The 70885-nt window shown below is 49.4% G+C and overlaps 1 protein-coding gene across 8 annotated transcripts; it reads right to left on the bottom strand.

Moving 5' to 3' along the window:
- Positions 1-13338: 13338 nt before the first annotated feature.
- NLRP12 (NLR family pyrin domain containing 12) lies at positions 13339-44945 on the bottom strand. Of its 8 annotated transcripts, none has more exons than XM_047077446.1 (10): positions 44531-44944; positions 39426-39506; positions 34800-36501; positions 29323-29493; positions 27652-27822; positions 25057-25227; positions 22222-22392; positions 17489-17659; positions 15634-15804; positions 13339-14954 (listed from the first exon to the last, which is right to left on the bottom strand). In XM_047077446.1, the coding sequence occupies exons 1-10, from the start codon at positions 44817-44819 to the stop codon at positions 14867-14869; spliced, it is 3186 nt and encodes a 1061-aa protein (XP_046933402.1). In that variant the 5' UTR covers positions 44820-44944; the 3' UTR covers positions 13339-14866. The 8 variants fall into 8 exon arrangements, with proteins under 8 accessions (XP_046933402.1, XP_046933403.1, XP_046933404.1 ...); XM_047077447.1 differs by having other exon boundaries at positions 17492-17659; XM_047077448.1 differs by lacking the exon at positions 25057-25227 and having other exon boundaries at positions 44531-44943.
- Between the last annotated feature and the right edge of the window lie 25940 nt (positions 44946-70885).

The following is a 70885-nucleotide window of genomic DNA, read 5'->3' as shown; positions in this document are numbered from 1 at the left end:
TCTCCCCTGCACCTGCTGTATCCCGGCCCCTTGACTCACTGGCCCTTCTCTCCGTGCGCCCAGCTTTCTGCAGGCCAGCGCCTACGCTAAATGACCCCAGGGATGGGTCTGAGTCACACTTTGCCCCGAGAAGCTCTCAGTCTGAGTGGAAGGCAGCCACAGCCCAGGCAGTGGATGGGGAGTCAGAGGTCTCACTACAAAACTGAACGATCCTTGCAGGTGTGCGTCTCCCTCTCGGGTTATTTCTAGTCTTCGCGGCCCTCTCCCCTCCCCCCTGTGCACCCAGAGAGGCTGCCCTGTGCGTTAGCTCAGCTGACGGCTGGGACCTCACAGCCTCCCTGCCAGGATCTCCTTGTGCCCATCTGCAAACTCATTACGACTACAAAGACACCGTAGACAGGAAAGTCATTTATTGAATTCCAATGGACTCATGATTCAATTAAAAAAAAAAAAATTAACCCTTAGGATAATGTTCCCAAGTGACTCATCGAATATTGATCACAGGTGCAGTGGCCCTGCTCTCAGGGAGCTTCTCTTTTGGAGATCAGGTTCTTATTTATTTCTTTAAAAATTTTTAACACTTATTCGAGAGAGAAAGAGGGAGACGACAGAATCCGAAGCAGGCTCCAGGCTCGGAGCTGTCAGCACAGAGCCCGACGCGCCCCCGACGCGGGGCTCGGACAGCCCTCCTCCCGGCCCCCCCCCCCCCACTTCAGCCTCAGCCTCAGGAAGGTCTCGGGGATAATTAGCATCCTTCGCCACCCATCGCTGTAACAGTGATGAAAACGTGTAAGGCCTCCTCTCTTAGCAACTTCCAAATATACAACAGAACACCGGTAACTGTCGTCTCCGTGCTGTAAACCACATCCCCAGGACTGGCTCATCCCATCGCTGGGAGTTTGTACCTTGTAACCGCCTTCTCCCGTCCCAACCCCGCACCCCAACCACAAGTCTGTTCTCTGAATTGACAAGTTGGGGGTTTTTGGTTCTTTTTTTTTTTTTTTTTTTTTTCAGATTCCACATATAAGCGACATCATACGATATTTGTCTTTCTCTGTCTTATTTTACTTAGCATGATGCCCTGCGTCTTTCAGAACCAGCCCTTTATCCCGCTCTTGCAAATGCTAGAGGAAGCCTCTCCCGCGTCCTGCCCACGCACATACTGCTGGCTTGGCTTTCCAGGGCTTTGAAGCGGGGACCCACGTGGAACCCCAGAGCTGGCATGAAGATTATTCTATCTTTATCCCAAAGTGAAAACAGCTGAGCTACAAGACGCAGCAAGAAATCTTGGTCCAACTTCCCTCCCGAAAAATGAAAACAGCCGCACTTAACTCCCTCCCAGTGAGTGGGTCCATTTTCCTTAGCATCAAAAAGCCCTCACACCCCCTCCTTTTGTTAAGTTGATATATATAAACTTTTCTCCAGGCCCTTCCTCCCCTTTACTGGGAGGTCCCTCATGCACGTGTAAATAAACCTGTCTTTTCTCCTGTTAATCTGACCATTGTCAGTTAATTTCCAGGCCCCCAGCCCCAGGACTCAGGCTGGAAGAGGAAAGTTTTTCCTCCGGGCGATTTCTCCAGAACACCTTCCGTAACTTCCCAAACGGAAGGAAGTTGCCCCCAGGCTGGACCACTGCCCACCCCCCGCCTCAGTTCCCAGATTTTGCAAGTTCTGAAGTTCTGAGCCCCTTGAGGACGGGCTCCAAGTACGAAGAAATTTTATCTCCCTTGGTTGCTGTTGAATTAGGACCTGGAGAGTGTAGATGTCAAGGGATACGTGTTGAACAACAAAGTTTCTCATCACAAGAACCTTGAGGAATAGCCAGCAAACCATACGAGATTCTTTTGTGTTAATTTTTTTAATGTTTACTCATTTTTGAAAGAGCGGACCCGAGTGGGGGAGGGGCAGAGAGAGAGAGAGAGAGAAAGAGAGACACAGAATCTGAAGCAAGCAGAGCCCGATGCAGGGCTTGAACTCACAAACTCTGAGATCGTGACCTGAGCTGAAATCTGACGTGTAACCAGGTGGTTCAAGAGACTCTTAAATAGAGAATAAACTGAGGGTTGCTGGAGGGGAGGTGGGGGGATGGGCTAAATGTGTGATGGGCATTAAGGAGGGCACCTGTTGAGATGAGCCCTGGGTGTTATATGTAAGCGATGAATCACTAAATTCTATTCCTGTAATTATTATTACACTATATGTTAGCTATCTTGGATTTAAATAAAATTCAAAAAAAGAAAAGGAATATCCAGTAAGAGCACGCTCTGGAAACCTACACGCAGCCCCGCCTGACGAATCCTCAAGAGACAGGAGATTTCTGCCCCATCTCACGGCGCCCTCCCATTCTGCCAGTAATCCCCCACGGGGAAGGGAGCTATCGCTGATCTATGGCACCAAAAAACAAAACAAAACAAAAACAACCAGTTTGATGAGTTTGCATCAAACTCATCAGAAGCTATTCCTTGAACGGACCAGCTTCTGAAATCTCTTTTGCACAAGCTGCAAATGGTCGCGTTTCCAGACCGGTCCCCACAACTGCCCCCCCTTCTGTCTCCAGTCCCGTAGGCCCTGTCCCTTGACATCTCCACGCCAGACTGCTTTCATCATCCCTGCGGAGCCAAGTCTGTGTCACCGCTGTCCTGTTCCGGAGCATGAGCCCCCAGTGCCCATCGAACATAAATGTGGCTGCTGTGTCTGAGGGCGGACTGCCAGGTTTAGTGCAAGAGACCCTCATAAATGGGCACCTCAGATGGACTCGCACCCACTGGAACATCGCTGTCCTAAAAACTCACACCGGGAGTGCCTGGCTAGCTCAGTCAGCAGAGCCCGTGGCTCTTATCTCAGGGTGATGAGTTTGAGCCCCAAGCCAGGTGTAGAGCTTGTTTAAAACAATAATGTTAAGCAAGACTTTATTCAGGACAAATGACTAGGGATTTTAAGGAAGGAAAAATAATTCTCTAGAACCCTACTAAGTTCCTGGCTGAGACACCCTGACGCTCCCTCTCATGATGAAAAGATTAACAGAAACTTGGGGCGCCTGGGTGGCTCAGTCGGTTAAGCGTCCGACTTCAGCTCAGGTCATGATCTCACAGTTCGTGAGTTTGAGCCCCGCATCGGGCTCTGTGCTGACAGTTCAGAGCCTGGAGCCTGCTTCAGATTCTGTGTCTCCCTCTCTCATGTTCAAAGTATTCTCTAAAGAGCTCATCAAATCTCATTTGAATGAGGGTCCGACAATCTTTCCTGAATCCTGTGGAAGGAGGAAATTCCTGCCTCTTATTCCCAAGTCCCTTTTAGATCCCCCTTCCTCCGCACCCGCCCCCCCCCTCCTGCCCCCAAGCCAAGGCCCCTGTCTGGTCTGTCCCTGAGTCCCACAGATGGGGCTTTGTAGGTGAGGAAATGGCCGGTCAGGGACAATGCTTAAGGCTTGCCACACAGGTGTTTTCACCCATTTTCTTTCCAACCTTTCCAACCCAGGTTCTGGGATCTTTTCCTCTCTTGTGATTGATAGATTTTGAGCATAAGACTGTGTTCCTGACCGAACCGTAGCCGGGCTCCCCTGACCTCAACCTTGGTCTCCAACCCTTCAGGCCTGCCCAGCCAGTCTTGATGAAGAATCCTGCTGTCAGCACCACCCTTGGGGTCTGTTGACTCCCAATACCTGATCGATCCAGTTCCCCATCTCACCTCTCTGATGTCCCCATCCAGGGCAAGCTGCTTTAGTAAGAATCCCCCTCTCCGTGTGGTGGCCCTCTTAGTAAATTTTTACCCACGGATCCCCTCACTCTGCTCATTGGCTGAAAATCCCCATTTCTCCCCGTTCTTTTTTAATATTTTTTAATGTTTATTTATTTTGAGAGAGAAAGAGAGAGACAAAGTGTGAGTGGGGGAGGGGCAGAGAGGGAGACAGAATCTGGAGCGGGCTCTAGGCTCTGAGCTGTCAGCACAGAGCCCGACATGGGGCTCAAACCCGCGAGCCAAGAGATCATGACCTGAGCCCACGGTGGATGCTTAACAAACTGAGCCACCCAGGCACCCCAGTAAAGATTTTTTTTAAAGTAATCTCTATACCCAACATGGACCTCGAACTCACAACCCTGAGATCAAGAGTCACACACTCCACCAACTGAGCCAGCCAGGTGCCCCCTAAAAAGTGAAAAATGTTCATAGCCGCATTAAAACAAAAGAAACAGGGGCGCCTGGGTGGCTCAGTCGGTTGAGCGTCCGATTTCGGCTCAGGTCATGATCTCACAGTCCGTGAGTTCGAGCCCCGTGTCAGGCTCTGGGCTGACAGCTTAGAGCCTGGAGCCTGTTTCAGTCTGTGTCTCCGTCTCTCTCTGCCCCTCCCCCGTTCATGCTCTGTCTCTCCCTGTCTCAAAAATAAATAAAAAATGTTAAAAAAAATTTTAAAACAAAAGAAACATCATAGGTTGATTTTACGAATATACTTTCTATAGCCCAGTAAGTCCAAAACAGGATCTTTTTCTGTTCTAATCGAGATCAATATGACAAACTGAACTGATTGAGACCGTGTATACTCGTTTCTGTGTGTTTTTACTAAGTCTTTGAAATCCTGTGTGAATTGGGCCCTTGGAGTACCCTCGGGTCTGAACCAGCCCATGTCTAGGGACTGGCAGACACTGGGAGATTGAAGGGAATCAGTGGAGAAAGTGTGTTTTTCCTATTCTTTCCTTTAAAAAAAAAATTAACATTTATTTATTATTGAGAGACAGAGAGAGACAGAGTACGAGCGGGGGAAGGGCAGAGAGAGAGGGAGACACAGAATCCGAAACAGGCTCCAGGCTCTGAGCTGTCAGCACAGAGCCGACACGGGGCTCGAACCCACGAACCGTGAGATCATGACCTGAGCCAAAGTCAGACCCTTAACCGACTGAGCCACCGGGCGCCCAAAGAATAATAATTTTTGATGATATATTGTGTCATTTTTGGTACATAACTTCAAAGGGATTTTAAAACAACTCAAGTTGACAGCTTGAGTAAGGATTATGGGTTTTTTATTATTTTAAATGTGGTATATTAAATCACATCATTTAGAAAGAATTAAAAATATTGAGGAACATTTCACTGTGCCAGTATTCTTCTGTTCTCGTATATCTACGTGAACAAAATTTTTGAGAATTGGCATCACGAACATGAAAAATAAGAATGAAATACGGAACTCTCTCGTATCCTAGATGCATAATCTGTATGGGAGAGAAACTCTATTCATCTCCATTCCAAACGGAATTGGATTTTAATCTTTACTTAAGGTGGAACATATGTGGGTTGTCTGATCAACTCTGAACCAACAGTTTGGTTTTTTTTTTTAATTTTTTTTTTTAACGTTTATTTATTTTTGAGACAGAGAGAGACAGAGCATGAACGGGGGAGGGTCAGAGAGAGAGGGAGACACAGAATCCGAAACAGGCTCCAGGCTCTGAGCTGTCAGCACAGAGCCCGACGTGGGGCTCGAACTCACGGACCGTGATTTCATGACCTGAGCCGAAGTCGGACGCTCAACCAACTGAGCCACCCAGGCGCCCCTGAACCAACAGTTTTGTAATAACAACCCGGGACCAGAGGTCTCCAGTTTTACACTCAGAAACAAGGGTCACAAACACAGTTACAGAAATTGCAGTGTATGGGCACTTCTCAAAGGTAGGGTGTTGTGTGTGTGCATGCACAAGTAACGTCCACGCCCAATGTGGGGCTCAAACTCACAACCCTGAGATCAAGAGTCGCATTCTTGATCTCACAGTCTGTGAGTTCGAGCCCCGCGTCGGGCTCTGTGCTGACAGCTCAGAGCCTGGAGCCTGCTTTGGATTCTGTGTCTTCCTCTCGCTCTGCCCCTCCCCCACTTGTGCCCTCTCTCTGTCTCTCAAAAATAATAAACATTAAAAAAATTTTTTTAATTACTTCGCAAGACCCCCAAGGCCTGCCTGATCTGGCCTGTCTCTCCTTACCCCTCATTCACAACATCTCTAGCAGAGACAGGATTTAAGATCCACCCAAGCCCCATATTCTTAGAAGCTTCTAGCCCATCCTCCTTCATTCATTTGGTCAGTCGCCAAATTCATGAATATTTGGAGCTACTACTATTTTCTAGGTGCTGAGGACGCAGGGCAAACGGAAGATCCAGTGTTGGTTGTTGGTTGGAAAGAAAGGCAAGCAAGGAACGGTCAAAGACAAAAGCCAAACATAAGGAAACTGGTTTTACTCGACTGGGAGCACACCCCAGGTCTAAGCATTGATGGAGCATCTGGGCAGAGTGGCTTTGCCGTGGAAGATTTTAGGGAGAAATGGACAAGACAGAGTGACCACCTACGGGGATGGCTTTTGTCATCCTTGTTGGAGGCCTCGGCCAACTGAGCAGGAAACTTTGTTGTCTTCAGTTCCGGGGTCGTCTTTCAGCTAAAATTGTGGAGGCCACGATTACGGGGGGTCGGGGGTCTGTGTCTGGCCTTGTCATAGGACAGGGGAGTCCCCTGGGCATATGGAGAAGGGTGGTTGTTTGCAGGAAGCCTTTTCCTGGGAACCAAAGGGAACCATCCATCTGTGCTTTTAGGACACTGGTAAAGCCCAACACAGGCAGATAAAACCAGAAACCCAGTGTGTCGGACCATCCCGAGGGAATTTAGGAGAAATAAAGCAGTGTGAGGCGATGGGGTGGGGGTGGCAGGCTAGGATCTAACAAAGGGATATTTCGGGGGGGGCGTCTGAAGGATAGGGGATGCTGCAGCCCAGTGAGGGAACCGAGGGGCCCTGCGGCAGGCACTGCCTAGGAGACCCCCAAAACACATGCAGAGTGTTGTTACCAGCTTCCTCTGATCAATCTGAGAGGTCAGGGACCTTGAGTGACCTTGGAGGATGGACCCCAAACTGAAGACTTTTGGCCAATGACCAAAGGGGATTCACTTTACCCAACTCATTCAATCCAGAGGGCAGGACGGCCAGGAACCATCCCCTCCCCCCCACCCGCCATTCCCCAGTCTAACACCAGAAACCCTGATTTCCTACCGAGTAAACTCTTTGTGGGCATACCTGCACCCAACTGGGAACGCAACACACTTACTAAGTTGGGGGGATTCTGTCCCTTCTTCACCTCGGGTGTCTTTTAGTCTTTGATAGCGACATTGGGGTCGCGAGGTGCACATCACGCAGGCTTAACTCTACACGTGCTGAGTGTACTTGAGCACATCTGGGGGAGACAGAAACCCACTCTCCTTCCTGGATTTCCTGAAGGAAATACAACATATCCAGGTGAAAACCAGCACAGAACTCACAAAGATGCCTCAGAGGGGCACCTGGCTGGCTCAGCCGGTGGAGTATGTGACTCTTGATCTTGGCGTCATGAGTTCCAGACCACCCCCCCCCCGCACCGCCCCACGTTGTTGGGCACAGAGCCTACTTAAAAAACTAACATAAAAAGATGGCTCAGAAAATATTCCATGCTAATCAAAATTAAAGAAAGACAAATATCCTATGAGGACTTTAAGAGACAAAACAGATGAACATAAGAGAGGGGAAGCAAAAAAATAAAATAAAAACAGGGAGGGGGACAAAACAGAAGAGACTCTTAAATATGGAGAACAAACTGAGGGTCACTGGAGGGGTTGTGGGAGGGGGGATGGGCTAAATGGGTAAGGGGCACTAAGGAATCTACTCCTGAAATCATTGTTACAGTATATGCTAACTTGGGTGTAAATTAAAAAATAAATATTCCAAACTGGGGCTGTTTGGCTCAATGCCAGCTACACCCTAAACCCTGATCAATATCTGTCTCCCAAAGACCTCTACTACAGGTGCTCGGTTGGTGTTCCTAAAAGGAGAGTTTGCTTTTGTATTTTCCGAATACAAAATTATCCTAACACAGATAACACGTTCACCAGGATACCTTGGGTTTCTAAAGTGTTTTCCCGGACCTGATTTTTTTTTTTTTCTCTTTCAGTTGACAGATTCATTTATTCAGGAAGTATTTTTGAGCATCTAGGCACTGGGGAATACAGCCCCCGAGCAAAACAGAAGAACATTACACCCTCAACAGGCCTGCGTCCCAGTTGTGCAGACAGACAACAAAGGAACAATTGGGTTTATGATGCCAGGATGATAATGATACGTATTATAGACGAAGGGTGGAGAGTCAGGAAATGTGGTTCTAGAAAAGCCGACCCGCAGAAGCTTCCAGAAGGAGGCACGATTCGATCCACAGCCTTGCGTGAAGCCAGGGAGGTCAAGCCATTTAGAAAAGTCCAGACACACAGACCCTTACGTGTTTGTGAATGCATCGTTGCGGACCTCTGAATTTCTTTTCCATAGCGTGTGACGCCCCAACATAACTGCGGGCTTAGCTGGTTTACGATGCTTTTCTGCCAACACTCTTCTCAGCGAAGATGTAAACTCCGGGCGGCTCAGGCCTTTCTTTTTTGTGTTTCTTACTTACCATTTTATCGCCAGCCCACCTTAAAGTCTCGGTACATATTAAGTGATGAGTGCGGAGCCTTGGAAGTAACAGGCGCTCGGGTGAACAGAATAGACACCAGAGACGCCCTTAGTGTGCCCTTGAGAAGCATCTCAGCTAGTCAGGTAAGAATCCTTCCCCACAAGGTTTTCTCCCAAACCCAGCCCCAAAGCAGCAAATTTAGATAAAATGTCTGGATTCTTTTAATGTCATAAAGAGGATTATCAACCTTCTCCACCCCCAGGCTGCAGGTAACCGTGGACTGATAGAATATGGGATTAGAGGAAACAATAACTACGTAAAAGGATTTCCAAAACTGTTGGGATCTTCACAAAAGAATCTTTTCTCATTGGTATGGAAACCAGCCCAATTATGCCAAGGACTGGGTGGGGAGTGTAGAGCGGCCAGGGCGCCATTGTAATGAGAACAAGGTTAGTGATTTGCAAATGAAGATCTTGGGATTCTGCCGGAAGAGTTCCTGATTAGGCAAAAATCCCTTCCACCGATTCCCCACCTCCCCCAACCACCTCGGGCTATCAGATCTCCTGTCTGAAATCTTTGGAATTTCTTTCCATCAGGAATCCAAAAAAAAAAAACAAAAAAAAACAAAAAAAAACCCCCCACACATAAAAAAAAAAACACCCTTTAAAATATTAATTTGAGATTTTAAGTCAATAAAGCTGGAGGGAAAAAAAAGAAAGCAATACATTGGGGGAGAAAATAGCTAACAATGATGTAAACTTGATAAGACTTTAAGCAGGCATGTTAAGTGGTGAAAACAGCCAAGGTTAGACCCAGCATGGAATTTGCAAATCGGAGGGAGGTATTAGGAGCTCCTTGTCCGGCACTGTCTCACCACAAGTGTCACCAAATCACTGGGAAAAATATCAAAAATGGGCCTTTTACTATCAGTTGACTGAAAATCATCTTTGCAATGTAGTCTTTGTTTAATGTTCTTTAAATTCAGTTGCGTTAACAACGTTTATCACCCTGGGTGGGGGGAGGGGGAGTGCTCACTGCATCTTTGTGACAAATCCAGGACTGATTTTGGGATTGTGGAGGTGGGGCTGGGGGGGGGCACAGGTGAATAAGACAGAATAGCCGCTGTTCCCCAGGACCTAAGCACCAGAGGCAAATAAAAAACTGTGACAAATACCTGAGAAGGGGTAAGCCTGTTATTAGAGACATCATCAGAAATGTAGGCACTTGGAGCGTGAAGTCAGTAAAGAGATGCAGGGTGCTATCACATAGCACTGGGGGAGCCCCCTAGAGAAGAGGGTTTTAGTATGGGGTCAAGGATGAATGGGCTGCATGGGGCAGGGGGGTGCAGGGCGGGAGGAGAAAGCCCAGAAAATTGCCAAGACAAGGTGAGGCGAATGGGGGGAGCTGGGTGAATTTGGGGAGACACCTGAAGGTCCAGGCGCCCGGGTGTGGCGGCAGAGGAGGGGATCCCGGTTTAGATCTGATCTGGAGCACGTGCCTGGTCCCATGCACTGCCCTCCAGCAAGCTGACAAGGACCAAAGCAAGACTTTGGAGCCCGGACTTCTAAACTCGGGCCCCGTTGCACTTCTCCTTCTTTCTGACCCTGTGTTCCTGCGCCCGTCGCTGCACCTTTATTGGCCTTGCCTGTTAAGTGCCCACAGCTCTTGAGGGGTTAACAGCCATTCGCAGAAGATTTTAGAAATAGCTGGGCTCTTGTTAGAGCTGCTGTCATGAATGTCTAGGGTCATTTAAGAAATTATCCTAAGTTTTGGGGCGCCTGGGTGGCTCAATCGGTTGGGCGTCCGACTTCGGCTCAGGTCATGATCTCGCGGTCCGTGAGTTCAAGCCCCGCGTCGGGCTCTGTGCTGACAGCTCAGAGCCTGGAGCCTGTTTCGGATTCTGTGTCTCCCTCTCTGACCTTCCCCCATTCATGCTCTGTCTCTCTGTCTCAAAAAATGAATAAACGTTAAAAAAATTAAAAAAAAGAAATTATCCTAAGTTTTGGGGGCGCCTGGCTGGCTCAGTCGGTAGAGTGTGCGACTTTTGATCTGGGGGTTGTGAGTTCAAGCCCCGCATTGGGCATGGAGGCTACTTAAAAAAAAAAATCCCAAAATTTGAAAAATTGAAAATGTCTAACAGTAGGGGGTTCACGAATGAAATTATGATAAACGCATACTCTGTATTGCCCTTCAGTCATTAAAGCACATTTTATCGATTTTTCCACTATTTGATTTATGTATTTTAATGCCCCCAATCTCTCTTTGCAAACCCCAGGGGCCTCAGGCACACCTCCAAGATTTGCCAAGGGGAGAATTCCAAGAAGGCCTCAGAGGTCAGGCAGATGCATGAATTAAGTCAAAACGGTGCACACTTTTAAAAGGTATCAGAACATGTTGAGAAGTCGTGCTCTAACATTTGTGGTTAAAACAGAGCTTTTTTTTTTTAATTAAAAAATGTTTTTATTTGTAAGCAATCTTCATACCGAACGTGGGGCTCGAACTCACAACCCCGAGATCAAGGCTCCACCGACTGAGCCTGCCAGGCGTCCTTAAAATACTTTTTAAAAACTTTGTATTGAACTTAAAAAACATGGAAGCTCCCAACATCCACGTTTATAGGAATGTGCAGCAATATTGAGATGACGTAATAGGAACAGCAATTCTGTTTGCTCGTTTTGGGGAGGAAGGCTTTTTTTTTTTTCCTGCTGATTGATTACTCTATTGCTATAGGTGTTAGGTTTTGGGCCAGGGACCATTCTTCCAGGAGAGGAGACTCACCTGGCCCCCAAGCACTAAATGCTGAGAACACCCTGCCCAACCCCTCCCGACCCCAGAAATGTCTCCAGACCTCACCAATTATCCCCTGGGGAGAAAAAAAAAAAAACACCCCTGATTGGAAACCACTGTTCTAGGCGATTAAAAACCCAGGGTCTTCTTTATGTATCCCTTTTACCCTTCGTGGTACGTCCCAGAAGTTCAATAAACATAATACATATTATGCTTAAATATTTGCTGAAGGAATGACTGATTCCCAGGAATTCCCAGGAGGTGAAATTACTTTCCTTTGAGGATTTGGCATTTCCCTAGTCCTGGTGACGGACCAAACAAAAAAGTAGTTTCAGAAAACAGGTGAGGGTGTGTCTGACCCAGACCAGCTCCAATCAGAGGGGCTAGGGTGGGTCTGGGCGGAGAAGGAGAGAAGGGAGTGAGCTTTCGGTTTATATAAGAGCCCAGCAGCCCAGACCTCCCTGCCTGAGACTGGTCGTGGCCTTCCTGCTTTCTTCTTTGTGAGTATCAGCTGTCTCTTTTTTTTTTTTTTCCCCTTCCTTCCCCCATCTCCCATCTTGGAGATGTTTCCCTTACTTCCTGCATTCTGATCATGCACTGACGGCTTTTCCCCCGCCCCTTGGCCCCTGTTTCCCCAGCTCCCCAGCTCCCAAGCTTTCTCAAGGACTCTCCCCATGTGGTGTGTTCCCCATCTTTCTGGGGTTCTTGCCTACAGGTGCTCCGTGGGTGTAGCTTGGGTTCATTTTTCAAGGATGTTTAGGGTAGGAGTGGCCTTCAGGGTAGTAAGGCTGTTCCAATCATCCATGTGAAGGCCTAACTACAACCGCCCCCAAGTTCCTAAGTTACCCACCACCGTGGTTAAATTCTTTGGGCCTGGGGTGACGGATACATACATGGGCAGTGTTCTCCTTAGCTGAGCTATTTCTGTGCTAATCGGGCGGTTTGCGTGAACTTTGACTTCTAATAAATCTTCACTTTAGTGTACCGCTTCCCAGACTTCTAGGGTCAAGGTGGGTTTAATCCAACCCTGCAAGCGATTTTTGCCTGCCAGGTGGGATGGTTGGCGTTCCTTAAACACAGTCTGTGGTACTCAAACTGTGGGGGCACTTTCTGTTCTAAGTAGGAAAGTGCCGCCATTTTTTGAGTGTCACCGATTGGGAAGATCCCCTCAGAACCGTGGGGTGGGTCCTTAAAAACCCGTCGGGTTCTTCTGAGCCCAGTCCGGGCTCCCTCTGGGCAATGCTCTGCTCTCCCGTGGTACTCAAATGTGGAAGCACTCTTCAGACAAATCAGTGAAAAGTGCTACTATATTTGGGTGTCACTGGTGGGCACCATCAGCGGAGTCCATCTTGCTGTCGTCAGACTGTCACAGCTTACGTATCAACTCCTGAGCTCTCCAAGGCAAGTGGGGTTTCGGGGCACAGAGAATGGGCTGGAGATCTACCTTTGGTTTTTGCGAGGTCAACACCTATGACCTGGCCATCCATAGCGCCCCTAATGCGTTCATAACCTGAGACTTTTTTCTGCACCTAGATGTCCCGGTGGTGCCTCCAGCTAGGAGGCAAATCCTTAGCAGTGCTCAGACTGGGATACACAAAATGGGGGCACTTCCCGTTCTCTGTCTGGAAAGTGCTCCCATTTTTGTGTGTCCTTGTCTGAGGAAATCCTCAACGTCCTAGAGCTTGGAAAGCTGAACTTCCCAGCCTGCTGTCCTGGACCCGAGCTGCGGCTTCCAGCCCACCCATCCCTCCAGCAGGCTGGCTCCCCCCACAGCCATTTGTTCTAATGGAGTGTGGTGTACAACCTTAAGCCCACAGGTAGCAAGAAGCCAAGGACCGGTTTTCCCTCTGATGCCTGTGAATGCCTTTTCCCTCTGAATGCCTTAACCCCTTTATTCTACGTTGAGTCCCAGTTCAGGCTCTTTGAACGAGCAGAGGAGGGGCAGAGAACACCAAGCGTGGTCTGCTCTGGCAACGATGTGAGGCAACGCGAGGATTAGGACCTGAGCTGCAACCGAGTCCACATGCTTCACCGACTCAGCCACCCAGGCTCTCCGGTCCTATTTTAGCCTTAACATCTCCAAATGGTGAAACAGTTCAATAAAATAACCATGATTTTGTGTGGGTTTGTGGCTTTGTTTAGAAATGGGCCCTTGGCTTTTCAGCTATGTGGGAGGGGAGGGCTGGATCATCTCTGCTCCCCCCGCCCTTACACCTTCAGTAAAGGAAGTCTTTGACCTTAAAACAGGTTTTGTAGAACATGAGAAACCAATTGAGCCCTGAGAAGTCCTGGACTTCCCCACCATAGTATAGGGACATGGGTGAAGTGTCCTCCATTCAGATTGGCCACAGGCAAAGCCAAGATTGCACATTGGGAAAGAATCACAAGGAAAGGGGGGTGTATCTTAGAGCTAAACGCCTAATTGCGGGTTCTTCAGTGAGTGGGTTAATGGTACCAAACGAACACTAGCTTGGTTGCTCCTAAGACCTTGAGGATGTCAGGGCGGCTTCCATTTCAACACTTGCCTCCTAGAGGGCTGTGCCTGAAATTGGCTCACACCAAGGAGCAGTCTTGCCCCAGCATTCTAGACCTTGTCAGACCAGGATCCCCTCCCACCATTCCTCTTCCAAGGCATCTTAACATTCCTACAGCCCCAGACATGTGCATAGGTCTTCCTGGAGGCCACCTAAGGGCCTGGGTGGTGAGTGGGCCAGGTTTCTCCTTGTTCAGCTTCAGCAAAGGGTCTGGGGCATGGTTTGTGGGGTTGTAAGGGGCTGGAGGACAGACAAGTCAAGGGTGCTCAGGAAGGAAAGGCCTTGGTTTCAAGAGTCAAGTGTTAATGAGACCCTGATGTCCACAGGAATGTCTGCAGAGTCTGAGTTAGCTTCCTTTTCCAGGCCTTCATGGGCTCCAGGGTCACTTTCCTCCATAAGCTCCAGGCGCTCCCTACTAAATTCCAGCCTTAGGCTAATGGCTTCATTTCAGCACACGTATGGTGTCCTTGGGCGTTCCTGGGATCAATCAACTGGCTTGGACTGAGTCCCTATCTCCAGTCCCCAACAAGGAAAGTGGTTTTGCCCGTGTCCTCTGCAGCGTGGGACAGGTCACAGGCCAGCCTACAGTGGGCTAATCCCGGTGAGGTATCCAGCCATCGGGCAGGACCGAGTGCAAAGCAGGACTGCAAGGGAGTGGGTGGCGGGGCTGCTGGCCTGACCAGTATTCTCTGGCACCCGGCCCGACCTTCAAGACTGTCTAGCACCCTCACGGCACCGCTAATCCTCAACTTTGCCACAAGTGCCATTTCGGCTGCAGGCCCGGCTGTAGGGGGCTGTCTTGTGTGTTACAGGATGGATCCCCAGCATTTGGGGAATCCTGACGTTGCCAAGTGTCCCAGGGAGGGGTGCAAAAATTGCCCTCGGCTTAGAGCCCCTGCTCGAGAATCCTCAGGTCCTGTCCATGACCATAGCATCCCCCAAACTAAAGCTCCAAGCTCCAGGCTCCAGGGTGCCTTGACCCAGTCCCCAAGCAGAAAGGATCCATCCTGCATGGGAGTGCACAGGAGAGCCTGCTCATCACCGTTGACCAGCGGGGTCCTGGGATGCTCTCCCGCTGCCCTGCCTTCAAGAGGAGAGCTAGAGCCATTCAGCAGCCAATGTCCAGGTGAGGTCTTGTTCCCCGAAGCACATCCAGCCTTCTGTGCGTCATTTTGTTCAGGTCCATCCCAAATAACCTGAGGACACAGCGGGAAAGGTCATCCCAGGCCCAGGCTGCGGCATTCCAAGGTAACCTCAAATCTCTCACACGTCCTGCCTTGTTAACATAATCCCATCATCCGGTACTTGGTTGGGAACCGAGTCCCATGGGGAGGTAGGCTGGACTCTTGAGCTACCACACTATCCCAAGTCTCTAACCTCTTCACTGGTTTAATTTGTGGCCATCTTTTTTTTTTTTTTTTTAATGTTTTTCTTTATTTTTGAGACACAGAGAGACAGAGCATGAGCAGGGGAGGGGCAGAGAGAGAGGGAGACACAGAATCCGAAGCAGGCTCCAGGCTCTGAGCCATCAGCTCAGAGCCCAACGTGGGGCTCGAACTCACGGACCGCGAGATCGTGACCTGAGCCGAAGTCGGACGCTCAACTGACTGAGCCACCCAGGCGCCCCAATTTGTGGCCATCTTTAAGAAGAAGCAGCCAGGGCTCCCCCCTTTTATAGATGGGGATATTGAGGAGCGAAGAGGCCGGAAGGCCTCCCCATCCCACACTGCTTGCATACATTAGTGCATGAAGGAGACGTTTCCGAATCTTTTGGCCTACTTGCCCATCTCTGATGGGCGTCTCGATTGTTGACCCTCATTCCCAACTCCAAGCCCCAGGCCCCGCCTCCTTCAGAACCAGAAACCCGTCTCTCACCAGAGCACTCGAAGTTTGCAGCCAGGATGACTCAGCCCTTTGCACAGCAGCCTGACCCCCGTATCCCCCAGGGCGTTGTTGGTCAGATAGAGCTCCGTCAGGGTCTGGCTGACGCCCAGGGCGGAAGCAAGATGCTCACAAGCTTTGGCTGTGAGGCCACAGCTATCCAGCCTGTGGAAGACAGTGGTTGAAGCAATATAAGGAGCTGCTTTGGGGCAGTGTCTTCAAGGGGATTCAGGGTGATGGTTTTAGGAGACCGATTTCAGAGAAAGCAGAGTGGTGCCCAGCCAGTCCAGGTTAAGGCCAATGTGCTGGAAAACATTTAAGGGAAGCATTTAAGGATGGTTCTCAACTCACAACTTCATCTCCATAGGTTACCCACTGATTTCGCAGTCCTACCCATTCCCCTTTATGGTAATTCGATCCCCGTCTGTCAATGAAACCCCGGTCTCAGTCCGGGGTTCACACTGTCCTTGAGCTCAGGATCCAGGCCTAAGTCGATTGGTTCCCCTGTCTCCAAGTCACCATGAATGGTTTCAGTTGGACACAGGGCCCACCCAAAACCAGTGCATCAGACCCATACTTGATTTCCCGACCTTTTTCTTTCAGAACTTAGACCTGGTAAGAAGTTGTGTTTCGTCAACAAGCAGGATCAAGGCAAAGCTTATTTGAGAAAGGAGCCAATACAGCAACGAGGGGGGGAAGATAATGGAGATCAAGAATCCCAAGTGCCTAGATCAAGCCATACCTGAAGCCAATTTTCAGTTACATAAGTCAATCTCTCTCTCTCTTTTAGGAGCCAGTATGAATTGGGCTGCCACCTGCCCAAACAATATGCCATCTGATTCTCTCTAATTTCCAATCTGCCTCCCACTGTGTTTCTTTCCTGAATTCTCTGCCTTTCCGGTAACAATAAGAATGGGTAGCACCTACTGAGGCACAACGGTGTGCCGAGCACCTTGCTAAGGGCTTTGCGTTTACTTCATTTGTTCCTCACAGCAACTTTTGAAAGAAGTAGTATCACAGCAGGGATGTTAAGTGGAAATATTTTAATCTTAGTTTGGCTGAGGCTGTGAGGCGAGAGATGCCAGCTCCCAAAACGAGGTACAAGACAACAGCTCGGGACTCGCAGAGGAAGAGAAAAAACCAGCTTGCTGACGAAGAACCACCCACGTCACAGGTGCAGGGGGGTCAGGAGAGGAAGATGAGGGTGCAACCTGTAGACGGGGTGTGCAAGGAGGTCGGTCGCCACGGGCAGGCGCCTCCCCGGGGTGGGGGTGGAGGGTCCCTGTAAGAATGCGCATATGATCCCCGGGAGAGGTGCCTGCCAGATGGGGGGTGGGGAAAGTGCTGTCCCTGAGCCCCATCCCCCCGCCCCCATCCTGATGCCCACCTACCCAGACCAGCACATAAGCCAGAGCCTCGGAAATGACAATAGAAACAGTCCCTCGGGGTGGGAGCCAGGAGAGTTTTGGGGACAAAGAAGGAGGAGGAGTGATAATTCACATTTGACTGAAATTCACACTGGAACAGATTGACTTTTTATTATATAAAGGTCACTGAGAAGCCAAGAATCTGCCCAAGTAAATGTCAGCGGAGAAGAGGAAAGTTTACAGAAAATGTTTACAGGCAACGATGGAAGGTAAAGTGAGGCATTTTTATGTTTGCCTCCTGCAGAGAATAAATTACCGCCTGAGCTCTCTGCGGGTTTTCTCTCCACCTCGGGGCTCCCGCTGGCCCTCTTCCAGAGCGGGGGAGGGATGTCCCTCCGATAGAAGCACAGGGCAGAGATGCGCCCCCAGCCGGAGACCGCCCCCGCCAGGCCACCAGTCCCGACGCCCAGGGCTCAGCTCACCACAGTTTCTGGAGTCTGCAGGTGGGGTGTCCCAGCCCCTCGCACAGCGGCCACATGCCCCTGTCGCCCAGGTCATTGAAACTCAGATCCAGCTCCCGTAGGTGGGGGTTGACCTGGAGCACAGCACCGAGACCCTCACAGGCGGCCGAGCCCAGCCTGCAAATGCCCAACCTGGAAGACAGAACGCACAGAGGCGAGCTGAGTCACCCCAAAGGCATCCCCGGGGAGGGTTTCTTTCTGTCCAGCTGCCCGTGCAGAGAGGTGACCAGACACCATCCCCCCGCCCCCCCGACCAACCACCACCGGAGGCAGAAAAAGGGAGAAGCAAGGGGCAGGTGGGTGGGAAGACGGGAGGCAGAGAGAAATAACAAAGAGGGAAAGAGGAAGGAAGGAACACAGGGAGATGGTCCAGAGGAAGGATGATATTCAGTATGGGTTGGGTATCCATCCAATGAGTGTTTGTGTATCAGGTTCCTCCAGCTGCTGTAACAAGTTTCCACACCGGAGGCTCACAAGGTAGACACTGACGGTCTCACGGCTCTAGAGGGAAGCCTGGCCCCGCCCCCCGCCCCTGGCAGCCGAGAACCTGGTCCAGCCTCTCCCCAGGCTTCTGGTGTTCACCAGCCATCTTTGGGGTACACCTGTCCTGCACAAACATCACCCCGTCTCTGCCTCCATGTTCACACCGCGTCTTTCTCCACATGTGTCTGTGTCCAAATTTCCCTTCTTCGTGAGGACACCTAATTAGGGGCCCCTCCCTGCTCCAGCACTCATCTGAACTAATTTTATCTGCAAAGACCCTGGAATGGGGGGGGGGGGGGGCGGAGCTATATCCTTACCCAGTTTCTTTCTTTTTCTTTTTTAATTGATTTTTAATTTTTTTTAATGTTTTAATTTTTTTGAGAGAGAGACAGAAACAGAGCACAAGCAAGGGAGGGGCAGAGAGAGAGGGAGACACAGAATGTGAAGCAGGCTCTGAGCCCCATGCAGGGCTCGAACCCACGAAACTCGACATCGTGACCTGAGTCAAAGTCGGACGCTCAACCGACTGAGCCCCCCAGGTGCCCCAACGTGGGAATTTTTTTATACAGATGAGCCCATAGCAGTAAGTGGTTTATAAGGGTCTTTCTTTTTTTAAATTGTATTAATTTAGTTTAAGTAAATTAAAATATACATTTTCTTACACCCAACATGACGCTCAAACTCACGACCCTGAGATCAAAAGTCACATGTTCTTCTGACTGAGCCAGCCAGGTGCCCCAAGAGCAAGTAATTTAAGCATAACTTCGTCTGTTTCTCATGATAGCCACTGGGAGGAGAATGCTATTACCATCTGTTGTTAGGACACGTGGGGTGCCATGCACTGCTCAAGGTCACGGAGCTGGGGTTCACTTAGCCACTGTCCTTGCATACTGTTGCAATCAAAAGACTATTTGGGGGGACTTAAGAGAGTCAAAAATGCTATGTCAGAGGCACCTGCGTGGCTCAGTCAGTTAAGGGTCCAACTTCAGCTCAGGTCATGATCTCAAGGTTTGTGAGTTCGAGCTCTGCGTTGGGCTCTGTGCTGACAGCTCAGAAGCCGGAACCTGCTTCAGATTCTGTGTCTCCTCTCTCTGCCCCTCCCTCACTTGCGCTCTCTCTCTCTCTCCCTCCCTCCCTCTCTCTGTGCCCCTCCCCTCTCAAGCATGCATGCATTCTCTCTCTCAAAAGTAAATCAACATTTTTAAAAAGTGCTATTTCACTGTATAGTATTTTTTTTTCCAGATTTTCAGACATTCCTGCCTGTCCTTAGATATGGCTCCCATAGGGCGAAAACCTGAACTCTCCTTTCCTTTGAGGGTGTCCGTGTTTCCCTCAGGCAACATGTAGATCTATAGACATATAAACATCTGGTTGACCTGCTGTGTGTGGACAAGGGAAAGAACCCAGCCTCAGCCAATAAGAGCCACATTGGGGTAAGTGGAGAAATGCCTTCTAAAACATTTTTTTATAGGGACACCTGGCCGGCTCAGTCAGAAGAGCATGCGACTCTTGATCTCGGGGTGGGGAGTTCGAGCCCCACATTGGGAAAAGACAGGAGTAAAAAATAAATAAACTAAAAAAAAAAAAAAAACACCTTTTTATGCATTCTAAAATGTAATGGCAGAATAAATGTGTATGAATAGCTGAAAATTTGCAAGAAGAAAACGCAAAAGGGGCGCCTGGGTGGCTCAGTCGTTTAAGCGTCCGACTCTTGGTTTAGGCTCAGGTCATGATCTCATGGTTTGTGGGTTCAAGCCCCACATGAGGCTCTGTGCTGACAGTGCAGAGCCTGCTTGGGATTCCGTCTCCCACCCCACCCCCACCCTTGCCCCTCCCCTGCCCAGTCTCTCTCTCTCAAAAATAAATAAGTAAAAAACATAAAAAGAAAAAGAAAATGCTAAGGACAGGATTTCCTTACTTTATTAAATGGCTTTGCAAAAATTAAAGAAAAAAACTGAACCCCACCTCACCACACAGGTAAACACAAAGAAGAAACTGAGAACACCCTTGACATTGTACCGGCAAAAGATTTTCTTTTCTTTCTTCTTTTTTGTTTTAAGTTTATTTTTTTTAGTAGTCTCTACACCCACCGTGGGGCTTGAACTCACCCCGAGATCCAGAACTGTAAGTACGTTCTTCTGAGCCAGCCAGGCACATGGCAAAGGAATTCTTGGACTCCTCACAAGGATATAAATCATAGAAATGCACACGGATCTGACCTCAAAACATACAGATTTGTGCCTGAGGAAAGCATCCACAGACAATTTGACAGGCTGAGGACCTACCGAGCAGACGTTTCCAAGATACGCACTCAACGGAAGATTAATATCTAAAGCGGGGAACATTCGCAGAGCAAGGCAAATATAGAACACGTACCAAAGACACAAATAAATTATGCAATTAGGAAATTCACAGAACGGGGAAACCAAAAAAGCCGATAAGCACACGAAGAGATACTCAACACTGAAATGCCGTTTAAGAACATTTTACACCCACCAGGGTGTTAAAGATAGAAAGTTGAATAACCATCAAGATACCAGCAAAGTAGCTTTTCCTAAATAGCGGTCGGAAGTGTAAACCTCATCTTTCTAGAGAGCTATTCAGATCAGGTGGAGATGTCAAATTCAGTCTGAGTGTGTGACTTGACTCCAGGTTGGGGGTGGGGGCTGGGGGGGGGCATTCAGGAAAGGACACACAAGAATGAACATCACAGCAGAGCTGGGGACGGGAGCACGGCCCCGTACTATCCGGTGCGTGCAAATAACTGAACGCAGGTGAGCTCAAAGGGACGCCTTAGATATGTCTGCACCAAGCACATCCTCAGTTATAAAGATGAGTGGGGGAGGGGGAGAGGTTGGTGAGCTGTATCATTTACATAAAGACAGGAGTGCCTACAGAGGAGCTTTGGGGAGTGAAGGAAGGAGACTAAATTAAAACAGGGGCCTGTGGGGGGCGCCTGGGTGGCTCAGTTGGTTAAACATCTGACTTTGGCTCAGGTCAGGATCTCAAAGTTTGTGAGTTCAAGCCCCACATGGGCCTGTCAGCACAGAGCCCACTTAGGATCCTCTGTCCCCCTTCTCTCTCCTCTCCCACCCCATGCATTCTCTCTCAAAAATAAACATTTAAAAATTAAAATTATATATATATATATATATTTAAAACACACACAGCGGTGTGTGTGGTTCCATAGTGATAGTGTGGACCGGATGCAGTAGAGAAAAGAATGAAGAAATGGGGCATTTGTCCAAATGTAACAAAAGCAATAGAAGCCAGGCTGTGCACAATGTCTTGAAAGAAAAAAAACAAAACAAAACTTCTAGCGTGAATGACATCAGATAATAGATGAGACTTTTGTAGGACAGACAGAGTCTCCTTTGGGACTATAGAGAAAAATGACTTTTTTTTGGAAATTGACAGCCTTCTGCATTTTCTTTTTGTTCCTCGGTTTATTCAGCCATTCCTTCTTGTAAAAATATATTAACTTGAGGGGCACCTGGATGGATCAGTCGGTTGGGCATCTGACTTTGGCTCAGGTCACGAGCTCATGGTTCACCTGTTTGAGCCCCGAGTCAGGTTCTGTGCTGACAGCTTGGAGCCTGGAACCTGCTTTGGATTCTGTGTATCCCTCTCTCTCTGCCCCTCCCCAACTAGCGCCTGGTCTCTGTCCCAAAAATAAATAAAAGCTTTAAAAAAATAAAAATATATTGACTTTACTAGAATTAATATTTAAACACTGACTCTTGATTTTGGCTCAGGTCATGATCTCATGGTTCATGAGATCAAGCCCTGCGTCGGGCTCTGTACTGACAACACAGCCTGCTTGAGATTCTCTCTCTGCCTCTCTCTGTCAGTCTCAAAATAAATGAACTTAAAAAAATTTTTTTAAATAAATAAAATAAATTTAATTGAGCGTAAGCTCAAATTAAATCCCCAAACTGAGAACCCAGACCTTATTTAGGGGTTAAGGAAGGAATCCATGGGGATGAAGCATTTGTTTGGAGTCCTAACAGATAAAACAGATGTTATCCAGGAAACAGGAGGAATAGCAAAGTAGGAGGGCATCCCAGGAAGAAAGGACTGTGTGTGCAAAGGTCCTGTGGCAGAAAAATCTTTGAGGCAGATGTAGCTAGAGGTTAGGAGAAGAGGGAGTGACCCCAGTGAGCCCAGATAGAAGAGCAGACTCAGACGATGGTGAGGAACACAGGACTCACCGGAGGGTCTGGAGTCTACACTGGGGATGCCTGAGGCCCTCACACAGCAGCAGCACCCCGGGGTCCCCCAGGTCATTCAGGCTTAGGTCCAGCTCCCTCAGGCTGCAGTTCACACTGAGGATGGACGTAAGGTCCTCACAGGCAGCAGCAGTAAGGTCGCAAATCTTCAACCTGTAGGAAATCCAATCCAACACGTATTATGAGTGTTTTCTATACAATGCTAATTTTATCTCCCCTACCCCCAATCTTAAAAGTAATGCATTTTCTTTTTTTAACATATTTTTTTAATGTTTTATTTCATTTTATTTTTGAGAGAGACAGAGCGTGAGCAGGGGAGGGCAGAGAGAAAGACACAGAATCGGAAGCAGGCTCCAGGCTCCGAGCGGTCAGCACAGAGCCCGATGCGGGGCTCGAACTCATGAACTGTGGGATCATGACCTGAGCCGAAGTCGGACGCTTAGCCAACTGAGCCACCCAGGCGCCCCAAAAGTAATGCATTTTCAAAGGAACAATTCATTGTTTAAAAATGGGCAAAAGGGGCGCCTGGGTGGCGCAGTCAGTTAAGCGTCCGACTTCAGCCAGGTCACGATCTCGCGGTCTGTGAGTTCAAGCCCCGCGTCAGGCTCTGGGCTGATGGCTCGGAGCCTGGAGCCTGTTTCCGATTCTGTGTCTCCCTCTCTCTCTGCCCCTCCCCTGTTGATGCTCTGTCTCTCTCTGTCCCAAAAAAAAAAAAAAAAAAAAAAAAAAAGTTGAAAAAAAAAAATGGGCAAAAGTGTGAGTAGACATTTCTTTGCAGAAAATAAACAAACGGTCCAAAATCACACGAAAAGATGCTCAGCATCGCTAATCATTAGGAAAACGCGAATCAAAACCACCAGGACGTACCACATCACATCCATTAGGACAGCTATTGTAAAAAATAATAATAACGTTTTTTACGAATTTCAAAAGGCCCCTGAACACCACGAATGTTGGCAAGGGTGTGAAGGAATTAACTTTATGCACTGTTGGTAGGAAGGAATAATGGTGAAGTGAGTGTGGGAAACAATACGGCAGCTCCACAAAAAATTAAACACAACCCTATGCTCCATCCATTCCGCTTCTGGTTACATAGCCCAAAGAATTGAAAGTAAGCGCTCAAAATAATATTTGTGGCTCAATGTTTACAGCATTTTTCAAAATAGCCAAAAGGCAGAAGCACTCCAAGTGTCCACCAAGGGATGAACTGAATGGATTCAACTGTGGTATATCCACGTAATGTGATGTTATTCCGCCTTAAGAAGGAAGGAACTTTTAACGCAGCGATGTGAATGAAAGTTGAAAAGATACTAAGTAAAAGAAGCCAGTCACACACACACACACAGGGCACACAAATATTTTGTGATTCTAGTTACATCAGGTACCTACAGTGGTCAAATACCATAAAGACAGAAAGTAGAATGGAGGTTATCAGGGGCCGGGGCAGGCAGATGGGGAGGCGGTGTTTAATGGACAGTCTCAGTTTTGCAAGATGAAAAAGTTCAGGCGATGGATGGTGGTGATGCTTTGCGCAACAGTGTGAATAGCTTAATAGTCTTTAAGTGAATAGTGAATAGTGAAAAGTGAATAGTGAATAGTCTTCATAGCTTAAGACCATGAAGCTGTATGCTTCAGAATGGCAAAATAGAACGCATGCCTGGCTGGGTCAGCCGGTAGAACACACGGCTCTTGATCTCTGGGTCGTGAGTTTGAGCCTCACGTTGAGTGTAGAGATTACTTTTTATTTATTTATTTTGAGAGGGGGCGGGGCAGTGAGAGGGGGAGAGAGAATCAAGCAGGCTCTGCGGGGTCAGCCCAGAGCCCGACGTGGGGCTCGAACCCACGAACCGTGAGATCGTGACCTGAGCTGAAATCAAGAGTCGGACGTTCAAGCGACTGAGCCATCCGGGCGCCCTGAAATTACCTAAAAAATGATGAGATGGTAAATTTTATGATACGTGTATTTTATTTTCTTTTTTCAGTGTGATGCATTTTCTTGGCTAAACTAATCCAGAAAATACGGAACAGCATTTCTGTGCTCATCGTGTGTGATTCCTCAACCTGTCTTTGATGCTCCACCATAAATTAGCAGTAATGTGTTTGGGATGCACCTGAACTGATAGAAGTACAGAGCAGGAAAACACTATTGCCCCAAAACCCACTCCTCAAAGGTGTCCTCCATTGACATTTAGCACAGCGTCTTCCTATATATTGAAAGAGAAGACACAGACGGAGTCCTGGATTTACCACGTGGGACCCCGGACCCAGCTGTGCCTGAAACCAGTATTTCCCTCTGGACTTCTCGGTGACAGAAACCAACAAACTCACTCTCGTCTCCAGCCACACTGAGATGAGGTGTCTGTCTGGACAACCACAGGGATTTTTGTGGATGCCTTTATTGTAGGGAGCTCTGTGGCATTTGACACTGAGGTGAGTATTGCCTTGATGCTTATTTATTTATGATTTATTGTGGTAAAATATATGTGACACGGGGCGCCTGGGTGGCTCAGTCGGTTAAGCGTCCGACTTCGGCTCAGGTCATGATCCCACAGTTCAGGAGTTCAAGCCCCGCATCGGGCTCTGTGCTGACAGCTCAGAGCCGGGAGCCTGCTTCGGATTCTGTGTCTCCCTCTCTCTCTGCCCCTCCCCTGCTCATTCATGCTCTGTCTCTGTCTCTCTGTCAAAAAAAAAAAAAAAAAAAAAAAAAAAAAAATATATATATATATATATATATATATATATATATGTGTGTATGTATAAGTGACATCAAATTTACCATCCTAACCTTTTCTTTTTTTGGCCCCGTGAAGAACTCACCACAGGATCTGCAGTCTACACACTGGATACCTCAAGCCTTGGCATAACAGCCTCAGACCCAAATCCTCCAGCGAATTCCCCGCCAGGTCCAACTCCACTAGATGCTGATTGGTGCTGAGCACAGAGGCGATCTCCTGGCAAGCGCCGGCCTCCAGCTCACACTTCCTCAACCTCGGGAGGGAAGAGACGTTGAAGAGGCTGCCATCTTGCTTTCCTGGCTCCTCCCCTGGCCCGTCCAGTCACCCAACACGAACCTACACACGTCACCACGGCTCAGAGATGAACAAGAGGCCATCGTCTCCAGCAGGAGCATCCTGTCTAACGAGGCAAAGGGCTAAGCAATTATACTCCAGGGAAGGCAGTGCCACGGAGGCAGGAGTGAGCCACAGCTCACGGCAGGATCTCCAGAGCTCAAGGTCTGGGTGGGTCTGTCTCTGCCACTCACTAGCTCTGCACCCTCAGGCAAAGTGTCTGCAAGTCTGTTTCCTGTTTCACGTGCTGCCTTAGGTTCACTGCCTGTAATATAAGGATGATGGTTGCACCTGCTTCCTAAGTTTCTCGGGAGGAGCACAAAATTTGCTAAGGGGACAGGATGCAGAATCACGCCTGGCATACAATAGGTGCTGGGACGGTGAGCTACTGTCTATTAGAACCATCGTGGTGGCGCGCCCGGGTAGCTCAGTGGGTTAAGCGTCCGACTCTTGGTTTCAGCTCAGGTCATGATCTCAAGGGTTCGTGAGTTCGAGCCTCAAGTCGGGCTCTGTGCTGACAGTGTGGAGCCTGCTTGGGATTCTCTCTGCCTGTCTCTCTTTCTCCTCTCTCTCTCTCAAAATAAATAAATAAACATTAAAAATACAATACAATACAATACAATAAAATAAAATAAAATAGGGGCGCCTGGGTGGCTCAGTCGGTTAAGCGTCCGACTTCGGCTCAGGTCACGATCTCACAGCTCGTGAGTTCGAGCCCCGCGTCGGGCTCTGCGCTGACAGCTCAGAGCCCGGAGCCTGTTTCAGATTCTGTGTCTCCCTCTCTCTCTGACCCTCCCCCGTTCATGCTGTGTCTCTCTCTGTCTCAAAAATAAATAAATGTTAAAAATAAAAAATTTAAAAAAAATTTAATAAAAAAAAGAGAAAAAATAAAACAAAATAAAATAAAATAAAATAAAATAAAATAAAATAAAATAAAATAAAACCTAACTCATGTTTGGCAACCTGTGCACAGTTAGGGAAGACTCTCTGGGGGGTTGGGATGGTTCTCAAAGGCTAAGTAGGAGTTCCCTCAGAGGAATGAGATGGGACGTGGTAAGAGATCATAGAAAATATACACTGATCTCTGCCCCTGTTCCCAGCACAGAGCTCCTGAATCCCTGTAATTCCTAAGTGGTAAGAACACCAGGATTGCGTCTTGGGATGGGTGGGCTCCCGGATTGGCCTGGGCACCAGAGAGGCCAAGCCCTGATGAGAAGCTTAGAACGTTCAGCCCTGCCCCCCCCCTCCTCCAGAAGGGAGGGGCTGGAAATGGAGTAATGATCCATTCACCACAGGAGGAAGGCTCCCTAAAACCCCAATAGCGGGGCACCTGGGTGGCTTAGTTGGTGAAGCAAACAGACTTCAGCTCAGGTCATGATCTCACAGTTCGTGGGTTCGAGTCCCGCTTCGGATGAGCCCCACTTCTCCCTCTCTCTCTCTCTCCCTGCCCCTCACTTGTGCTCTCTCTCTGTCTGTCTCGCAAAAAACAAACAAGCAAAAACAAACGATAGCACATGGTTGGGAGATTCCAGGCTGGTGAACACGTCCACCCCATCCTCACCGGGAGGGCGGTGCACCCAGCCCCGTGAGGACAGAAACTCCTGCTCTCGGGACCCTCCCAGACCTCCTCCCATGCACCTCTCCCCCTGGCTTTCAACTGTATCCTGTATCATACAGGATCAATAGTTATCATCAACCCAATAAACTGAGAAACCTAAGTGTTTCTCGGGAGTTCTATGAGCCACTCTGGGAAATTAATCAAACCTGGGGCAGGGGGTGGGATAGAAGCCAGGTGACAACTTGGATTTGTAACTGGCGTCTGAGGCTGGGGTGGAGACGTGGCAGGGGGGGTGGTGGGGGAGCAGTCTCGTGGGGGGGAGCCCTCACCTGTGGAGCCTGACAGCACCTCCGGGCAGACGGAGGCAGAGTGATTTATGTAGGACACCCCACTGGTGTTGCATAGTTGCTTGCTGTGGGAAATCCCACACATTGGTGACCAGAAATATCAGAAGCAGTGTCCTCTGTGGGAGTGGGGCAGACCCCCAGGGGACGCTAGGTGGCTTGTCCACAACCGTGGCCTTGCGGCGAGAAGGGACGGCACGGCTAAATGTCACGAACTCACAGGAGCTCGGCGTGAAGACCCCTCGGGGTGTCGCTGACCAGTAAGGTGTGGGGTCTGCGAGGGTGAGTGGCCTGGGCACTCCCCACAGTGGACGTGAGATGGGTGGGGTACAAGGAGGCCAGGGAGGGGTTCCCTAAAGCTCAAAGGCTCCGGGGCAGGAGTCTACGGTCTCCGGGCAGCCCTACGGCACAGACCAAGGACCGGTCCGGGGTGCAGACTCACTGAATCGCCTGCAGCCTGCATCTGGGATGCCGGAGCCCCTGACACAGCATCTTCACACCCGGCAGCCCGAGCCCATTGCCGCTCAGGTCCATCCTTCTTAGATTCTGATTGGCCATCAGGGCGGCCGCGAGGTCCCGGCAGGCAGAGGGAGCCACACAGCATCTCTTGAGCCTGGGCACGAGGGAGGGGACAAGAACCAGGTCACTTCCTGTGGTCAGAGGGTGGGTTCTGCCCCTCGTCCTTTCTCTCCCTCCTTCTTTTGGTCTAGACCTATTTCCCCCTCCCTTTATTTTTTATTTTTTTATTTTTATTTTTTAACATTTATTTATTTTTGAGACAGAGAGAGACAGAGCATGAACGGGGGAGGGGCAGAGAGAGAGGGAGACACAGAACCGGAAGCAGGCTCCAGGCTCTGAGCCGTCAGCACAGAGCCCGACGCGGGGCTCGAACTCACAGACCGTGAGATCGTGACCTGAGCTGAAGTCGGACGCTTAACCGACTGAGCCACCCAGGCGCCCCCCCCCTTTTAAAGTAAAAGAAAGAGGGGCGCCTGGGTGTGACTCAGCCCGTTAAGGGGCTGACTGTTGGTTTCGGCTCAGGTCATGACCTTCCAGTTTGAAAATTCAAGCCCCGCATCGGACTCTGAGCCGACAGTGCGGAGCCTGCTTGGGATTCTCTCTCTCTCTCTGCTCCTCCCGCGCCTCTCTCTCCCTCTCCAAATAAATAAATAAACTTAAAGAAAAGGAGGTCAGGGAGGATTCCTTTTGGCCGTGATGAAAATGTTCTGGAATTAGTGGTGATGTGTGCACAAGAGTGTGCAGACGCTAAAAGAAGAAAGACGTGAATGATATGTCACTAAAAAATAAATACAGGCAACAAGAATATATATATATATGTTTTTAATGTTTATTTGCTCTTGAAGGAGAGAGAGAGAGAGAATGTGAGTGGGGGATGGTCAGAGAGAGAGGGAGACACAGAACAGGAAGCAGGCTCCAGGCTCTGAGCTGTCAGCACAGAGCCCAATGCGGGGCTCGAACCCACAAACAGCGAGATCATAACCTGAGCTGAAGTTGGATGCTTCACTGACTGAGCCACCCAGGAGCCCCAATAAATAAACTTAAAAAAAATGAGGTCACTAGAGTGAGCCCTAGCCCACTGTGACTGGTGCCCCTATAAAAAGAGGAATCTGGGGGTACCTGCGTGGCTCAGTCAGTGAAGCAACCAACTCTCGATTTTGGCTCAGGTCATGATCTCACAGTTCATGAGTTCAAGCCCCGCATTAGGCTCTGTGCTGACGGCATGGAGCCTGCTTGGGATCCTCTCTCTCTCTCTCTCTCGCTCTCTCTCTCCCCCCATTCATGATCTCTCCTCTTTCAAAATAAATAAATAAACTTAAGGGGGGGAAAAAAAAGGGGAAACTGGACACAGACTCGCACATGTGAGGACACGGGGAGAAGACAGCCGTGTGCAAGCCAAGGAGCGGGGCCTCGGAGGAGACCGACCGTGCCCACACCTGGGCCTGGGACTTCTGTCCTCCAGATCCCCTAGGCTGTGGGGCTTTGCTAGGGCAGCGGAAGCAAACACCACCACATACTCTTTCTGACTGAGCCCCGTGAAGACGGGGTGTGGGGGGGGGGCCCATCAGAAGCCCGCAGACCCGCCTGGACTCACCTCAGGCTCTGAAGTTTGCAGCTGGGGTGTCTGAGCCCTTCACACAGCAGCCTCACGCCCCGGCTGCCCAGGGCGTTGCGGTCCAAGAGCAGCTCCCGCAGATGTGGATTCGTGCTCAGAGCCGCAGCGAGCTGCTTGCTGTAGGCATCTGGCAACACGTTCGTCTCGGGTCTGCGTGAAGGAAAGACAGGACAGAGCGGAGCTGGGCCAGACTCCGAGCAACGATTATGCCACGCTCGTGTGTCCCTTTCACAATTTACAAAGTGTCATCTTTCTGTTTTACGTTAAAAAAAAATTTTTTTTTTAGTGTTTACTTATTTATTTTTTTAAATGTTTATTTATATTTGAGAGAAAGAGACAGAGGGCAAGTGGGGGAAGGACAGAGAGAGAGAGAGGGAGACAGAATCTGAAGCAGGCTCCAGGCTCTGAACTGTCAGCACAGAGCCTGACGCGGGGCTTGAACTCAATGAGCCATGGGATCTGACCTGAGCCGAAGTTGGACGCTCAACTGACTGAGCCACCCAGGCACCCCTCTTTATGTTTTACTTTTTTTTTTTTCAACGTTTATTTATTTTTGGGACAGAGAGAGAGACAGAGCATGAACGGGGGAGGGGCAGAGAGGGAGGGAGACACAGAACCTGAAACAGGGTCCAGGCTCTGAGCCATCAGCCCAGAGCCTGACGCGGGGCTCGAACTCACGGACCGCGAGATCGTGACCTGGCTGAAGTCGGACGCTTAACTGACTGCGCCACCCAGGCGCCCCTATGTTTTACTTTTTAAAGGTACGCTCTGTGCCCAACGTGGCTTTTGAACTTCCGACCCTGAGATCATTAGTCTCGCCCCCTTCGACTGAGTCAGCCAGGTGCCCCCTACATTTGCATTTAAAATATTCCGCTCTAGGGGCACCTGGGTGGCTCAGCAGGCTACGTGTCTTCAGCTCAGGTCATGATCTCACAGTCTGCGAGTTCCAGCCCCACGTTGGGGTCTGTGCCGACAGCTCAGAGCCTGGAGCCTGTTTCAGGTTCTGGGTCTCCCTCTCTCTCTGCCCCTCCCCCGTCATGCTTTGTCCTTCTCTCTCTCAAAAATAAATAAACATTAAAAAAAATGTTTTTTAATATTCCACTATAGGGGCCCCTGGGTGGTTCAGTCGGTTGAGCGGCCAACTTTGGCTCGGGTCACGATCTCATGGTTCATGAGTTCAAGCCCCGCATCAGGCTCTGGGCTGAGAGCACAGAGCCTGCTTGGGATTCTCTGTCCCTTCCCCACTCACACTCTCTCTCTCTCAAAAATAAACAAAAACATAAAAAAAAAAAAAAAAAAAAAAGAATGGCCTGACTCACATGATACAGGGTAAAACATGCAGCCAGTAAGGTCTCCTGATTTACTTCTGGCTGTATAGTCTGTCTTAAAACCTATGCTTAGGGGCGCCTGGGTGGCCCAGTTGGTTAAGTGTCCGACTTCGGCTCAGGTCACGATCTCACAGCTCGTGAGTTCGAGCCCCGCGTCGGGCTCTGCGCTGACGGCTCAGAGCCTGGAGCCAGCTTCGGATTCTGGGTCTCCCTCTCTCTCTGCCCCTCCCCCGCTCATGCTCTGTCTCTCTCTGTCTCTCAAAAATAAATAAATGTTAAACAAAAGTTTTTTTTAAAACCTATGTTTATAATATATTTATAATTATTACATATAAGGTTATACTCATATGCAATTATATATATTTATATATTTTATGTAAATATATATAAATACATATATAATGTAAATATATAATATAAATAAATATATAAAATTGTGTGACCCCCCAAACCCTAGAGGCCTTAACTATGACAGAGTTATATGTACCGGTGGGTTTAACAAATCATTGCACACAGAGTGTCCACACTGTTACGAAAACATCACGGTGTAAAAGTGACATCAGCACCTGTTGATTTCTGACCCTGTACGCAACCAACCCACTGTTGAGCCTTGACACGAACCCAAAAAGGCAGGCATTGAAATCCCATTTTCCGCATAGAAAGACTGAGGCTTGACAAGCAGAAGGGACTCGCGCAAAGCCGCACAGCTAGGGAGCAGTGGAGCTGGGATTCTAAGCCACGTGCGCGTGACTCCAGACCCCGGGGCTATTGGCCACCATGACCTTCTTGCGTCCCGGAGCACAATAACGTAAAGTCCTGGGCACGTGGCCCCACAGAAAAGCATTTAGTGTGCATTTATGGCATCTAGGTCAGTGCGGAAGCTGGTTAGCAGGACTGTGATTCCACACGGGATGAAGATTCGTGAGGAGCCAGGCAGCACGGTCACCGGAAGTAAGCCTCCAGTCAGAGTGAGATGTCAGCACATCGACCCTGTTATCTGTATCCCCTGGTCCTAGACAGAAGCAGACGTCTGTCAAGCCGACTGGGAGACCCTGTGAGCCGACCCCCACCCACTTACACGTGATTCACGCACAGCTCAAGACCCCTGCCCCCCTGCCTCGAGGAGGGGTGGGAGGTACGTCTGAGTCCCATTGGTGACGAGCTGGACGGGGTTCCCTTTGTCGGCTGCCTCCCTTCCTTGTCTTCTCGACTTACTGGGACCACCTCCCAAAGAAAGTCCTCTAGGGGACCAGAATATGCCACCCCCAAATATGCCACTTTGGCATAAGGATTATTTTGAGTTTGAGGCAAACGAGATGCAGAAAGAAATCTTCCCATTCCGACCACTTGTGAAAGTGACGACTCCCATAGGGCCCCTCTCCTGGGGAAGTTTTATGGCCACGAAGGTGGAAAAACCTCGAGCTGAACGAGTCTGAGAAGGGTCCCTGATGCCCTGCCCCACCACCATCTGGCTCCTCTCTGAGAGCAGATCAGTCTCCGGTGTGAAGAATCTCCTCCCTCCACCAGAATGAAGGGAGGGATCCTGATGACCAGGGAGTGAGGGGCGCCTGGGTGGCGCAGTCGGTTAAGCGTCCGACTTCAGCCAGGTCACGATCTCGCGGTGCGTGAGTTCGAGCCCCGCGTCAGGCTCTGGGCTGATGGCTCGGAGCCTGGAGCCTGTTTCCGATTCTGTGTCTCCCTCTCTCTCTGCCCCTCCCCCATTCATGCTCTGTCTCTCTCTGTCCCAAAAATAAATAAACGTTGAAAAAAAAATTTAAAAAAAAAAAAAAAAAAAGATGACCAGAGAGTGAATTCAGGACCAAGAAGCCTAAATAAACAAACCTTATTACTTCTTCACTATTGACTGCCCCCAGCCCAGAGTGCTTTGTCTTATCAATTCTTTTTTTTTTTTTTTTAAGTAAACTCTACGCCCAATGTGGGGCTCAAACTCACAATCCCAAGATCAACAATCACACACTCCACTGACTGAGCCAGCTGGGCGCCCCTAATTTCGCAGATTTTTTTTTTTGTTGTTGAAGTTTTTATTGACTTATTTTTAGACACACAGAGAGCGTGAGTAGGGGAGGGGCAGAGAGATAAGGAGACAGAGGATCCGGAGTGCTGTCAGCACAGAGCCTGAAGTGGGGCTTGAACTCGCGCACCGCGAGATCAAGACCTGAGCCAAAGTTAGATGCTTAACCGACTGAGCCACCCAGGCTCCCCCAGAGATCTTTTAAGGTAGCTCTCTCTATGTAATGACATTTATAAAGCTGATTCAAAATTCAGCTTGACATGTCCTCCGATGGCTTGTCAATTCTTTGCAAGTTGATTGTTTTTTTTATCTGAATGTATGAGAGCTTCCGGCTCTGATGCAGGCTTTCAAGCACATGTAAAAATTCATTAAAACGTGTCTGCTTTCCTCCTGTGAATCTGTCATACGTCAGTTTAATTCTCAGGCCCAGCCAGAGACCCAAAGAGGGAGGAGGAGAATTTTCCTCCCCTACAGCTCCAGGACGGACCTGTACAAATACACCTTACCCCATCTGTTTCCCCCGTATTTTTGCCTTCCCACAGTTAACCTCCAGAGAAGCTCACCGTCCTTTTCCTTTGTCTTGCCATATCTCTAAAAATGTATTGTTCTTGTGTTAGGACACTATAAAAACCCAGGTTCTAGCCAGCCCTTTGAGTTACTCATCTCTGGGTACTCCCCCGTGTAAGTGCAGATGAACTAATAAACCTTTTTTGTGTGTGTGTGCCCAACCTGGGGCTTGAACTCATGACCCCAAGATCAGAAGTCACATGTTCTACCAACTGAGCTAGCCAGGTGCCCCGGAATTAGTAAACACCTAATGAACTTCTCTTTGTTTTTCTCTGTGAATCTGTCTTTTGTGAGTTTAATTTACAGGCCTCTGTTCTGCACCTAAGAGGGTGGAAGGAAGGAAAAAGGATGACTTTCCTCTCTTATTCTACTTACATTCAAATCCTTTTGTCTAAGGGTTACTCCTTGGGGAACCCAAACCAAAACAAAGTCTTAGTGGGGCACCCGGGTGGCTCACTTCGTTAAGCATCCGACTTCGGCTCAGGTCACAATCTCACGGTCCGTGGGTTCAAGCCCTGCATCAGGCTCTGTGCTGACAAGTCAGAGCCTGGAGTCTGCTTCAGATTCTGTCTTCCTCCCTCCCTGCCCCTCCCCCACTCACACTCTGTCTCTCTCAAAAATAAACATTAAAAAAATTTTTAATTAAAAAAAAAATATTAGCCAAAAAGCTCAAAGAGTCACTTCCTGAGATCTTCCTTCCTTCATCCACCATCCGCCTTCACACCGCCCAGCCCTCCCTGTCGCCACCTATCACCCCGCCCTGTTTTATTTTCCTCATAGCAGTTCTCTCTATATGAAACTACCCTAATGATCGAGTCTTGTTTGCTCGTTTGCCTGTTGACTTATTTACTGCCCTTGGCTCTCTCCCTTCCCATGAGGATGTTAGTCCTGGCAGGGGGCAGCAGTGGCGTGTTCACCGCTGTCTGGACTCTGTAGGAAAGTGCCCGTGATAACATTTGTTGGCTGGAAACACTGTCCTTGACAGGGGCCCCAATTTAGTCCTAACGAGTCCTGTTTAGGAGCAGGACACTAACCTGGACACTGTTGACAACGTGAGGACCAGACCATCCTGTGTTGTGGGGGGCCGTCCTGGGCACGGTGGGATGTCTTTTTTTTTTTTTTTTTTTCTAATGTTTATTTATTTTTGAGAGACAGAGACAGAGAGAGAGCATGAGCGGGGGAGGGGCAGAGAGAGAGGGAGACACAGAATGTGAAGCAGGCTCCAGGCTCCGAGCTGTCAGCACAGAGCCCTACATGGGGCTCCAACCCACAAACCGTGAGATCATGACCTGAGCCGAAGTCAGACGTTTAACCAACTGAGCCACCCAGGCGCCCCCCCGTGGGATATCTTTGTAGCATCCCTGGCCTCTTCCCTCCAGATACCACAGCAACCTCCCCTCCCCCCACCTCCTCTAGTGGTGACCACCCAACCCTTCCCCGGACATTGCCAAGTGTCTCCTGGGGTGGGGGCAAAAATCATCCCCAGCTGAGATCATGAACTTGGAGAGCGGGCCCCACCGGGTACTTACGACGGTGCGGGTAGCGCCTGGGGCCCGGAAGTCCATTTCCCGCCATCGTGCTCTTCCGGGCTGTAGGCAGCCCCGCGCAGGCGCACGGTCAGGGCGTTCCTGCAGTTTTTCACGCACAGGGAGGCAATCACGTGCTCCATCTTGGTGGCGATGTTGCCGACGACAAGCACTCGAAAGTGGCTCAGGGCTTGTTGGATAAACTCCTCCTCCTGGATCTCGTACAGGCAGCTGAAGAGCTCCAGGGAGCCCTGCTGGAGGGTGGAGCCCTCGCTCCGAGCTTTGCTTCGGATCCAGGCCAGCAGCTCCAGCTTGACGTGAGGCGAGACCTCCCAGCAGAGACTCTTCTCCAGGTAGCTCCTTGTCTCCTCGTTCAGGAGGCCGAACAGGAAGCGCACGGTGAGCCCCAAGAAGCTCCTTCCCGAAAACCCGTACTCCGCCAACAGCCTCGTCACGCTCTGCTCTGGGCTGGACCCGGTCTCCCCGGCGCCCAGGATGTAGTACATGGCGGCAAAGAATTCCTGGAAGCTGAGGTGGATGAAGCTGTAGAACTTTTCGCAGTTGATGTCCTTCTGGAAGATGTTCATGTTGAGGAAGGAGGAGACATCTGCCCCATCGAGGCCATGCTTCCGGAGGTCCTGCTCCTCAAAGAGGATCTTCTGATTCCAGACGCCGTCCGCCGCCAGAGAGCACAGCGCCCTCTGGTTGGCCGGGGGGTGCAGGGTGGGGCTCCCCGGCTTGGGCTGCATCAGACTCAGGAGGTAGAGCAGGTACACGGCCGTGGTGGTCCTGGACGTCTGTCGTGGGAGCCCCCCGTCCTCCAGCTGCTGCTTGAGGCAGGTGCACACGACCCAGCACACCATGGGGACAAAGCACAGAGTGAACAGGGGCTCGTTGTCCCTCATGAAGCTGAAGACTTGAGCGGCCTGCTCTGCATTGTGGAAATACTTGTAGCAGTACTCCCGCCTCTCGGCCTCCGAGAAGCCCAGGATCTCCACGTGCCTGGGATGCTCCAGCAAGCGCTGGAGCTTGTCCAGAGCCGTGGGCCTGGTGGTGACGATCATGGACAGCTCAGGCAGCAGCTTCTTCCCAAGCAGGCTGCCGAGGAGAAGCTCCGTGGGCCGTTTCTCCTCCCAGCAGAGGCACCAGGGGCCCTGAGGGTGGTGGAAAGAGGGTTTCAGCTCGTCGAAGCCATCGATGATGAACAGGAGGCGCTCGGGGACTCGGACAAGCTCCTGGAGGGGCACGCTGGGCTCCGGCCAGCAGCTGGAGATGAGGTCCCGGGCGCTCTGCTCCGAGGTGCTCTGGTTCATCTCCCTGCAGTTGATGTAGAAGAGGTAATCAAACCTGCCTTGGAAGAGCTTCCCGTCGGCCCAGTCGAGCATCACCTTGTGGGCCAGCATGGACTTGCCCATCCCGGCCGCTCCCTGCAGGACCACAGTGCGCGGGGGCTCGGGGCGCTCCTCGTCCGGCTCAAAGAGGGTCTCCATCTGGATGAGGCTGGCCTGGTGCCCCACGGCTCTTGCCTGTCCCCAGCCTGTGTCCAAAAGCTTCTGCTGGGCCCACATGGGAGTTGAGTGCTCCTTCACCAGGAGGAGGCGGGTGTACCTGCGGCTGAGGTTGACGCATTCGCCGAGGCGCGCATTTCGGTCTTGCATCGGCCGAAACTTCCTGCGGACGTAGTCCTTGTAGGTTTCCCGGGGATCTAAGGGAGGGGAGTGAGGAGGGGGGTCCATGGGAGACTCATCAGCCACTGTTCGTGGATCGGCGGGCGAAAGCAAACCACGGTCTCTTGGTGCCTATTTGTTCTGCAATGTCCTCGGGATGCTTTTCTGGATGCAGCCTGGGGGGCTTGGTACTGTTCTCATGGGAAGCAAAGGCACTAACAAGGGAAACTGTCCTCAGGCACAGGAGTCTATCCTGGCGACTCAAACGGGGTGTCCACGTCCTGGAGCACCTCCAGCACCTGCTGGTGGAACACAGCAAGGGCACCTAGAGGAGGCTGTCAGCCTCAGCCACGGGTTCACTCGGGTCCTCCCGGGGAAGACACTGAAATCCCACATGGGCCCACAAGGAGCTGGTCGCAAATGGGAAAGTGAGCCCCACTCCCCAGCTACAGAACCCTGAACTGTATCCCTACCAGGACTGCTGTCTGATTTGCCTGCACGCTGAAGTTTGAGAAGGCAGCGCTCCCAAGGTTTCTGCCTTTGAAAAAAGGCCGGTGTGCATGGACACTGGAGAACTTGTCTGCGCCCTAAGCCCCTTGCTAAATGTCTCTTTGGGGAAATCTACTTGGTATAGATGTGAATGCACGATCTAGAACAGTGGTGCTCACCAGGATGATTGTGTCTTCCCCTAGGGGGTTTCTAGCAAGGTCTGGAGATATTTTGGGCCCTAGCAACTGAGGGGTGGGGCACCAGCTACGACCATCCTGTGGGCGGAGGCCAGGGTGGCTGAGGGGCTAAGTCAGTTAAGCATCTGACTCTTGATTTCGGCTCAGGTCGTGTCTCACTCACAGTTTGTGAGTTTGAGCCCCACATTGGGCTCTGCAGTGACAGTGCAGAACCTGTTTGGGATTCTCTCTCTCTGCCCCTCCCCTGCTATCTCTTCCTCTCAAAAAAAAAAAAAAAAAAAAGCAATCATCCTTTTGTATTTGAATGTCCCCAGAGGTCCATAATATTGGACCTAAAGGAATGGTTCCTGCCTAAAGGAAGGTTAAAAAAGAGATCTAAATTTGATCCTGGGACTCTCTCAAAAGGAGTGCATGCACTCTTTTATTTTGAATTCTAGGAAAATACACATAACATAAAATGTAGGAAGGTTAAAAAAGGGATCTAAATTTGATCCTGGGACTCTCTCAAAAGGAATGCATGCACTCTTTTATTTTGAATTCTAGGAAAATACACATAACATAAAATGTAGCATTTTAACCGTTTTTAAGCGTAAGACTGACTCAGTGATCTTAAGCGCATTCACAACGTTGTGCAATCATCAGCACGGTCCATTTCCAGAAATTTTCGTTTGTCCTCAACAGAAACTCTGTGCCTATTAAACACTAACTCCCCATTCCTCCCCCACCCCCAGCCCCTGGTCCACTCTCTGTCTCCAGTGTGACTTATTTAAGTACCTCATATAATTAATGTGTATTGATGAATAGCAATACTTCTGAGTTTATAAATATACCATTTGCACTTCTCTTTCATCAATGGTGATTCTATTTCATGTAGAAAGGTTTTTTTTTTAATTTATTGTATTTATTTTTTTTATATTTTATTTTTGAGAGAGAGAGAGAGAGAGAGAGCACTAGTGGGGAGAGACAGAGAGAGAAGGAGACACAGAATCTGAAGCAGGCTCCAGGCTCTGAGCCATCAGCATAGAGCACGATGCGGGGCTCGAACTCACGAACCGTGAGATCATGACCTGAGCTGAAGTCTGACCCTTAACCGACTAAGCCACCCAGGCACCCCTACATTTTTTTTTTTAATTGAACAAAGATAATTGTGACAGTAATGCTTGGATTTTGTAGGAGTCCTAGTCTTTTCCTGTAGAGAAAGGGCTCTTATTTTCAGACATGGGGAATATTAGGAAAATAGAAAAGTTTAAAATAATGATGAGAACGAAAATGGAGTTACCACATATTGGCCATGTGCTATGCCCAGTGCATAAAGACACCCTTGAAAGATGTCCAGAATCATTTGTGTTCTTGTTGACAATGATACTCTCTGTCCAGCAGCCCATACTCATTTCTTCTTCACCCAGGAGCCCCTTTTTAGATTTTATTTTAAAGTAATCTCTACGCTGAAAGTGAGGCTCTAACTCACAACCCAGAGATCAAGAGTCACATGCTCCACTACTGAGCCAGCCAGATGCCCCCGGAGCTGATGCCTGATACCAGCCATATGCTGTCCCTTCACAAGCCCCAGAGGATGAATCACAGCTTGGCTAAACCAGTTATGAACAATCTCATTCCCTGTTGCCAGTGGCTGGTCTGGGAATGTGACCCAGTTCCAACCAATGAGGTGCAAAGGGATGACCACCGGGAAGGGGGAAGCTTGTTGAAAAGATTTTATGGGTGGATGGATGGGTGAATGGGTGGCTCAGTCAGTTGAGCAACTGACTCTTGATCTTGGCTCAGGTCATGATCTCACAGTTCATGAGTTCGAGCCCTGCATTGGGCTCTGTGCTGACAGTGTGGAGCCTGCTTGGGATTCTCACTCCTTCCTTCTCTCTCTGCCCCTCCCCTGCTGTCTGTCTGTCTGTCTCTCTCTCTCTCAAAATAAAATAAATTAAAAAAAAATGATACTCTCATGAAGAGGAAAATCTTTTGTCTCTCTTTTTTTTTTCCCTGCTTGGAATTCACTTGCATGAAATGCTTTGGTTGCCATCTTGCAACCATGAGGTGACAAATCTTAGGACAAGTGTAACAGAGGAAGTTGGGGATTTGATGGTGTTGCTAACCGGCCACATAAGGCAGAGTTTATGTGCAGAAACCACCCATGTCAAGATGTCTTGTTATGCTTTTCTTTAATGCAAACATTAAATATTTTTTTTTTTGCTTGATCTAGTCCATTGGACAGTCTGATACGTGTAGCCTTGTGTATTCTACCAGATACACGGCTCATGACTCACCTTTCCTTGGAGTTCCAGGAAAGACTTCCAGACAACATACTGACTGGCTCTCCAGTGAGGATGAGCCATCAGGTGGAGTATCTGGAAGAGAAATTTTGGAAGATCAGCTAGCATATATCTGGCTAGCTCTCAATAATATTAGCTACTTTGAACGCCTGAAGCTAATATAACTTATATGTCAATTAAAAAAATACTAGTTACTATTACATCAGACTGTTTACATGATAATTCTCTGTCCACCCACACCCTAGAATGTTTGGCATTCACCTCACATGCATTACTGTTGAAAACACTTGCTCTCTATAACCCACTCTCCTTCCTGGGTAACACATTGTGGGGATCAGCACCTCCATCGATCCAACAAATCCTTTCAGGCAGGAAGTTGTGAGTCAGCTTGGATTTCCTCCCTCTCCTTCAGTCCTTGCCCACACCTCATCCATCTATCCATCCATTCATCCACCCATCCATGCATCCATCCATCCATCCATTCATCCATCCATCTCCATCCTCCATCTACCCATACATCCACCCATCCTCCCATCCATCCCTCCATCCAACCATCCCTCCATCTCCATCCATTCATCTACCCATCCACCCACCCATCAATCCATTCATCCATCCACCCATCCATCCATCCATCCATCCATCCCTCCATCCATCCATCCACCCATCCATCCATCCTTCCATCCAACCACCCATCCATCCATCCCTCCATCCATCCATCCATCCACCCATCTCCATCCACCCATCCACCCATCCATCCATCCATCCACCCATCCATCCATCCATCCACCCATCTATCCATCCATCCATCCATCCATCCACCCATGCATCCACCCATCCATCTATCCATTCATCCACTCATCCATCCATCTCCATCCATCCATCTCCATCCATCCAGGGACCCATCCATCCATCCATCCACCCATGCATCCACCCATCCCTCCCTCCATCCCTCCCTCCCCCCTCCATCTATCCATCCACCCACCCATCCATCCATCCATCCCTCTACCCATCCCTCCATCCATCCACCCATCCATCCACCCATCCATCCACCCATCCCTCCATCCACACACCCACCCATCCATCCCTCCACCCATTCCTCCACCCATCCACCCATCCATCCACCCACCCATACATACATCCATCCACCCATCCCTCCATCCATCCCTCCACCCACCCACCCATCCATTCACCCATCCACCCATCCATCCACCTACCCATCCTCCCATTCCATCCATCCACCCACCCACCTACCCCATCCATCCATTCATCCAGCCATCCAAAAAATATACCTATTTTGGGCACCAGTGTTATCCATGCATTTTCCTAGCATTGGATACATAGCAATAAGCGAGACACAAGGTCTCTACCCCGTGGACCTTACTCTCGATGGTGTGGAGAGTTGAGCACATAAAAAACAAACTTTTTTCAGGAGAGCCTGGGTTGCTCAGTCAGTTGAGCATCTGTTACTTTTGGCTCAGGTTGTGATCCCAGGATCCTGGGATTGAGCCGTGCATCGGGCTCTGTGCTGAGTGTGGAGCCTGCTTAAGATTCTTCTCTCCCTCTCTCTCTCTTTCTCTCTTTCAAAAAAAAAAAAGCAAACACTTCACAAAACTTCAGATAATGATGGAAATTGTCTTTACAATGAAATAAGAGTACATGACAGAGTAATTAAGAGTAGTATTTTAGTTTGGGTGGACAAGAATGGCTTTTCTGTGGCTGTATTGTAAGATCAAATATTCCAAGTGCTTCCTGGACATCTTTGATCTCACAGGACCCCAGAGTGTAAGCCTCAGTGTGAGTTCCCGTGCTCTGGCCAGGTGTGTCCCCACCTAGTGACACAGCCTGCCCCCTTGGCTTGTGTTCCTACTAGAATTGGACCAGCTGCCTCATCCCCACCTCCTAGACCGACTGCACCTCACTGGTCCTCATTCTCCCGAGTTCCAGTTCCCTGCTGGCCCGTGAAATTATCCAGACAAGCCAACATTGTCCTCTTCCAACAATCCCAAAGCCCCCACGCTCCTCTGTCTACAAAGGTTGCCTCCTGCAGCCCCTTGAGGTTCACTACCTTCCTGAAATCAACCCAGTGGGACTCCCATGGTGCATGGGGTCTCCTCTTCTGAGCTGTGAGTGTATGCGACAAATGTTAGTCTCATCCGTCCTGTGTTTGGTGTCTGTGTTCAGCCATCTGAAACCACTTAGGGTGGGATATGTCTCCTTCACCAGTGGGGTGAATAGGGGGTGATCAGATCAGAGGATAAGGTACTTAATCTGAGATCTGAATGGCAAAGGGCCAGATATATGAGCAGGGCCATTCTAAGCAGAAACAAAACAAAACAAAACCAAAACAAAAACAACCTAAGGCAGCAAGTGTAAAGGTCCTGGGGAAGAACACAATGACACAACAGCAATGAGCTTCGGGGTAAGTGCTGGGTGGGTTTGGAGAGACTGGCTCAGCGGGCCTTGTAGGAACACCTTGAGCAATTTGGATTACAATCTACTCACAACAGGAGGCTACTGGAGGCTTGAAAGCAAGGGAGGGGGTGATTTAATCCATGGTTGTAAAGATTATTGTGCCTGCTGAGTGGGGAAAGCCTGTAAGGAGAGGTGAGGGGTGAGGGGCAAGCATAGTAGGTGGCAGTCAGCCACGTGCAAGGTGGGTCACCCGCTGGGCGCTGGGCGCAGAAGTGGGGGGGAAATGCTTAGAGCTGTAAGTGCTGGGATTTGACAAAGCCTGGATGTGTGAGGTTTGGGGAAACAAGGCCTTCGATATGATGCCCCAGTAAAACCAATCAAAAGTGATAGGAATCAGACTTCGCACTTATTCGGATGGCAACTTTAGAGAAGAAAAACAGGGGCGCCTGGGTGGCTCAGTCGGTTAAGCATCTGACTCTTGGTTTCGGCCCAGGTCATGATCTCACGGTTCATGGGTTTGAGCCCCACATCGGGTTCTGGGCTGACAGTGTGGAGCCTGCTTGGGTTTCTCTCTCTGTGTGCCCCTCCCCAATTTGCAGGTGCTCACTTTCTCTTTCTCTCTTTCTCAAAATAAACAAATGAACATCAAAAAAACAAAACAAAAAAGCTAGAAACAAAGGAGGCACCGGGCTGGCTCAGTCCGTAGAGTATTCGACTCCTGATCTCAGGGTGAAGAACTTGAGCCCAACATTGGGCATCTCTAGGGATTACTTTAATTTTTTTTAATGTTTATTTATTTTTGACAGAGAGAGAAACAGAGCATGAGCAGGGGAGGGGCAGAGAGAGAGGGAGACACAGAATCTGAAGCAGGTTCCAGGCTCTGAGCTGTCAGCACAGAGCCCGACACAGGGCTTAACTCACGGACCGCGAGATCGTGACCTGAGCCGAAGTCGGATGCTCAACCAACTGAGCCACCCAGGTGCCCCTCTAGGGATTACTTTAAAGAAAAAAAGAGGGGCGCCTGGATGGCTCAGTTGGTTAAGTGACTGACTTCAGCTCAGGTCATGATCTCGTGGTCCATGGATTTGAGCCCCATGTCGGGCTCTGTGCTGACAGCTCAGATCCTGGAGCCTGCTTCAGATTCTGTCTCCCTCTTTCTCTGCCCCTCCCCCACTTGCACTCTCTCAAAAATAAATAAACATTTAAAAAAATTTAAAAATTGGGGCACCTGGATGACTCATTCAGCTGAGCATCTGACTCCGGTTCAGGTCATGATCTCACTGTTCATGAATTCAAGCCCCATGTTGGGCTCTGTGCTGACATCTCAGAGCCTGGAGATTCAGATTCTGTGTCTCCCTCTCTCTCTGCCCCTCCTCCTCCTCCTCTCTCTCTCTCTCTCTCAAAAATAAATAAGCATTAAAAAAAAATTTGTTTTTTTTGGGGCGCCTGGGTGGCGCAGTCGGTTAAGTGTCCGACTTCAGCCAGGTCACGATCTTGCGGTCCATGAGTTCGAGCCCCGCATCGGGCTCTGGGCTGATGGCTCAGAGCCTGGAGCCTGTTTCCGATTCTGTGTCTCCCTCTCTCTCTGCCCCTCCCCCGTTCATGCTCTGTCTCTCTCTGTCCCAAAAATAAATAAACGTTGAAAAAAAAATTAAAAAAAAAATTTTTTTTTAAAGAAAGGACTCAGTCTGGAGAAATAGTTATCAGTTCTTAATGCTGGGAGAAGTTTAGATGGAATGGGAGAAGGGAGGGGCTTTACACTTGTACATTATTTGAATTTCCAATAAGGAGTTTGTAAAAGGACGCCTGGGTGGCTCAGTGGGTTAAGCGTCTGTCTTTGGCTCAGGTCACGTTCTCACAGTCCGTGAGTTCAGGCCCTGTGTCCGACTCTGTGCTGACAGCTCAGAACCTGGAGTCTGCTTCAGATTCTGTGTCTCCCTCTCTCTGCCCTTCCTCCACTCATGCTCTCTCCCTGTCTCTTTCTTTTTTAAAAAAATTTTTTTAACGTTTATTTATTTTTGAGACAGAGACAGGGCATGAATGGGGGAGGGTCAGAGAGAGAGGGAGACACAGAATCCGAAGCAGGCTCTAGGCTCTGAGCCATCAGCACAGAGCCCGACGCGGGGCTTGAACTCACGGACCGCGAGATCATGACCTGAGCCGAAGTCGGACGCTTAACTGACTGAGCCACCCAGGCGCCCCTCTCTTTTTGTCTTAAAAATGAATAAACATTAATTAAAAAAAAAAAAAAGCATTCCATGTTTTATCTTGGCAGCTCTTGCCTGGAGGCAACTGGTGGTTTTCTGAGCCTCAGTTTTCTCACCTCTATGATAGGTGCAATAATAATCACATCTATCACACAACATTCACAACACAGCGCGCATCATTACGCAACGTGCATGCCTTGTTATAGGAGGAAATCAGAAGCGTCTGATCAGCAGCCCAACTATCTCTTAGGACAGAAGACACGCCCCTCGAGGACGAGGGGTGGGACAGGGCAGAGGAAAGAACTCACAAAGAGGGTATTGCCTCCAGGGCTCTACGGATAAGTAGGAACTTTCCCCGGCAAAGACCTTGGAGCCTGGGCATTGCGCACCCAACGCGGCCCCAGCAAGGCCAAGGGCAGAGGCGAGAAGCCAAGGAAGGGAGCTGTCGGGGTGCGGCCTGACCGCCCAGCGCCTCCTTACCCCTCACCGGCTCCTCTCTCTGTCCTCTCTCCCACAGGTCCCGCCGGTGGATGCGCCGGAAGAGGCCCAGCGCCAGGGGCCAGGCCGCGCCCGGCCCGCAGTGAGCCACCAGCAGCTGTGCGGTGTCCAGGGGCCCCGCTGGCTCCAGCTTCCCCCAGGGGATCCTGCCCCCCTCAGCCTCCGGCAACGCGCCCAGGTACAGCTTGAACTTCTTCAGCTCCACGGCCTCCAGCTCTTCCAGGTAGGCCGAGAGGCGGCAGAGGCTGTCGCTAAGCGGGGCTCGGGGCATGGGGGCGTCGTGAACCCCAAGGGACAGCAGACGGAGCCTGGAATGTGTCCACACGAGGTGTGCGATTCCAACATGCCCACCGTCTGATCCGCCGCAGGCGAGACTGGAGGAGCGAGAGAGGACAGTCCTTGTGATGAAATAGAGCTTCCTCACCCTGCAGGTGACGTCTGGGCCCCACGCAGCGGTGGGTGTTCCCTTCCAAGAAGAGGAAGCTGGGCAGATTAGGAAATCCCAGGAGTTGTCCACCGCGAGAAAGAATTTCACTTCTGCTCCCTCTTCCCGGCTCCCCACACTCCTTCCTACCTCTCCCTGCCCGTGGGCCTTTGCAGTATCCTCAAGCTAGTCACTGCCCTCCTGGTGGTTAGACCCCCCATTCTGCTGGTATCAGGCTTGGACAGGCCACCTGCATGAGCAGATGGTCCGTGAGCAAGCGTGAGTGTGAAACATCAACCCGTGTGGGCAAACCTCTCTTCTAGGTGGAAACGTTACAAACCTGACCGCAGGGGTCTGCTATTTTCTCTTTTCTCTGTCACAAGACTGCCATATCCCAGGGGGGGACTGTGTGGTAAGTAGGCAAAGCAATGGTCCCCCAAAGGTGTCTGTGTCCCAATCCCCGGAGCCTGTGATGTGCTACCTTACAGAGCAAAAAAGACTTTGCAGATGCGATTAAATGTCAGGCTCATGAGATGGGGACATTACCCTGGATGGTTCAGGTGGGCTCAGGAAAGTCACAAGGAGGACCAGGATCAGAGCGTAAGGGCGATGGGAGCAGAAGGAGGAGTGATGTGATGATGGCTGGAAAAGGCGACGAAACGGATTCTCACCCAGAGCCTCCGACGGAACAGCCTGCTGATGCCCCGATTTTAGCCCTGTTTCAAACTTCTGACCTCCCAAACTGTAAGATAGTCCACATGTAGAGTGGACATGTGATTTGTTATAGCAGCACAAGGGACTGATACAGACTCTTTTTTCTGCCTTGGGCGAGGAATAAAAAAGATACAGATGAAGCCACAGCTAACAGGCTCCCGGGGACCATGTATGTGAACAATGTTGCTATGGGTCCTGTGTATGTGAACAATGTTGCTATAGGGACCGTGCACGTGAACAACGTTTCCATAAGTCAGGAAGGTGGGGCTCATTGGTTACTGCCAGTACCTCAGCCCAGACTGACTGGCAGAGGGACATAATTACTTTAGGAGACAGTCAAAGCAGCATTGTTTCACTTAGGATGCGGTGGGCTGGAACTAGGATTCCCAATTCCAATGCCTTAAACAAGGAGGAGAAACAAACCACAGCTGCAAGAAATAATATGGATAAAGCCTGTGGGCATAATGTTAAGCAAGGGAAGCCAGATATTAAAAAGTGTGTTCTAGGGGCGCGTGGGTGGCTCAATCAGTTAAGCATCCAACTTTGGCTCAGATCATGACTTCATGGTTTGCGAGTTCGAGCCCCGCGTCGGGCTCTGTGCTGACAGCTCGGAGCCTGGAGCTGCTTCAGATTCTGTGTCTCCCTCTCTCTCTGTCCCTCCCCTGCTCGTGCTCTGTCTCTCTCTGTTTCTGAAAACTGCATAAATCTTAAAAAAAAAAAAGATATCGGTTACCCTGGGAATGGGGTTCAACTGAGCCCCAAATAGGGTTTTGTTGTTGTTGTTGTTGTTTTTTGAATATTGTATTTATTTTTGAGAGAGAGAGAGCACGAATGAGGAAGGGGCAGAGAGAGAGGAGACAGAGGATCCTACGTGGCTCTGCTGACAGCCAAGACTCTGATGTAGGGTTTGAACCCATAAACCGTGCGATCATGACTTAACTGACTAGCCGCCCCATAGCCCAAACTATTTTGATCACCGTTTTCTTCCCAGCAACTAGAAGAGCACCTGGAATACAGTAAATGCCCCTCTTATATTTGATGAGCCGTATAATGAATGAATCACACATGTATATAGCATTTTATGTGACCCAAGATGGAGACATTACCTAAGGGAGGGCACAGTTTGGAGAAAATAGATAAATAAATATATTTTGTTAAACTATTTGGAATGGAAAGTAAGACTTTAATCTTTTTAATGTTAATTTATTTTTGAGAGAGAAAGACACAGAATGCGAGTGGGGCAGGGGCAGAGAGAGAGAGACACACAGAATCCGAAGCAGCTCCAGGCTCTGAGCCGTCAGCGCAGGGCCCGACGCGGAGCTCGAGTTCACGGACCGTGAGATCGTGACCTGAGCCGAAGTCACCCGGGTGCCCCCCTTGCCTCACTTTCATATGGAAATGGTGAAGTGCTTGATGAAGGGTGGGGAATTTCATGGAATGTTGTGCAGGAATTTTTCAATTATTATTACTGGTCTGGATTTATCAGGAGGATAAGACAGTTGACATGAGGCAGGAGACAGGGAATCAGGAACGTTATTCCGCCAGGACTCAGAGAGATGAGCGGCCCCCACAGGGAGCAGAGAGTCCGTGAGTGTTTCTGTGCAAGAAGACAGCGACCACCTGACTTGCACGCTGGGGAGAGTTCTTGCGGACTTTCCAGGGTCGATGGTGCCACATGGAGATCCCACAGGGGCCCCTCTCCCGGGCCCCGCACCTCTCCACCGCACCAGCAGAGTGACCCTGGGAGAGTCACCTTACCTTGACTCCAAACCTCTAAAGGCCCAGCAAAGGATGGAGAAATAGGTCGCAGGACAAGTCCTTACATAACTTTTGTAAAATGGGAATCTCAGAGGTGAGGTATTGGGCTCTGACCCTCAAACGTGACCTACTTCGATCTTCCGACTTTCACTAAGTACTGCGGCCGCCAGAAGTCTCCCCGATAGACGAGCAAATTCTCTGCCTCTGTGGGACTTCCTGTCTAATGGAGACAAAATAAAGGAACACAAATAAACAAATACACAAGCGTGTGGATTTCAGAGTGTGGAAGATGCTACGAAGGGGACAAAATGCAGACTGGAGAGTTCAGGAAGCCTTCTGCAGGACATGGTGTGTGAAGTGAGTCTTGAAGGGTGAGCAGGGTTCAGCAGGGGAGGGAACCACAGCTGGGCAGGTTGCGGGGGGGGGGGGGACGCTGAGGGGCCAGGGGGGTCTGGCAGGTAGAGGGAGAGCAGGACAACTTCAGGAGATGAAGTAGGTGAGAGTACCAAGACAGGTCAGAAACACCTTGAGTGATGCTTGGACTCAATCCCGAGGGCAATGGGGAGCCATGGAACATTTTTTTTTTTATTGAGGTAAAAATACACACTGCATAACATTTACCACTTTACCTATTTTAAAACGTACAGTTCAGGGGCACCTGGGTGGCTCAGTTGGTTCAGTGTCCGACTTTGGCTCAGGTGATCCCTTGAATCATGAGTTCGAGCCCCACATCGGGCTCTGTGCTGACAGCTCGGAGCCTGGAGCCTGCTTCAGATTCTGTGTCTCCCCCTCTCTCTGCCCCTCCCCTGCTTGCACTCTGTCTGACTGTCTCTCTCTCAAAAATAAATAAAAACATTAAAAAAAAATTTTTTTTTTAAGTTTTTTCCAACGTTTATTTATTTTTGGGACAGAGAGAGACAGAGCATGAACGGGGGAGGGGCAGAGAGAGAAGGAGACACAGAATCGGAAACAGGCTCCAGGCTCTGAGCCATCAGCCCAGAGCCCGACGCGGGGCTCGAACTCACGGACCGCGAGATCGTGACCTGGCTGAAGTCGGACGCTTAACCGACTGCGCCACCCAGGCACCCCTAAAAAAATTTAATAAAAAAATAAACTAAAAAAAATGAAACCATATAATATGTGACCTTCTATGTCAGGCTTATGTCACTTAGTAAAATGTTTGAATTTTTTTTTTTCAACGTTTATTTATTTTTGGGACAGAGAGAGACAGAGCATGAACGGGCAAGGGGCAGAGAAAGAGGGAGACACAGAATCGGAAGCAGGCTCCAGGCTCTGAGCCATCAGCCCAGAGCCTGACGCGGGGCTCGACCTCACGGACCGCGAGATCTTGACCTGGCTGAAGTCAGACGCTCAACCGACTGCGCCACCCAGGCGCCCCAAATGTTTGAAGGTTCACCCGTCACAGGGGGCTTGAACTCATAAACTATGAGATCATGACCTGAGCCAAAGTCAGATGCTTAACCAACTGAGCCACCCAGGCGCCCCTAACCTGGGTTCTTTACGAGTTAGATATGAGCTTCCCTGAATGACTCACTCTCTGACCTCCTTCCCCACCACTGTCGCAGGAGGAAAAAGATTTCTAAGAATGCAGAGGGGAGGGCGGAGGAAAGCTGAATCTATAACTACTTCGTACATCTCCTTTCAAATAAGTCCTTTCTTCTCATGGGAAGGAAGACAATTGGCGATATCTGGTGACTTGGGTAGCTCAGCACTATTTTTACAAACACAGGAATGAATCCATCCCAGCCTTGGGTCCAAGGGCCTCAGGGTCTAAAGACAAGGAAAGACGATTTTTTATGACGGTCAGTTTAGGAAACACTGAAAACGTTTCCTCAGACTTTTTTTTTCCCCCACCAAGAAAATGTGATTGCTCTGATTACAAAAATGTCATGTCTTTAATATACAAGATTCTAGTGTGTTAATAAGTGGAAAGAAACAGGGGCACCTGGGTGGCTCAGTCGGCTAAGCATCCAACTGCGGCTCAGGTAATGTTCTCACGGTTTGTGGGTTCGAGCCCCGCGTCGGGCTCTGTGCTGACAGCTCGGAGCCTGGAGCCTGCTTTGGATTCTGTGTCTCCCTCTCTCTCTGACCCTCCCCTGCTCGTGCTCTGTCTTTCTCTGTCTCAAAAATAAATAAACATTTAAAAAAATTTTTAAAAAAGTTTCTCTCTCTCTTCCTCTGTCCCTCCCCCATTTGCATGCTCTCTCTCTCTGAAAATAATAAATAAATAAATAAATAAATAAATACAAACTAAAAAAAAAAGAGATGCTCTTAATGTTTGAATAAATGAATTACGTAAATAGATGAGGAAGTGAATGAATGAATGAGTTTTTTCCAACAATGGAGTGCATTACTGTTATCTCACTGAATCTGCACCACCCTTAAGCAGGGACTGTCGTACCCATAGTACGTAGGAGACAATAAATCCATAGAGGTAACTTGATCAATGTCACATGACCAATAGAGTTAAAGGCAGAATCAAGTCTAAACCCAATCAAAGCTGGGGTGATAGTCCCCACCTTGGTTCTCAGCTGGAGGTGAACATTGTGATCTCCCGGAGAACTTTTAAAAATTATATGTAAGATATATGTGTATGTGTGTATATATATGCACACACACAAAGTTTTCAAATATACATGATGTGAATATTTGATATTTCATATCTATATACGATATGAAATATCATTATACGATATAGATATATATATAGATATTTCATATCTATATACGAAATTGTAATTACATACAAATCATAACTTATAAATATGTGAACATAATATGTATATTAAATTGTCCCCTTTTGGGGCGCCTGTGTGGCTCAGTGGGTTAAGTGTCTGACTTTGGCTCAGGTCGTGATTTCACAGCTCCTGAGTTTGAGCCCCGCTTCAGGTTCTGTGCTGACAGCTCAGAACCTGGAGCCTGCTTTGGATTCTGTGTGTCCCTCTCCCTCTCTCTCAAAAATAAATAAAACATTAAAAAAAACATTTTTATTACTCTGTATTTTCTTTATTTTTAGTTTATTTATTTATTTGTTAATTTTAATTTAAATCCAAGTTAGTTAACATATAGTTAATAATGATTTCAGGAATAGAATTGAGTAATTCGTCATTTACATATAATACCCAGTGCTCATCCCAACAAATGCCCTCCTTAATACCCATCACACATCTAGCCCATCCCCCCCACCCACCTCCCTCCATCAACCCTCAGTTTGTTTTCTGTATTTAAGAGTCTCCAAGGGGCACCTGGGTGGCTCAGTCAGTTAAGCATCCAACTTCAGTTCAGGTCACGATCTCACGGTTCCTGAGTTCGAGCCCCACATCCGGCTCTGTGCTGACAGCTCAGAGCCTGGAGCCTGCTTTAGATTCTGTGTCTCCCTCTCTCTCTGCCTCTCCCCACCTCTCTTTCAAAAATAAATAAACGTTAAAAAAAAGAGAGAGACTCTTATGGTTTGTCTCCCTCTCTGTTTTTATACTTTTGCTTCCCTTCCCTTATGTTCATCTGTTTTGTTTCTTAAATCTCACTTATGAGTGAAGTCATATGATGTTTCTCTTTCTCTGCTGACTAATTTCGCTTAGCATAATACCCTCCAGTTCCATCCACGTAGTTGCAAATGGCAAGACTTCATTCTTTTTGATCGCCGAGTAATAATCCATTGTATATAGACACCCCATCTTCTTTATCCATTCATCCATCGATGGACATTTGGGCTCTTTCCATACTTTGGCTATTGTTGATAGTGCTGCTGTAAACATTGGGGTGCATGTGTCCCTTCGAAACAGCACCCCTGTATCCCTTGGATAAATATCTAGTAGTGCCATTGCTGGGCCAAAGGGTAGTTCTATTTATCTTTTTTTTTTTAATGTTTATTAATTTTTGAGAGAGAAACAGAAATGGATTTGCTTTTACAAGAGATGTGACAAAGTGCTGAGTCCTTAGGTAGCACTGGACGAGACCAGGAGCTGCCCCGGGGTGGGGGGTGTCACGGCAGAGGTTTACATTTACCCTTGTTGTCAGAGAGAGAGAGGACGTCGAGTGCCACGGCTGCTGTCGGCACCCCCAGCATCACCAGCTCACAGACAACTGGCCATAAGATGGAAATCACCCTTCCAGCCTCCAGATGGGGAAACCGGGGCCCGGAGGAGCGTGCACCTCCATTGCAGAGCTAGACAGTGAGGGACATGCGTTTCAAACTCAGATCTGTCTGGCTCCAAGTTCCAGCTTTTACACCCTTACTGACACTTACCCAGCAGGCGACTCCTCCAATTTGGGGGATACTGACGCCCAGAGAATTGGAGTCCCCTGCAGACCATCATTTAGCATCCCCGAAGCTGTCAGCTTCAGCTGGTCACCGCCCCCACTGCCCAGTCACAGCTTCGTGGGGGGCCAAGCACAGGGGTTGTGAAACTTCCTGCAGAGCTGTGTCCTCACTGTCTCTGACCGCAGACCCTGGCAGGAAGTGCCCAGCCCAGCTGGCCCCTTCCCCACGGGGCTGGGGACAGTCACCTCGAGCCTCGCCCTCCAGGACCCCACCGTGCCTGCCCTGACCGACCAGGAAGAGAGGGCCACTTGCTCATGACATGGAAACTTCATAGCACGAGGCGCCTGCTATGCTCCTAACATCTCAAACCAGGTCATGTCTTGCCGTTACGAGCTCCCTTAGAACGCCAGACATGTCCGCCACGGAACTTAGCATGGTTTGGGGTTAGACACCGTCCTCGCGTAGTTAGCCTATGACCACCAGGAGCCAACCGGTGGGCTGACCAAAGCAGGTTTGCTCCAGAAGAACTGGGATGAGGCTCGAACTCTGGAAATGGAGAATGGATACCTCCTGTCTCCTCTCCCCACGGTCCTGGATCCCCAAACAGTGACAATCTCCGGAACACCCCCTCCACTCTGCAGTGGACACATTTTGACTTCACAACGTACAGCAGTCCTGCCCCTGGACTTCCCCATTCTTTTATGGCCGAAGGAGTAGAAGAAAGCCACGCCAAGCTGATGTAACAGAGAATCCCAGAATGCATATGGCTCCGTAAGACGGGCCTTTAGTGAGGGAGGAGTATGAGGTTGGTGCACGGCCAGCAGGTGGCTCTGTTCCAGACTCATCGCGGACCAGGCTGGTGGATGGATGCCTCCACTCTACTCAACAGATTGCTTCCACACCTCCGCGACTGTTGTCACCATACCCAGGCAGCAGGAAGATGGGAGGGGGAAAAAAAAAAAAAAAGGAGAGCAAGCACTTTTCTGAGGAAACCACGATCCATAAATTACACAGTTCATCTGCCGTCTACCCTAAACCTCCCCAAACTGGGCCATCCTGTGCCCAGATAAACTTCAAAGGGTTCCATTACCCAAGTAGAGATTGGGGAAGCCGAATGACAAACAGCCTCCAGCATTACCGCCAGAAGGTTGTGTTTTTCTAAATAAATAAATAAATAAATAAATAAATAAGGCAAGCAAGCAATTTTTTTCCATCTTCCATTCCCCTGGAATGCACGACTATAACCACAGTCAGCTCTTGAACTAGCATTTTTTTTTTCCTCCCTACTCATGTGGGGAAAAAAATTGCCTTCGCTGGAAACAACAACAACAAAAAAACCCCAAACAAACGCAAAGCAAGTAACAAGCAGTCATCTGCAAAGCTGATGCCCCGAGCTTCTTAGAAGAAAAGTTTCTTGATCAGCAAATCTCTGCACCAGCTCAGTGCTAAGGCAGCAGACCAAAGGGGCTCACAGGGGTGACATTGTGGTGTTGGAGAAGGCGGCCCCGCTGTTGAGGTCCAGCCTCCTGGTCTGTGTGGGGTTCAGGTAGGCAATGAGGCAGCTCCGGTAGCTGAGGGAGACCGCTGGGTGTGGGAGAGGTGGGCCTAGGAGGACTTTCAGTGGCCCCCTGATGAAGGCAGGTGCAGGACAGTACTCAGGACGCCGCTGGAGGACAGGCTGGCCACGGCCACCTGGTGCACCTGACAAGGATGTACAAACCACCAGGAAGGGCTCCAGCCTGATGAGAAGCCTTGAAAGAAAGGTACCTTTGTTCTCAGGGTTGCTCAGAGGACATAACTGCTGTGATACGGCCCTTCTTAGCAGGGTGAGGATGTGCAGGTAAACATATATTGATGGCCCAGCGTCTGGGGAAGCAGTGAATCGAGAAGTCTGTGATATCGTGATTTATAAGAAAGAGCTGACACTCAGGGGCACCTGGGTGGCTCAGTCGGTTAGGTGTCCAACTCTTGATTTCGGCTCAGGTCACGATCTCACGGTTCGTGGGTTTGAGCCCCATGTTGGGCCCTGTGCTGACAGTGTGGAGCCTGCTTGGGATTCTCCGTCTCCCCCTCTGTCTGCCCCTCACCCACTGGTGCTGTCTCTCTCTCAAAATAAATAAACAAATTTATTTATTTTTATTTTTTTCATGTTTATTTTATTTTTGAGAGAGAGAGACAGAGCACGAGCAGGGGAGGGGCAGAGAGAGAGGGAGACACAGAATGTGAAGCAGGCTCCAGGCTCTGAGCTGTCAGCAGAGAGCCCAGTCACTGGAACTCGCGAACCGCGAGATCATGACCTGAGCCGAAGTCGGACACTTGACCGACTGAGCCACCCAGGTGCCCTAAAATAAATTAATTAATTAAAAAAGAAGGAAAAAAAGGCACACACTAACTCCCTCAAAGTGGCTTAACAACAAAAACATGAAGGTCCCTATCAGCGGAGCCCAATGGATAGGAAAAAAATCAGTTGATTCTACAAATGTATATTTCAGACCTTTTATTTGTTTTTTTAAGTCTGTTTATTTTAGGAGAGAGAGGGAGAGAGAGCACTCAGGGGAGGGGCAGAGAGACAGAGGTAAAGAGAGAATCCCAAGCAGGCTCCACACTTTCAGTGCAGAACCCCACTAGGGGCTTGATCTCATGAACTGTGAGATCATGGCCTGAGCAAAAATCAAGATTGGATGCTGAACCACCTGAGCCTCGCAGGTGCCCCTATGCCAGGCCTTTTAAAAAGCATCAAACGATCTTATCCAAAATGTAGTGTGCTCTTGACTCAGGCCCTGGATACAAAGCACACTCATTTGACGGGCCGATTGGAGATCCCGTTTCCACAGAATTAACTCTACCCAGAATGAACGCTGGATACATCCAGCGAGTTGTAGGAGCAATTGTCCTGGTCAAAGTTAGTATGGAAAACTACTAGGACCCGTGCTGACTTGTACTGATAGCCGTCCCGGGCCACGCGAATCTGAAGGAACTCAAGGAAATCAGCGGACACAACCCAGGGCAGGTGGGAGTCATTCCTTACAGATGAGCACAGGAGGCACGAGTTACATAGTTAATGGTTACTGAAAATCATAAACAACGTCACATATTTTATTTATTTATTCATTCATTCATTCATTCATTCATTCATTCATGTGATCGCTAAGCCCAGGTGGGGCTGGAACTCATGACCCTGAGTTGGAGAATCACATGCCCTTTGGACTGAGCCACCCAGGAGCCCCACACATAATGTTATCTTAAGACAAATTGCCCAGCAATCAATCTGGACCCCCACGCCCCCAAAAAGTTAAAAAAAAAAACCCAAAAACCAGCTGGGCACCTTGGTGGCTCAGTCAATTGACTAATGCTCAGATCATGATCTCGTGGTTTGTGGTTTGTGAGTTCGAGCCCCATGTCGGGCTCTGTGCTGACAGCTTGCAGCCGGGAGCCCGCTTAGGATTCTGTGTTTCCCTCCCTCTCTGTCCCTCCCCTGCTCTCGCTCTGTCTCTCTCTGTCTCTCTGTCTCTGTCTCTCTCTCAAAAATAAATATACATGAAAAAAAAAACTACACTTATAAAAAAACAAAACCGGAGGGCGCCTGGGTGGCTCAGTCGGTTAAGCGACCGACTTCGGCTCAGGTCATGATCTCGGGGTTCATGAGTTCAAGCCCCGCGTCGGGCTCTGTGCTGACAGCTGGGAGCCTGGAGCCTGTTTCGGATTCTGTGTCTCCCTCTCTCTGACCCTCCCCCTTTCATGCTCTGTCTCTCTCTGTCTCAAAAATAAATACATGTTAGAAAACAAACAAACAAAAAAAACCCGGAGCTCCGGAGGCTAGTGGCCATCAAATTGGGGATTATTTCCCTAAGGGGACGAGGAAGCACGCCCCCTGCTCAGTTTTGCAGGCTGACCTCTGACCTCGGCCTGGGGGCCGCCCGCGGCTGCAGAGGGCCCGCGCCGCCAGCAGAGGGCGCTCCGACCCAGCAGGTGCCAGCCCGGCCGGCCTCGCGGAAGGAGCGCCAGCCAGGTGAGCCCGGCCCGTGCACTTGCTAGTGAGTCCCCGCCTCTAACCTAAGGCAGCGCTCCGGGAAGTGATCTCGGTGCTCAAGGCGGCAAAGTTCCTGTAACAGGATAAAACCGTAAGGAATGCGTTGAAAGATGCCATGGTTCTCGCTGGAAAAAAATCTGGGTGGTCACATGTCTAAGGATCTTGGGCGGTGAGGAGACACCTTTCTTCAGGAAACCATTTGTAGAAGTGATTGCCATCAGTGATTCAACTCTGGGTAAGGTAACTGTTTTTTGTTTTTTTTTTTAATTTAAGTTTTTAAATGTTTATTTATTTTTGAGAGAGAAAGAGAGAGGCGGGGGGGGCGGGGGAGGCTGGGAGAGGTGCGGGGGAGGGGGGGGTTGCAGAGAGAGAGGGAGACACAGAATCGGAAGCAGGCTCCAGGCTCTGAGCTGTCAGCGAAGAGCCTGACCTGGGGTTTGAACCCACGATCTGTGAGATCCTCACCTGAGCCTCGGACGCTTAACCGACTGAGCCACCCAGATGTCCTGACAACATTTTTATTTAATGGCAGGACAAGCAATTAACTTCCTTAAAAGCAAGCAAGGGAGGACCGCCTGGGTGGCTCCAATCCCTAAAGCCTCTGACTTCGGCTCAGGTTGTGATCTCATGTTCATGAGTTTGGGCCTGTGTTTGGGCCTCTGTAACACAGAGCCTGCTTCAAATCCAGTCTCCCTCTCTCTTAAACATAAAAATAAACATCAAGAAAAACTTTCCAAAAAAAAAAAAAAGCAAGGGAGGGAGGAAGGGAGGAAGGAGGGAGACAGTTCAAAGGAGGGAAGGAGAAAGAGAGAGGAAGAAAACACCAGCTAAGCAAGTGTCCCTTCTGTCCACTAGTTGGGGGCAGTCCCAAACAGCACATAATGCCACCCTGAGACGAATCACCAGGAGTTAGTGGGGGCAGTCCCCTGGACGGCTTCCCCAGATAGACAATCCCATCTGGAGTCCCTTGGGACGAAAGTAGCAGCTGCGTGTGCTGATAAAACCCCTCAAGGAACCAAGATAAAACCTGTGGCCGACTGTCACCAGGACCCCCAGGGTCCCGATCTGTCCGGGCTCACCCTAGCCGAGTGCCTGACAAGTGCAGGAGGGCATAGGATGTTTGGCAACTGGTCCTGCTGGGTCATTTGTAACTGGATTCCTCTCACCTGTCGGTTCCATGAAGCAAAGGCAAACCTGAAGCACATCACTGGGATCTCCATGGATTTTCCCAAATGCTGACAGGCAGATAAGGAAGTCCTTGCCAGGACTCCAAGGAAGATATGTTCTTCACTATTCAATAGTCACGGAGACAGTGGGGTGGGCACTGTCGTCTTGTCCCTGACTTAGGGTTAGCGTCGGGTGGTATTTTTTATTACAGCCTGTAATATTTACTCACTGAGATCCCGAACTTTAGGCTAAGATATCTACTATATTTGTTGATTTTTTTAAGGTTTATTTATTTTTGAGAGAGAGACAGAGCATGAGTGGGGAAGGGGCTGAGAGAGAGGGAGACACAGAATCCAAAGCAGGCTCCAGGCTCCGAGCTGTCAGCACAGAGCTGGACGCGGGGCTCGAACCCATGAACTTCGAGATCACGACCCGAGTCGAAGTCAGACGCTTAACCGACCGAGCCACCCAGGCGCCCCTCTAGCTAATATTTTAAAGAACCATCACACTCTATTTAACTGTGTGTCAACATGAATAGATGTTAAATGTTGTCAAATGCCCCTTTCGCGTATCTGGAGATGATCATAGGATTTTTTTCTACGTATCTCTGTTAAGATGATAAATTAATGATTTCCTAATTTGGGCCATCCTTGCATCCCCAAAAGAAACCCCACTCAGTCAAAATGGTTTTTTGCTTTTTTTTTTTTAACATGCTGCTGAGTACCAGTCTGTCCTGGAACACTGCACTGTGGTCAAAAAATTTGATGCTAATTCAATTTTCTTTCCCTTCTAAGTTAATTTGATCTATTGCTCAATTGTCGAAATAATTGTTTTCCTCTTAAAAAAACACGGAGGCGCCTGGGTGCCTCAGTCTGTTGTGTATCTGACTCTTGATTTCGGCTCAGGTTGTAACCTCGTAGTTTGTAAGTTTGAGCCCCACCATGGGATCTGTGACAGCTTAGAGTCTGCTTGGGATTTCCTCTCTCTCTCTCTCTCTCTCTCTCTCTCTGCCTCTTCCCCATAGTCACTCTCTCTCTCAAAATAAATAAATAAATTTGAAAAAAATTAAAATTATAAAACCAATTGGTATTTTTTCTAGAATGCCTCATGCTGAGGCCTGTGGTCGGTTTTCCTAGTTTCATCCTGGGCCCTTCAATTTGAAGGCCCAAATCTCGTATTTGGAGACAGGTTTTTTTGGTTTTTTTTTAGATCCTGGCTTTTATTTCTGGTTTCCCTTCCTTGTTTTCCTCTTTAGCTGTCTCCTTGTCTCTCCTTTTTCCTCCCACTTTCTCGTGAACGGTTTCTAACCTCTTCATTTATATCTGGGTTGTTTTGTTGTGTTCCTCACTTTGGCCCACCACGTTTTCTGTGGGCCTGTTCATGCCTGGTCCCTTCCTGGACCTTGTCACTGCCTCTTTCCGAGCGTCCCGCCCCCCAACTCCTTTCTGAGATTTCCTGAGTTTACAGAGCCTCTCGACATAATTGCTATTGTCTCTGTGCCGGGATGTTGTGATTCAGAACAAGAAGTCTGTATTGGGTTGAGCCCATGTGCTTGCATGGTAGACTTCATCGGGAGCCTCGCCCGCCTAGTTTTTACTGAGGATGTTGTCCGTGGGTATTTTTCTCTGCTGTGCCCGTTGTCCTGGTGTTGCGTTCTGTTTGTTGTTCGCGAAGGAATCCGCGAGATGGAAAACCAGATCCTCCTTGCCTCTCTCTACCTGCATTCATCGTTCCGTGGCTCCCATGCATTCATTCACTCGTCCCGCCACCCAGCCAGAGTACTCCTACACCCACCCTTCCCAGCTGTCCACAGGTGCGCACCTAACGATTCCACGGACAGCCACGAATCGGAAGCCTAGACGCAGGAGGGAGCTCTCCATACGCACCAGATGTCACTCTGCATTGCGGAACAACACAATTACTCACGTCTCTTCCTCAAACCGAACACTCAGGAAGAGGAGTAGGAACAGTTGGAACAGAGAACTCCCGTTCCGCTCTTCCTCGGGCTTCCGTCGAGGGCCTTCTGCACCTCCGGGTCTTTGAGGCGGTGGGTGACAGCGGGTTAGGGCTGTCGCCAAGGCAGGACCCGGCGGACCTGTCCCCATGCGCCAGCACGAGGTGCAGGGCACAGGGGACCTCGGGGGAGGTCTGCGGAGTCAGTCACGGCTTTCCTTGCGTCCTGAAGCACGGTTTCTCCGCCTCAGCAGAACTGGAGTTTGGAGCTGAGTCATTCTTCAGCGGGTTGCGGGGGGGAGCTGTTCTGTGCACGTGCAGCAACTGGGCCCAAAACTGTCTCAAGACGTCGAAGCCGCTGGGGCGGGTGGGGAGGCGTGTCTTAGTCATCTCTTACTCTTTCTGATGCTCTGACGTGTTGGGGTCTGGCTGACTCTGGAGGAACAGCCCTGGTCGGGGCTCGCTGATTCCTAGAAACATCGAACAGCTGGCCTTTGAGTGTGCCTCTTCCTATGCAGATCGCCCCTTTATTTTTATTTTATTATTATTATTTTTTAATGTTTTACTTATTTTTGAGACAGAGGGAGACACAGTATGGGGAGGGGAGGGTCAGAGAGAGAGGGAGACACAGAATCCGAAGCAGGCTCCGGGCTCCGAGCTGTCAGCGTAGAGCCCGACACCGGGCTCGAACTCACAAACTGTGATATCATGACCTGAGCTGAAGTCAGACGCTTAACTGACTGAGCCACCCAGGCACCCCTATTTTTTATTTTTTTAAGTTGGTTACTTTGGGGACAGAGAGGAGAGACGGCATCAGCAGGGGAGCAGTGGAGAGACAGGCAGAGAGAGAATCCCAAGCAGGATCTGAGCTGTTGGCACAGGGCCGACGTGAGGCTCAATCTCACAAACCACGAGATCGTGACCTGAACCAAAAGCAAGAGTTGAAGGCTTAACTGACCGAGCCACCTGGGAGGCCCTTATTTTATTTTTTTAAAGACTTATTTATTTATTTATTTATTTATTTATTTATTTATTTATTTATTTATTTATTTATTTTTTAACGTTTATTTATTTTTGAGAGAGGGAGAGACAGAGTGTAAGCTGGGAAGGGGCAGAGAGAGAGGGAGACACAGAATCCGAAGCAGGCTCCAGGCTCCGAGCTGTCAGCCCAGCGCCCGATGATGTGGGGCTGGAACTCACAAACCGTGAGATCGTGACCTGAGCCGAAGTCGGACGCTCAACCGACTGAGCCACCCAGGCGCCCCTAGACTGTTTTTATTTTTAAGTAGTCTCTCCACCCGGCGTGGGGCTTGAACTCACAACCCTGAGATCAAGAGCCTCCCGCTCCTCTGAGTGAGCCAGCCAGGGCCCCCCTCCGACCACCCCTTTATCACACTCCGGGCCACTATTCTCTGCCCTAATCACCAGGGCCAGGTACCGGACAACCAGGGACCTCCCCTAATGGCCAAGAGCCCAACACAAATCTCTTCATTTGGCCTCACCTGTTCCTTCCCACAGACACCCACAATCAGGCTCCGCCCCCGTTTTTTTCCCTCCCTCTGCCCCTTGCCTCACCCTGGTGCCCCCCTCCTTTTGGGATGTGGGAATGTAGCCGTGCCGTTTCTACTGCTGACACTTGGGACCCCAAATGCATGGGGCATCCCCAAATCCCCAACCAGTTCTCCACCTTCCTGGACACCGAGTGTCCCGTGATTCAGGTTGGTCCTGACACCATGTACCTGGAGATAGCATCAGACTCTGTGAGTTAAGGCTCAGTCTCACGAAACTGCTCCCCACTTCAGATGCTAGGTGCAAGTTCCAATTTGCCACCTTGTTTCTGACCGAATGGCTGTAAACCAGAGGGGTTCCCACCACCCCTTCCTCGGGGTTGAGAATTTGCCGGAATGGCTCATAGAACTCTGGAAGGTGCTTTGCTTGAGAACTAGTTTATTATAAAAGACGCAGGTCAGGGGGCCCCTGGGTGGCTCAGTCGGCTGAGCGTCCGACTTCGGCTCGGGTCATGATCTCGCGGTCTGTGAGTTCGAGCCCTGCGTCGGGCTCTGGGCTGATGGCTCAGAGCCTGGAGCCTGTTTCAGATTCTGTGTCTCCCTCTCTCTCTGACTCTCCCCCCATTCATGCTCTGTCTCTCTCTGTCTCAAAAATAAACGTTAAAAAAAAAACAAACTGGGATCTTCTGAGCTTTTATTCCATAGCAGTGGGGTTTTGGAGTGGTGGTGGGGGTTCAGAGCTGACGGCCAAGAAATCTTCAGCGGCGCCTGCGTGGCTCATTTGGTTGAGCGTCTGACTTCGGCTCAGGTCGTGGTCTCCCGGTTTCCCGCGTCGGGCTCAGTGCTGACAGCTCAAAGCCTGGAGCCTGCTTCAGATTCTGTGTCTCCCTCTCTCTCTGACTCTCCCCCCATTCATGCTCTGTCTCTCTCTGTCTCAAAAATAAATAAACGTTAAAAAAAAATTAAAAAAAATAAAACTGGTCGGAGGTGTCTGGGGGCTCAGTCGGTTGAGTGTCTGAGTCCTGACTTCGGCTCAGGTCGTGATCTCACAGTTCATGGGTTCAAGCCCCGCACAGGGCTCTGTGCTGACAGCTCAGAGCCTGGAGCCTGCTTGGGATTCTGTGTCTCCCTCTCTCTCTGCCCCTCCCCCGTTCATGCTCTCTCTTTCTCTCAAAAATAAACATTAAAAAAAACTAAAATGGCAGTATAATTGCACACAATATATCACACCGGTTTCAGGCACACAAGACAGTGATTCTGCAAGTTTATACGCGATGCTGTGCTGATCACACACGTGCCCTTGCCGTCCGTGATTATCACAGGTCTGTTCAGCAAACTCACTTCCTTTTGTAAACTTGGATCCTCAGAATGTTTCACAACAAACATAACTGTCTATTCCTAACAGCCACGGTTTCAAGGTTTCAAGTCGATAGTCTTTGGAACGATTTTTAAAAATCTATAGGTGCTCTGAAAGTATTGTCTTTTCTGATGGCAAGTAAATGCTTTTGACTTTAATGTTAAAGACCTTGGAATGTAGCTGTTTGCTAACTTTTTTTGTAAGCCATTTACACAAAGGTTAATGACTAATCCAGTTAAATCAACTCACTCACCGGTGTCAACCACTTTTTTTTAATTTTATTTATTTATTTTTTTAATTTTTTTTCAACGTTTATTTATTTCTGGGACAGAGAGAGACAGAGCATGAACGGGGGAGGGGCAGAGAGAGAGGGAGACACAGAATCTGAAACAGGCTCCAGGCTCTGAGCCATCAGCCCAGAGCCCGACGCGGGGCTCGAACTCACAGACCGCAAGATCGTGACCTGGCTGAAGTCGGACGCTTAACCGACTGCGCCACCCAGGCACCCCGAACCACTTTTTTTTTTAATGTTTATTTTGTATTTTTGAGAGAGAGAGAGAGAGAGCGTGCATGGGATAGAGTGCAATCGAAGGAAGGGTCAGAGAGAGGGAGGCATCCAGATATTTGGTCAAACGTTATTGCAGGAGTGTCTGTGAGGGTGTTTCTGGATGAGATTAACATTTGGGTCAAGCAGATCACCTTGTATGATGTGGGTGGGCCGCGTCTAATCAGTTGAAGACCTGACTAGAACAAAAAATTCTTTTTTTGGCTGACTGCCTTTGAGCTGGGAAATGCATTTCTTTTTCCTGCCTTTGTCCTTTTCTGGACCCTGAACCTGTCAGGCTTCAGACCAGATGTACACCATCAGGTCTCCTGGGTCTCCAGTTTGCTGAATGTAGATCTTAGGGTGTGTGTGTGTGTGTGTGTGTGTGTGTGTGTGTGTAAAACCATCCTTATCATCATCCTATCAGCTATGACCACTGGATGAGCAAGTCTTCCAAGTGTGGGAGGCCAGACTCCCAAGGGGATTCATCTGTTTCCCAGAAAACCGTAGCCCAGATCCCCTGGATACATTCATTTTCTTCCCAGAATATCCCCACAGGAGCCTTTCTTCCTCCTCAAGTGTGCATCTACCTCCGCAGCAACCATTTAATAATTCCAAGAGAGGCTCCTTTCTTTTAACCTTTTTACTACGTTCCGGGCATTCTTCCACATGCTTTTGGGAGACCAAGCTCCTAACTTGCACGGAAAACATGACCACAGCCCATTCTGAGCCCACATCCACCGGTGAGCCCCAGAGATTAGAGGCATGGCAGTTCATGCCTCACGGGCCTGTTTGCCAAAGTCTGGGATTTCAGAATTCTTGCCAACGCATGAGTAATCTTGTCCCTGTTTCGTGGATGCGGGCGGAAGACTCGTACTCCAGAGTCACAAAGGATCTGTTCCTCACAGCAGGAGGACCATGTCTGTGCCAGCTCCCCTGGCCCCCCATGTCCTACCCGGGCAACCCGGAGGGGCTCGGATGGGCTCTGCACGGGCAGTGGTTTGCATTGAAGCTGATGAACACTAGCTCAGGGGTCCACATCTTGTAGAGCAACCTTGCTCTTTGACCCGGAAGGAGACAGCCCCTCACCCCTCAAACTCAGCCCTGAGAGATGGCCAGATACTCCATGGAGGGCCGTGCCTCATGGCCTACCCAGCAGCAGGCAGGGGGCCCACGGTCCACAAAGGACAGCCTCCTCCAACAACAGTGCCTTATTTACCTGCTGGATGTCTATGCTACCTTGCCGTGAACAGTTAGATGCCTCTCCTTACCTGAAACTACTCAGGTTATCTTACCCACAATGGCTGGATGCATGTATCCTTAGCAGAGTAAGCCTAGGGGGGCTTGGGTGGCTCAGTCGGTTAAGCATCCAACTTCAGCTCAGGTCACGATCTCACGGGTGGTGAGTTCAAGCCCCGCGTCGGGCTCTGTGCTGACAGCTCGGAGCCTGGAGCCTGCTTCGGATTCTGTGTCTCCCTCTCCCTCTGCCCCTCCCCTGCTTGTGCTCTCTCTGTGTCAAAAGTAGACAAATAAACATTAAAAGAAATAAATAAAGATTTTAGTTTCTTCAGGAAGCTCCACTCGTAATGTGGAGCTGGAACTCACAACCCCAAGATCAAGAGTCACAACCTCCTTGGACTGAACCAGCCAGGTGCCCCTATTTAACTTATTTTTATTTTAAGTGTATTTCTTTACTTAGAGAGAGAAGGAGAGACAGAATTCCTAGCGGGCTCCGTGCCCGTCAGCACACCGCCCAACGTGGGGCTCGATCCCACAACCCCCGGCGATCAGGACCTGAGCTGAAACCAAGAGTCAGATGCTTAACCGCCTGCCCCACCCAGGCCCCCCTGTTTTACTTATTTTAGAACAAGCAAACACGCTCCCACCCCCACACGCTTTAGCTTGTGATTCCTGCTCCCAAGAATGCTCTCTGCTTTGAGGCATTCAGGCCCCAGGCAGAGAGGCATTTTCTGATCACCTACCCTGGAATCCCTACCGTCCGCTGTTTTGATTTCCTCCAAACGGTTCCGACGTCCAGCCGCATGTCTGCGTGCTCCTGCGGGGAAGGTCAGTCCCCCCTGTGGAACAGCAAGCGAGCGAGGACCTCACGGGCACAGTGCACTCTGTTCATCTGTTCGTGCTGCTGGGTGGGTGTCTCCCCTCGCCCCCCCCCACCCCGCCCAGCACACTGACCTCCACGCCCCTGCAGCCACCCAGTGGGGACACCTGCGTCTTCCCCACCCCCCCACCCCCGCCCCCGGCCCCTGCCTCCCCTGGCCTCCTCACTTCCCTACCTGGCTTTTCTCCACCCAGCAGGATTATTTTAAGCACAGACATCAGGTTATGTCATGTGCAGTTTTAAGAGCCTCTCATTGCTTCCTTTTCCATTTTGAACAAAAGCCAGGCTTTATCGTGCCCCAAAACACCTTCCACAATCCAGCTCCCAGTCACATCAGTGGCTTTACTTCCTGCCCCCTGGTCGGCCATCTCCGTCCCACGCCGCACTGGCCTGGGACCTCGTTTCGGTACACTGCAATCGCACCCCTCCTTTGCAGGGCCCTTGAGATGATTCCTCCCTGTGCCTGAGATGTCCAGACTCAGTCTCTTCCACTCTCTACCTGGCTGGCTTCTCCTAATCCCCCAGTTCCAGCTCGAAGGTTAACCGGCTCAGATGTGGCCCTTCCCACCAGGTCAGTCACACGGGGGACCCCTCTCTCCAGGGACCCCTGTACACCCTCCCATGCATTGTATCTCTGCCCCTGTATTGTCGGTCTCTGTTGCCAGAATGTGTGTGCCCCTGATGGGCCGCATCTGTCTTCTCCTCGGCCACATGCCCCCTGCCTACAATGTCATCCTGTGCAGCCAGCAAATTGTTGCCGAAGGAGAGAGTAAAAGAATCTTTGGCATCTTCATCAATATCTAGGATAAATACATTTTCTCATCATAGCTCCTAGAGCATGATCTCAGCACAGGCAAGAGCCCCCCCCAGGGCCCAGGGTCTCACATAAACCTTCACCCAGCCTCTTTCCTGAAATGCCCCACCGCAGACTCGGGTCTAAGAACACACGGAGAGACATCACGAGGGGTGAGAACCCCCCGGGGCCAACCCCGTCTCTCACTCTCCAGGCCTGAGTTTATCTGGGAAATGACACATGGTTTTGGAAACCTCCTAGGACCTTCGTGCCAGGAGAGGGAGAGATGTGGTGCCAGCCCTGGAGCAGCTCCCAGTCTGCCAGGGTGGCCACAGCCTGACGCACAGAACACTGGGTCCCGGCGACAGATGCCAGGGTGGAGCCCAAGTCTGCAGATCATGAACCCTTGGGGTCAAATTCTGGCCTTCCTTCCAGCTGCCTGTTTGGGGACAGATCAACTGCTACTGTTTATCAGTCTCTTCACCTTCGCCGGGAGCCAGGTGTCTGCTCCCCAGGGGCAAGCTCACTCGAGTCTCCTTCCAGAAGCATTTAGTCTCCATTATATGGCTCCCTGTTGGCCGGATTAAATTCCGTACCCAGCCTCGACTCCAGCATCACTTACATGGTAAACTGCAAAGTATAAAGTACTTTTGTACAAAGGAGAGGATGGTGAACACTTAAGAACGCAAGATTGCAACAATCAATGCCTGTGGACCTGGAGGGCATTATGCAAGGTGAGCTAAACCACAGAAAGACACAGAGCGTAGGTAGGCTATGGTGTGGAACCTAACAAAGCTGAACTTCCTAGAAACTCAGTAGAAGGTGGTTACCAGGAGGCGGGGGGATTGGGGAGATGTTGGTCAAAGGGTGCAAATTTGGGACTAGGAGATAAACAGGTCATGGAGATGGGCCCCACAGAATCCGGAGTATAGTTTGCAACACTGTATCATCAGTTTCAGAGCTGCTAAGAGTCTAGATTTTAACTATTCTCACGGCAGTGAAATAGTAAGTGTATGACATGGTGGAGATGTTAGCTATAATGCTTTGGTGATAGTTTTGCAATATATAAATGTATCAAATCAGGTGACAGTTTTGCAATATATAAATGTATCAAGGGGCACCTGGGTGGCTCAGTTGGTTGGGTGCCCGACTTCCACTCAAGTCATGATTTCACGGTTCGTGGGTTCGAGCCCCGCGTTGGGCTCTGTGCTGACAGCTCAGAGCCTGAAGCCTGCTTTGGATTCTGTGTCTCCCTCTCTCTCTGCCTCTCCTCACTCATGCTCTGTCTCTCTGTCTCAAAAATAAACATTAAAAAAATTAATTAATTAAAAAAAATCAAATCAACATGGTGTACAACTTAAACTCACACAATATGTCAGTTATATCTCAACAAAAATAAAAATGTTTAAGTTTATTAGAGACAGAAAGAGAGGGAGAGACAGAGAGAACTAGGGGGTGAGGGCCAGAGAGAGGGAGACAGAATCTGAAGCAGGCTCCAGGCTCTGAGCTGTCAGCACAGAGCCCGACATGGGGCTTAAACCCACAAACCATGAGATCATGACCTGAGCCGAAGTCAGACGCTTAACCTACGTGCCCCCATGAAAATAAATTTTTTAAAGTCAAATAAGTCTCCCACCCATCCCAGTTTTCCAGTCTCAGTCCCTCTCCCCTCTTACCTCTTCATTATCTTCTCCAGAAATTCACTGTATATACAAGATCATATTTAATCATTAGCAAGCAACAGGATGTTGCAATATTGAGGCTCTTTTCTAAATATTCTATTTGATTTGAGCTTCATAATTAATACATAACTGTTAAATGGGTAACACATTTATGGGTTTAAGAAATCCCGGGGCACCTGGGTGGCCCAGTCCGTTAAGTGTCCAACTTTAGCTCAGGTCCTAATCTCAAGGTTTGTGAGATTGAGCCCTGCATCGGGCTCTGGACTGATAGTGTGGAGCCTGCTTGGGATTCTCTCTCTTTCCCTCCCTCTCTCTCTGTCCCTCCCCAACTCACTCTCTCTCCCAAAATAAGTAAATAAACTTAAAAAAATCCCACTACCATAAAAAGGTACACTTTAAAACGTCTTATCCCTCCTGTCATACTTAATATCCTTCCTTTATAGGCCATCACTTTGATGGGTTTCTTATATCTCCCTCCAGGGTTTATGCACAACCCAGAAGACAGGAAAACATATTCCCATTTTTAAACCTTTCCTCACACAAATGATGACGTAATCCTAATCTGTGCTTGCTTATCTTACTAGAAAATAGCTCCTGGGGATTTTCCTAGGTTCTGTTCAGTTAAATAACAAAAGTTCAACTGAGTAGGGCCGCCTGGCTGGCTCCATTGGTAGAACATAGGACTCTTGATCTCAGGGTTGTGAGTTCAAACCCCATGGTGGGTGTAAAGATTACTTTAAAAAGGATCTTAAAAAAAGAAAATAGAAACAAACGTTCCTCTGAGTACATTTAAAGATCAAACTGGCTTTATTCAACAATTCATGAATCAGGCAGCATCCCATGCAGCAAACAGAAAAAAGTTACAGGAAAGATAGTTTTTTAAAGGGAAAAAAAAGGGGGTGCCTGGGTGGCTCAGTTGGTTAAGCTCAGGACATGATCTTGCAGTTTGTGAGTTCAAGCCCCACGTCGGGCTCTGTGCTGACAGCTTGAAGCCCAGAGCCTGCTTCAGATTCTGGGTCTCCTTCTCTTTCTGCCCCTCCCTCGTTCACACTCTGTCTCTCAAAATCAAAGATTAAAAAAAAAATTTTTTTTTTTTAATAAATAACGGCAGAAAAGCGGTAGAAAATGGAAATCATTAGCAAAAAAACGCATCATTTCAGGCCAGGTCTCCTCCTAGGGAGACTGCGGGGCCCATCCACACTGGTGTTTACCAGATAATTCCAAGTTGACCGATTGAAGGTCACATTCTTGGGGGCTGGCACTGCATTTAGGTTAGATCTTAAGTCTTGGTTTCCTGATGTGGGGTTTTGGCCCGAGTGACTCCATTTTGGGCCTGCTGTTTGCCTTTGTACCACCCTATGACTTTGCAAACAGTTAAATTCTCCTCCAGTGACCCCTTTGAGTTTCATGGTTCCTGGCCCCAAAGGTGCCCCGCACGCACATTGACATATTTGAAAACCACACGGTGGGTAGAAGGCCGATGTGGGGTATGGCTACTCTGGAGGCCAGACTCATGCAGGCAAAACAGACATTCACTCGGGGAATGGAGAGACCTGGGAACATCTATACAGAGGATTTGGACGTGAGCAGTCATCTATAATCCAGTTACCATCACACATTCTTGTCAACCGTATCCACTGTTCTCTATGATCCTCTGAATCTGCCCAGGTGCCTGGAGTCACTACAACAGACTCTGTTGACTCTTGGCTTTTTCTCTTGTTGGGAGAGACTCAGTTTCTTTTCTTTTCTTTTTTTAATTAAAAAAATTTTTTTAGGGGCGCCTGGGTGGCGCAGTCGGTTAAGCGTCCGACTTCAGCCAGGTCACGATCTCGCGGTCCGGGAGTTCGAGCCCCGCGTCGGGCTCTGGGCTGACAGCTCAGAGCCTGGAGCCTGTTTCAGATTCTGTGTCTCCCTCTCTCTCTGCCCCTCCCCCGTTCATGCTCTGTCTCTCTCTGTCCCAAAAATAAATAAACGTTGAAAAAAAAACTGAAAAAAAATTTTTTTTAATGTTTATTTTTGAGAGAGAGAGAGAGAGAGACAGAATACAAGCAGCAGAGAGGCAGAGAGAGAGGGAGACACAGACTCTGAAGCAGGCTCCGAGCTGTCAGCACAGAGCCTGATGCAGGGCTCGAACTCACAAACTGTGAGATCATGACCCGAGCCTAATTCGGACGCCTAACCGACTGAGCCACCCAGGCTCCCCAACCTGAATTCACTTCTCACAGTTTTGGAGGCTGGAAGTTCAAGATCAAGGTGCCGGCCCAATTCTGTCTGGCCAGGATTCGCTTCCTGGCTCATGGAGGGCTGTGTTTTCCCTGTGTCCTCACACAGAGGAAGGGGCAAGGCGACCTCTGGGGTCTGTCTTATAAAAGGGCATCAATCAGATTCTCGAGGGCTCTACCCTCATGATATAATCACCTCTCCAAACCATCACACTGGGGATTTCAATATATGGGGGTGGGGGTGGGGGTGGGCATTCAGTCTATAGCAACACGAGTTTCTCTATTTTAACATAGCCCAACTTACCCTCTGTGTCCCGTTTAAGAAATCTCTGTCAATCCCAAATGCCAAAGATGCTTTCTTTTAAGTTTGTGTATTTCTTTGTTTATGTACTCTCCACAGCCCAACTAGGGGCTCAAACTCATGAACTCATGACCTGGAGATCAAGAGTCCCATGTTCCTCTGACTGACCCAGGCAGGCCTACCTCCAGCGTCTTATTCTTGAGCATTTATTGTTTGGGTGTTTTGGTTTGCTTCATTTTGTTCTGTTTTGTTTTAAGCAGACTTCATACCCAGCACAGAGCCACACAGGGTCTCATTCATGACCCTGAAATCAAGACCTGAGCTGAGATCAAGAGTCAGACGCTTAGGGCGCCTGGGTGGCTCAGTCGGTTAAGCGTCCGACTTCAGCTCAGGTCACGATCTCGCGGTCCGTGAGTTCGAGCCCCGCGTCGGGCTCTGGGCTGATGGCTCGGAGCCTGGAGCCTGTTTCAGGTTCTGTGTCTCCCTCTCTCTCTGCCCCTCCCCCGTTCATGCTCTGTCTCTCTCTGTCCCAAAAATAAATAAACGTTGAGGGACGCCTGGGTGGCTCAGTCGGTTAAGCATCCGACTTCAGCTCAGGTCATGATCTCACGGTCCGTGAGTTCGAGCCCCGCGTCGGGCTCTGTGCTGACAGCTCAGAGCCTGGAGCCTGTTTCAGATTCTGTGTCTCCCTCTCTCTCTGCCCCTCCCCTGTTCATGCTCTGTCTCTCTCTGTCTCAAAAATAAAAATAAACAGGGGCGCCTGGGTGGCACAGTCGGTTAAGCGTCCGACTTCAGCCCAGGTCATGATCTCGCAGTCCGTGAGTTCGAGCCCTGCGTCGGGCTCTGGGCTGATGGCTCAGAGCCTGGAGCCCTGTTTCCGATTCTGTGTCTCTCTCTCTCTCTGCCCCTCCCCCGTTCATGCTCTGTCTCTCTCTGTCCCAAAAAATAAATAAACGTTGAAAAAAAATTTAAAAAAAAAGAAATTAAAAAAAAAGAGAGACGCTTAATAGACTGAGCCACCCAGGCACCCTGAATATGTGTTGTTTTATATTTCACAGACCTCAGAATCATCTGGAAATGTATTTGAGGGGATGGTACGGGGTGGGGGTTGTTTGGAAGGGTAAATTCTCCCTCCTCTACCTTCTTCAAAGGTTTTCCCGGCTGGTCTAAGAATTAAACCCACATGAGACAGATTAACAGGAGAAAATCAAACTTCACTTGTATGCACAGGAATTGCACATACCTGAGAGGTTCCAAGACAGAAAGGTAAGATAAGGGGGCGCCTGGGTGGCTCAATCGGTTAAGCATCTGACTCTTGATTTCGGCTCAGGTCATGATCCCAGGGTTGTGGTTTACAAGCCCCATGTAACGGCTCAGTGCAGAGCTGGACAGCACGGAGCCTGCTTGGGACTCCCTCTCTCTCCCTCTCTCTCCCTCTCTCTCTCTCCCTCTCTCTCTCTCCCTCTCTCTCCCTCTCTCTCTC

This window comes from Lynx rufus, unplaced genomic scaffold (genome assembly GCF_022079265.1).
Source record: "Lynx rufus isolate CCGP_SWC_20201006 ecotype Redwood Valley unplaced genomic scaffold, mLynRuf1.p SCAF_16, whole genome shotgun sequence".
Lineage (NCBI taxonomy): Eukaryota > Metazoa > Chordata > Mammalia > Carnivora > Felidae > Lynx > Lynx rufus.
The sequence above is the reverse complement of the archived record's forward strand: the minus strand, read 5'-3'. Positions and strand labels throughout refer to the sequence as shown.

Bases quoted from the DNA above. Each gene is read 5' to 3' on its own strand.
- NLRP12 (XM_047077446.1), bottom strand. From the start codon at position 44,819: ATGCCCCGAGCCCCGCTTAGCGACAGCCTCTGCCGCCTCTCGGCCTAC. The intron at 29,494-34,799 runs GTAAGTACCCGG...TCCTTCACGCAG, and splicing joins CAGGCGCTACCCGCACCGTC to ACCCGAGACGAACGTGTTGC. The intron at 25,228-27,651 runs GTGAGTCTGCAC...TTCCCTCCCGAG, and splicing joins TGCAGGCTGCAGGCGATTCA to GTTGAGGAAGTGTGAGCTGG.